At 42.4% G+C, this 61,857-nt stretch overlaps 1 protein-coding gene across 3 annotated transcripts; it reads right to left on the reverse strand.

Moving 5' to 3' along the window:
* Positions 1 to 322: 322 nt before the first annotated feature.
* LOC128351299 (bromodomain-containing protein DDB_G0280777-like) lies at positions 323 to 44,808 on the reverse strand. Of its 3 annotated transcripts, XM_053310705.1 has the most exons (4): positions 44,678 to 44,808; positions 40,433 to 40,576; positions 18,243 to 18,298; positions 323 to 2,892 (listed from the first exon to the last, which is right to left on the reverse strand). In XM_053310705.1, the coding sequence occupies exons 1-4, from the start codon at positions 44,709 to 44,711 to the stop codon at positions 2,845 to 2,847; spliced, it is 282 nt and encodes a 93-aa protein (XP_053166680.1). In that variant the 5' UTR covers positions 44,712 to 44,808; the 3' UTR covers positions 323 to 2,844. The 3 variants fall into 3 exon arrangements, 2 of the variants coding, with proteins under 2 accessions (XP_053166680.1, XP_053166679.1); XR_008319695.1 differs by lacking the exons at positions 18,243 to 18,298; positions 44,678 to 44,808 and adding an exon at positions 41,839 to 41,912; XM_053310704.1 differs by lacking the exons at positions 323 to 2,892; positions 18,243 to 18,298 and adding an exon at positions 40,063 to 40,337.
* Positions 44,809 to 61,857: the final 17,049 nt, after the last annotated feature.

The following is a 61,857-nucleotide window of genomic DNA, read 5'->3' on the forward strand; positions in this document are numbered from 1 at the left end:
GACACCTGATACTTCACTGATAATTCATACACACATATTTCACAACAGCCGAGAATGATGAATGTACATATAGAGCACCACTTTTCCTGACTGAATATAGGGAAGAGGTGATCAGGGTCCACGTTTCCACAAAGAAGAAAAGTAATGATTTACATGTGCATATGCAGGGGCGGATTAACACATAGGGAACATAGGCACTTGCCTAGGGCAGCAAATTTTGAGGGGTGCCAAACATGAAATATACATACATACATACATTTCGGTAAGAAAGGGAACAGAAAGACTACTGATCTTATTGAACAATCCAATAACTTTAGTTTTCTATTTATTTATTTATTTATTTGATTTCCAAAATGGCTCAGGGAAGTTTACAATTAAAACAAACCACTAAAACAGTAAAGAGCTAGAACAGATTAAAAACAATATAACAGTTAATTTTAAAGCATTTTAAAACAACAATTAAACAATTACAGTAATTAAAATCCCAAAATTGGGTTTTTAATTTTAAAATAAACCAGATATTAAAACCCCCAAAATTTAGGAAGCTGAGAAAGCTTGGGTGAAAAGATGGGTTTTCAGGTGTTTTTTGAAAATTGCGAGAGATGGAGAGGATCGTATCTCAGCAGGGAGCACATTCCACAATCTCAGGGCAGCAATCGAGAAAGCCCGTCTCTGTGTAGCCACCAAACGAGTTGGCGGTAACTGGAGACAGACCTCCTCAGATGACCTCAATGGGTGGTGGGGCTCATAATGAAGAAGATGCTCTCTTAGATACCCAGGGCCTAAGCCGTTTAGGGCTTTGTAAGTTATAACTAGCACTTTGTATTTTATCCAGGAACCTATTGGCAGCCAGTGTAACTCCATCAGTAAAGGAGTAACATGGTCTCTCTGAGATGACCCAGAAACCAACGGCTGCCGCATTCTGAACCAAGTGAAGTTTCTGGACTACGTACAAAGGCAGCCCCACGTAGAGCGCATTACAAAAGTCAAGTCTGGAGGTCACCAACAGATGTACCACAGTTTTGAGGTCATTGATCTCAAATGACTGAATTTTTCATGAGAGGGAGATGCACTGACTAATTTGAGTTGTTTGTCCCTCTCTTTCTCCCCTTTCCCTCTTTTCCAGTAAGAGAGCTCTCCTCCCTAGGTCAGAGATACAGGTCACAGCAGGGCCTTTTGGGAAATGTACCCCAAGACTTCACAGTCCTATTACATTACAATATGGCAGGTGAAGTGTCCCCATCAGTCCTATGTGCAAGCAACATTCCATTGTTGAAAAATAATATATCAAAGAAGCCTCTCCCTCCTTGCACACACAAAGAAGTTCTTTTTGAGAAATCACTCAGTACATTAGCCTTTATTCTTTCCAAAGCCTTTCCTAAAGAATCATTTTGTCTAGCAAATTTTTCTAAAATGACTGTAATAAATGTAATTATCTGTTTTAAAAAAAGAATAGGGGAGAGTAGACCAGATACAAATCTAGTCCCCTCCTGGCTAAGGACCACTACATGTCCCACTACATTCAGGGTATTTCCATATGGAGAGCTTTTTCACACAAGCTTCCATAGACTTGTACAAGGAACTGCATTGGGAATCATAGCTGGATGCCTGCAATTGCAAAAGAACAGCAATATAAATTAAAAATAATTAAAAGGGGTTGTAAGATCATACTATCGATCAACTGCCTTCTTCTTTTTCTTCTTTTTCTTTTAGGACCACACAAGCAGTACACAGAAGAAAAGTGTACTTAGATGTAGAAATGTGGGGATGTATGCTTGGGAGCTAACCCTCCACCTAACTACTCTACAAGTTGTCCTACATGAATATAAGATGTGTCAACACTATCCTGTACAGATGTTCCACAATGGGAACTCATAATGTTAAATCACCATGTGGTGAAGCAACATAAGGCTAAAAAGTCAGAATTTAAGAAGAATGTCATGAATTAGATAAAAGTCCATCACTAAAGAAAGCAGTACAATCAAGAACTGCAGATGGGCTCCAGAGCTCCACAGCATAATGCACAGAGTTGTTTGAAAAAGCCAAAGAACCAGAAACCCAGGTGTCTAAACTGGAAAGATTAGCAGCTAGGGCAACTGAGACATTTCTCTAGCAAAGATCTGGGTTAGTCTGAGAATTTATTTTGACTGCACCCTGAACAATTTGCTTGCTATATTTAAAGAGAGAGAATAGGTCTGTCACTTTGTCAGAACCGAATGAATCAGATAAAAGTCCACAAGTGTTTTGTGGGCCCCTCGATATTGTTGGCTAGGACTGTCAGAAACAGAGAGACAATTTAAGGAGACCTATGGAGTCTTAAGAGCATTGGTTCAGTTTGTTAGGGTGAAGGATTTCCACACTTGGACTGGCTACCCAATAAGCCACAAGTGGACAGTGGTCCAGGGATGCTTCCTAGGAGATCCATAATTGGACTTTCTTTGACTTCAAGGGTGCTGACTCTGAATTTCTGAGGGTCTGAATTTCTGTTTTTGACTTTGATTGACTTTGATTATGAGTCTCCAGTATCTACATAACTGATGGTTATGTCACCCAGGAGTCCTGGAAGACTTGTGTCTCATAACCTCATGGTTTTTCCAGTATCACAAAGATAACAATATTTGCAAATTTCCTGGACTCGTTCCTACCTATATTTGAAAAACATAAACAAACAAACAAACAAACAAACAAATCAGGTGGCCCAAAGTTTGGAAAATGTCAGAAAGTGCAAGAAAATCCACTTTTTCCTATATACAAAAAAGATATTAAAAACATAATCATCTGCTGGCATTTCTAAATCAAAGATTGCTGCTTAATGAGGACATCAACAAAGAACTGCTTCATGTATCAGTTGCTACTCCTGTGAATTAGCAGCGGTTCCAAGAGTTGTAAAATCTGTAAAAGACAAAAATATAACATTACTGGTGACATACAAGATCAACATTTGAAAACAAGATGGACATTTAAAATATATCTCAAATAAATTCTCACTTCTTCAGGATTTTCAGTGGTAATGGCCATTCTAAATTTATTAAAAATCATATACAGTTCCTCCGTCACCTTGAAATAATCTTAAAAACTTCTTTCTTAAAAGTAATTATTCAGACTCTCTAAATTTATGTTCAGAGTCTGGTTAGATTCCAACATCTTGTATGTAAAATAGTAATTGCATGAAATAATTTAAAGAACTCTATCAAAAGAGCTCTATAAGAAGAAAATGACATAGCATATGGCATGCACTCTGAAATTTACTAACTTGAAAAACATATGGAAAATGTAATATTATGCCATTTTGAAATTTTAAGTATGAGAAATAAATGTCTTTTCCTCTTCCTTTGCAGTACAAACATTGAATGTTATAATGTTTGTTGCCATGGAAAAATCTATAATCCTTTATTTCTTTGATACAAATGTGTCCTCATAAGAATATAGTAGGGGAAATTTATACAGTGGCATTCGTTTGCTCTGCTTTGATTACTATAGTTCGACAAGTGCTCTAGAAAATAAAATGGGTTTATTCACTGAAGGTATATAGTCACAAAGGCATGTGAGAGGAGTGTCAGCGCTGGTCATGGAGGCTGAGGCCTAGCATGGCAGATCCCAGCATTCTGACTGTTTCATCTCAATGACACTTGTGAAGTGAATCTTGTGTGGAGTACACTGAGGTGGAATATCCTTGTGAGGCTGACAAAAGAAGGCTGGATATGTCAAATGGAATCAAGCTTAAAGAGGCTGGAGAAGCTGCCTATTGTCTTCAGCTCGTGCTATTAAATGTGGGATTAAAGAGGAAACAGCCTCCTGGCTCATTGGGCCCATTCAGAAGGAGCTTGTTCCGAAAATTATTGACAGGGGTGGCTTCTATTCAGAGCCACAGCTGACATCACCAGCCACACAAAAGGGCTTTAGAGGGTTAATTAAAACCAGGTAATGGAAGGAATCAACAAGTACTGACACTGCACAAATGCCACAGAAGATCTAATGCAAGAAAAAAGACATATGGTAAGAAGGCCAACCTCCCTGCTGCCAGCTACTCTGTTATATTCAATTTAGGATTGACATTTAGTTATTTTTCTATGAAAACTTTGAACATTAGCAGTTGGTTCCCTGGCTCCTGTTTTCAAACAGAGTCATCTTAGGCACACTGATCTAAACATTATGGGGATTTCCAGACGTGCTCCCTATAGTGCCACCCATTGTGAGAACCCAGAATTTCTGGACAATCCTGGTCAAAACTCTGTAGATTGATTGTTTGTTTGGTGCATTTATATACTGCCATATACAAAAAGTCCCATGGCGGGTCACATTAAAAAAACCCCATTAAATCATTAACATAATTAAAACAATTTAAAATACAATAAAAACTCTAAAAACCAAAACTAAACTAAAAGCCTGACTAAACAGGTATGTTTTCAATTCCTTCTTAAAAACATTCAGAGAAGGGGAAACTTTAATTTCATTAGGAAGTGAGTTCCAGTGTCCTGGGGAAACTCTAGAAAAGGCCTGGTTTCGAGTCACCACTAACCGAGCTGATGGCAACCACAACCAGACTTCCCCAGATGATCTTGAGAGGCGGTGGGGTTGACAAAGAAGAAGGCACTCTCTTAAATACCTCGGACCCAAGCCATTAAGGGCTTTATAGATAACTAGTGTTCTGAAGCCCGTTATAATAACGGGCGCTAGCCTTTTCCTCTCCCCTTTACTGTTTGTTTTTTTTTTAAATGCAGCCTCCGCCGCTGCCTCTGAAGTCCCACCCTCCCTCCCTCCCAGCTTCCAAAACCACCTTACCCTGTCCCGTTACAGTTGAGCAAAGAAAGTCCAAAATTGAGGAGGGAGAAAGGAGCTCTCAAGCAGTGCTCCTCCCTCTGCAAAGGCTCTGCCCGAACTGGCGCTTGGGACTGAAAGGACGCCTCTTGCGTCCTTTCGGCCCCAAGCGCCAGTTCGGGCAGAGCCTTTGAAGAGGGAGGAGCACTGCTTGAGAGCTCCCCTCTCCCTCCTAAATTTAGGACTTTCTTTGCTCAACTGTAATGGGACAGGGTAAGGTGGTTTTGGAAGCTGGGAGGGAGGGAGGGTGGGATTTCGGAGGCAGCGGCGGAGGCTGTATTTTTGCTTTTCTGTTTACTTCGGCCTTCGCTCGGCCCCCGGTCCCGGCCTCCGTCTCCCTGCGGCGGTCTGGGCCTCCGCCGCCATTCCCCCTCCCGCCACCCACCGCGGCCCGTGTCTCCGGCCGGGGCGGCCACCCAGGGCTCCGGCGGGCCCGCCACCCACCGCCGCGGCGGCCCGCGGCTCCAGCGGGTCCGCCACCCGCCGCCGCCCGCAGCTCTGGCCAGGTCCTCCGCTCCCTGGGGCCTCTCCCTTGTCGCTGCGGGTGTCCTCTGGGCAAGGCGGCGGCGGCCAGTGTTCGCCGGCGCCGCTCACCCTGCTTTTTCGGGGCGGCCGCTTCTGGCCGCCCAAGATGGCCACCGGGTGCCGGCCGTCGTGTCTCCCTTGCCCTGTTCTGCGCCTGCGCTTTGCGCAGGCGCAGAACAGGCCAGGGAGGCACGAACACACGCCTTGGTGTCCGTCCACGGACGGACACCAAGGCTTTTATTAGAGAGGATGACCTGCACTTTGTATTTTGTCTGGAAGCTTATTGGCAGCTAGTGTAGTTCTTTCAAAGTGGATGTAATATGATCTCTTCAGGCAACCTCGGAGACCAACCTGGCTACTGCATTCTGTACTAACTGCATTTCCAAACTACATACAAAGGCAGCCCAATGTAAAGTGCATTATAGTAGTCAAGCCTGGATGTTACCAGCATATGCACCACTGTTTTAAGGTTGTTTATCTCCAGAAATGGACATAGCTGGTGAATCAGTTGAAGCTGATAGAAAGCACTCCTGGCCACTGCCTCAACCTGAGAAATCAGGGAGAAGTTTGGGTCCAGAAACATTCCAGACTATATACCTGATCTTTCTGGGAGAGTGCAACCCCATCTAGAACAGGCAGATCTAAACCACTTCCTAAGTCTCAACCTCCCACAATGAGTATCTCTGTCTTGCTTGGATTCAGCTTCAGTTTGTTATCTTTCATCCAGCCCAATACCGCCTCCAGGCAGGCATTCGGGGAAGTTAGGCCATTTGAAGGTGACATGGAGGAATAGATTTGGGTGTCATCAGCATACTGATAACATCCTGCACCAAATCCCAAGGCTAAGGGCAGGGAAGGGTGCACTTACCCCTCCCTCAGCTTTCCCCCTCCGGCACTCCATTAGCAATGGGTCCATTGGGGTGGCAGCGTACCTCTCTGCCTCCTCACCCACTCAGCAGACCCTACATCATCGTAAGTACCCAGCGCACCTGCGTGCATTGGTGCGTGCATGCACACATCACGCTTGCACACCTGATGAGCACGCTCGTGAGCGTGACATCTGCATGCACATGCCAACGTGCACAGGCACGTTGGGTACTTCCGGTGATGTAGGGTCCACTGTAGGCAGGGTAGGAGGGAGGTACGGTGCTGCCCCAATGGACCCTTTGCTGACTGGGTGCCGTTGGGGGAAATGCAGAGGGATGAGTAAGTGCACCCTCTGCTGCCCTTAAAGTCAACCCTCTGCCTTCGAACCTGTGGAACCGCCAATTGTTCGAACCGGTTCGGAGGCCCATAAAGGGCCTCAGAACTAGTTCCGTTCACATCCCTACAATAAAACACACACACATTAGATGTAAAAGGGAAGCCTACAGGTTAGAACTGAGGCCATGACCTCTCTCCTGCTGTTGCTCCCCTGTAGCTGATATTTAGAGGCATCCTGCTGGAGGTGGCCTATAGCCCTCAGACTAGTAGTCATTGATAGACCTGTTCTCCATGAATTTGTCTAAGCCCCCTTTAAAGCCATCCAAGCTAGTGGTCATCCCCACATCCCATGGCAGAGAATTCCATAGATTATGCACTGTGTGAAAAAGTACTTCCTTTTGTCAGTCCTACATTTCCTGGCAATCAGTTTCATGGGATGACCACTGGTTCTAGTGTTATGCGAGAGGGAGAAAAATTTATCTCTATCAACTTTCTCCACACCATGCATGCTTTTATTGACCTCTATCATGTCTCCCCTCAGTAGTCTTTTTTCTAAATTCAAAAGTCCCAGGCACTGTAGTCTTGCTTCGTAAGCAAGGTGCTCTAGGCTCCTGATCATCTTGGTTGCCCTCTTCTGCACCTTTTCCAGTTCTACAATGTCCTTCTTAAAGTTGGGTGACCAGAACTGTACACAATACTCCAAATGTGGCCGCATCATAGTTTTGTATAAAGGCATTATAATATTAACAGTTTTATTTTCAAATCCCTTCCTATTTATTCCAAGCATGGAATTGGCCTTTTTCACAGCTGCCACACATTGAGTCGGAACTTTCAACGAGCTGTCCACCACGACCCCTAGATCCCTCTCCTGGTTAGTCATTGATAGCTCAATCCCTATCAGAGTATATGTGAAGTTGGGGGGGGGGTTGTATCATATCCTACTTGCTGAAAATATAAGTTCAGCTTTCATTGTTTAGTACCCTGGCTTTCATGTTGTATTACTTGCTTTCTAAGTGACGGTATGTAGCTCTGACATCTTTTTGAGTACTGCAGATTATCAATATCAGAGGCTGTACTTATTGTCTAGAAAGAGAGATATTGGGGCTTGTCTGTCAGGCAAAAAGCATCCTCTGATCCAGATGTCTTTCTCCCTATTTTCTGATGCATGGAGACTCTGTAGTTATTACAGAGGGGAAATACACTCAGCAACTGCTCATTTAAGATTCAAGTGAGCATTTCACTTGTTTCCAGCCTGGGCATTAAAAGCAGATGTTGGTGCTGTTAAGACCCTGCACAAATTAAGCCCTGATCATAGCTGTCACTGTTTGCTACTTAAGTTTCTAGTTTGTATGATTGCAGAACAAAACTTGAAAATATTGCTGTACTGTGCTCTAAAAGGTCGGCTTGGAAAATTAAAATGGAATGTTTTAATCTTATAGACTCAACAACAAACAACAACAATACTATTGCATCATATTTCAGAGCCTGCCTCCTTTTTAAAAAATGTAGTACTGGCAGTTCTGAATCTTTTTAAAACAGGAAGAAGGGAAGAGATTTAACTAAGAAATTATTTTACCACCAGTCCTTCAGCAGCTGTGCCTTTTCTTGGCAGTGCTGCTGCTATTAACAAGTTAGCTTTTTTCTAAAATTATGAAACTGCAACACCAACTAGAACAGCAAATCATTTGTTATGGCTATACCTTTTTGTTGCTTCTGCCAGCAAGTAATTAAAAGCAAAGAGGTGTCTCTCATATGTGTGCCACATGAGTCAAATCAAAGACTCTGATGTTGTTCATTTAAAGAGGATTAGTCACAGTTCCAGGGAGATGTGGTAAAGACTAACGAAGTGAAACTGAGTTCATATGGTTTCATGCATCTGTTAACAGTCAGTGGTTAAGCACCATTCCCTGTTGCAAAAGGGGCATTTCATTCATTGGTTGCTATTAAATAGCCATTGCTTTAATCAGGCCTTCTTGGTGTTAAGACCTTCATCTATCCAGAAAGATGTTTCATTATTATCTTGATAGCTCATCCTGACATAAACATTCTTATGAACTAATCAGGAACATATTATTTTTCACATCATTAAGGTCTTATTATTATTATTATTTTATTTTAAAGAACAGAACTATATATACTGTGTAGGTTATGGTCTCTAGTCTCCTCTAACCAAGAATAAATTCAAAATGAAATGAATTTTATTTTATTTTCTAAAGTGAATATATGTATTAGTAGTACTGTCCTCATTTTTAACCAATCTAGTAATAATACTGGACACCTAGAGATGAATCTTGCATGCCCTGGGTGAATCCCATTGAAGAGCAAGATTAAGGGTCTGCAAGGAACATCTGACTACATTTGGAAAGATTGTGGTGTAAAACGTCTCTTACTGCAATGGCCTTGATCATAATTCTCTTAGCCTATTTACTACTCAAGCAAGTGCTATAAGACTGCAAAGCTCTGTGGCCCTGAAAGCTTCCACCTAGAGGGACTACAAGCTGAGTCTACATAAATCCCAGGGGTTGATCCACCATTGGGTGAATAGGTCCAAAGAACCTGGTCTGCTGCCGTCCCTCAGGGGCTGCAACTCGTGACCCCAGACATGCCCCCGCATCTGACATCAGATGTGGAGGGCGTGGTTTTGCTCTCAAATGGGGCCGCATGGCCCCGTTTGGGAGCAAAATCAGCCAGCGCTTAAAGGCACGGAGAGCTACTCCTGGCCACGCTGCAAATGCAGCGCTGGCCGATTTCGCTCCCCAAAGGGCTGTGCAGTACTGTCTGACTGCGCTCCTAAATGGGGCTGTGCAGCCCTGTTTGGGAGCAAAACCACGCCATGGCAGAGGCAGCATCTGGGCCGCTGCCAGCCTTCCTCCATAACTGATAAATCCAGTCTCACCCTCTACTCTCACATAAATTATTGTAACTTCCTTTTAATTGCTGACTTTTAGTTTATTCTATGTAGTTTTAAACACCTGTAATTATTTTTAAATAACCATTTAAAAAGTACTTTTGTATGTTGAGCCCTTCTGACTTACTGCTTACTAGGCTCTAGAATCCTCTCCCATAGATATTTTTAAAATTTTAAATTTATTTCCACCTCACTACTACCCTATGCTTATCTAACTCCATAACAGTAGTTTTATATTTTGTATTGTATTTCCTACCCCTTGCCTGTATCTTATGTCTTTTTTCCTTATTTTTAAAATTGTTGGTCTAAGATGGAAATAAAGATTAATTGATTGATATATTCCAATTAAATCCGAAAGAACAGCAATTAAACAGTCACAGAAGCTGGTTACCATCAATGAAGACCTTTAGTTTTGATGCTGTGTGTGAAATAAAATTTTAATTTTAAAAAAAGTGCTATGAGAGAGTATGGACCCCACTGAAATATATATGTTTGCTATTATTAACAAGCCTAAACTCTATGCAGACATCACATTGTATGTCTGTACAGCTGTCTATACACATGGATATATTTTGTGTGAATGACATTCATTTTGAAAGTGTACATGGGTACATCCCCCCACCCCTTCTGCAGGATACAAATGGAAAATATACACATGTTGAGCACAATGTCTGAATAATGATGCTTGTGTACAGATCTGAAGGTGCATATACTGCATACGAATTGTACGTGTGTTGAACAGAACATGTGAACAGGAATCTTGCCAGTTTGATTTCAACTCTTTCATTCTGTTTTAGCATAACCTTACTTTAAGGCCACATTTTTCCAGTATTCTTGTCATATTAAACCACTCAGTTGACTTTCTATAGAGCTATAGTCTGTCTAGTCCTTTTATACCAAGGCCACCTAGAAATGGATGAATTAATAAAGCCCAGGAAGTTATCTTTCTCTGTGTGTGTGTGTGTGTGTGTGTGCGTGAGAGAGAGGGAGAGATGAGCACACAAAATTTACATCTTTAAATATATTCCTAACCACTTAATTGAATACCATAATGTGTTAATAAAATAATCTACCTAAAGTTGTGCTTTAAAATCTAGTTAACACGCCTTACATCTTATGGCTGATATAATTGGTCATCCATGAAAACAGTGACCCTGATCTTTCCTTGTAACATTTGTGATGTGATATCATCATACTGAGAGTTTCATCACCCCTCCTCTGCTTCAATGGCTGCAGCCCATGGGTGCAAGGAAACTTGCAACTCCATGACTGGAATCTTGACTAATGTTGCATGCATGTCAGGGGGCATACAGTACTAGTCTCCATGCTTCTGAAGTGTGGGCATTCCTACACAAGAGTGCAAATACTTCAGAGCTCTCCCAGCACTCCAGAAGCTCTCTGTTTGACAGGACACAAGTTGCTGAACCTCAGGGATGTATATTTCCAGTCTAATGAGTGCTTCCGGAGTGCTGGGAGAGTTCTGAAGCATTTGCACCCTTGCCCAAGAGTGCCCGTGCTTCAGAAGTGCAGAGACTAGCATGGGGGCTAGCTCTGCATGGGTGCTGGTGTTTGGAGCACTCACACAACATTGGTCAGGCTGTCAGCTGATGACATCACATCACATGCATGGCCTTACTAATCATGATGGGGGGAAATGAGGAGGAGGAAATGGAACCATTGCTTGTGATGGTAAACTCACCTCTGCCACAGTGTGCGTTCAATTAATCAAGAATGTAAGCAACCTGTGGGCCAAATGACATGTGATACAAGTACCTGTCTTTCCCCCCAGGGAGACTAACAGCAGTTTGGGAGGGTGGATTTTGGTTAGGGGAATGGCATGGTGGAAAGGGTTAAAAAAATATCCCTCACTCAGCACCACTATTCCAATCTGATTCATGGACCCCTGTGTTTGATTTTAAGTTTTTAAAAGAAACTTTGGGAGATCCAATCATGGATCGCATGCATCACATGTAGTTTGGCACTCTGTGTTACTCTCACTTTGATTCTCCCATACGTGTAATAATGATTTCACTTCTGATATCAGTGAACATTTTGTTATACACACACACACACACACACACACACACACACACACACACACACACACTTTGCTTTATTGATTATATTATGTAGCATTTACTACATCATTATCTTACAGTTCTCAGTTGTGAAATACTTATGTAGTCAGTATACACTATTTGTGATTTAACTGTACTTTGTATTTCTTGACTCAGAAATACAAATCTCATTGGCTTGTAACGCTTGCCTCAAATATGAGGTGAGCATTAAAATCCTGAAAGTTCTTCTCCAGCTTGAATTGAAATTACTGACATGTTTTAGTTGTATTTATACATTACATTTCTATTCCACCCACTCCTATAGCTGTAGGCAGTTTGCAACTAATGAGAACAAACAGAAAAGTAAGTAGTCAAATAACAATTCAATCAACTAAAAATATTAATACAATTTAAGAACCACTCAAGGCCAGACTAAAATTTTGAATCTCTAAGGACACTCTCTTAAAGGCCATTGATGATGTTAAGCCTTAACATGGGGATCTGTCACACAAAAGGAAGAAGTAAAAATAATACTGGGTATAGCTACACCTTTGGGTGTGCCCAAGTAGCTTTTGGATCCAATCAATTGTTCCCAAGATTGACTTGCTTTGTGGCTTATATATGTGTGTATGCTGAGATAGTGGAGCTCTTCTCATGATCAGTGAGAAGAGCTCCCGGGTGGTCTGTGTGGAGAGCGGGTTTTACTTACTCTCCCCACAGACAATCTCCGACCCTTCCCTGGGCGGGCGGATTGTATGCTCAGATGAGCACTGGCTCTTGCTGGTAGCTCCAGGGGTCAGATGCAGGGAAACCCCTCCATGTGGTGCAACAGCCCACGGAGCTTTGATAATGGGAATCCCTTCTCCCCTCCCCGAGTGTCCTCTGATAGCCTCTCAATTTCCCCTATGAATGCCAGGATCCCAGCAACTTCACTAACTGAACTGGCAGCATTGTGCCACTTTCAGCCCAATGTTGTTTACTTGAATGAGATGCAAATGCACAGGATGTGCTGAAGCACTGTAGGCCATCACGCATTGCTCTGCAATGCTGAAGTATGCTGAAGTAACTCAAATTGAGAATGTGATCAGTTTGAGCAGAGGTATGGTAAGAGAGAAATGTTGCAGTGTATGTGCATCCATGCATATAAAATGGATGGTTAAATTTATAATAATAAAATACCCTGTCCTTATAGGTGTCATTATAGGAATTCTAATTCAGATTTTCTCTCTCTCTCTCTCATATTTATATACCACCTGATAGATAGATATCTAGGTGGTTTACATAATCCAAAGTACAATATAAAATTTTTTAAAAAAAAAAAATTAAAACACTTCCACAGAATAAAAGTTAAAACAATTTTACAGAATAAAACAATTAAATATTATAACATTAGTTCAATTAAAAGCCTGAGAAAACAGCTGTACCTTAAGGCTCTTTTTACAAGCAAGAAGAGATGAAGAAGCTCTTATCTTAAGAATATGCATGAACTGATTTTCGAGCACTAGTTTGGCACTGAACCGGTTTGGTTCGAAGGTCTGGATGAGGTCTGAACCAGTTCAGTGCCAAGGGGAGGGGAGCGGTGAGCAGGGGCTTAAGAAAGAGTAGAGCAGGTCCTTACCTGTTCTCCGCCTTCCCTTGCAGCTTCTATATATGGCACCCGCACACATAAGGTGTCCATTCATGCATGGACGCAATTTGTGTAGTCAGCATGGTGTGGCTGACCACACAAATGGTGCCCACACATGCATGGATGTCATGCTCATGCTGCTGCCGCATGCAGGTACTTGAGACGAGCGCTGCCGCAGTAGGAAGCTGCATGGGGGCAGCAGAGTGTAGATAAGGACCTGCTCTCCTCTTTCTTAAAGCTCCCACTCACCACTCCCCTCCCAGTGGCACCAAACCAGTGCTTGTTTGTGCATATCCTTATCTTATTTTGACAGGGAGTGCATTCCAAAGCCCTGGGGCAGCCACAGAGAAGGCCCAGTCCTGAGTTGCCACCAGATGACCTTAACCAGACCTCCCCAGATGACTTTAATAGGAAGCAGAGATCATGACAAAGGAGGTGCTCTCTTAAGTACCAGTGCAGTTCTTTTAAAATCTGTATAAAATTGTCCCTTCGGGTTGTCCTGGAGACCAGTCTGGCTGTTGCATGCTGTACCAGTTGTAGTTTCCAGACTACATACAAAGGCAGCCCCATGTAGAGTGCATTACAGTAGTTAAACCCTGAGGTTACCAGCATATGTAATACAGTTTAAAGATTATTTGCCTCCAGAAATGGGCGTAGCTGACATATTAGTCAAAGCTGATTTTAAAAAAAGTGGTCCTGGCCACTACCCCAACCTGAGAAACCAGATAGAGTTTTGGATCCAGGAGCACTCCCAAACTACATACTTGTTCTTTTGTGGGGAGTTTACCTCCATCCAGAACAGGCAGATCTAAACCATCTCTTAGGTCTTGACCCACCACAACCAGCACCTCTGTGTTATTTGGATTCAACTGAAATAAGAAATAAATAAATAAATAAATACATTAAATTAAATTAAATAAACAAACTTCAGTTTGTTATCCCTCATCTAGCCCATTAACACCTCCAGGCAGATATTTAGGGAAGTTATGCCATTTCTTGATTAAGCTGATATATTATTATTTCTTGTTTACACAGTCAGACAGGTGTTATTGACTAGTTTGTTTTATCCAGACAGCGAGTCCTTCCCAAGGACCTGGGATGCCAGAAGTTTATTGTCAATGTTGTTGCTGTTATTATAGATATCGTCGCAGAATATAGGCTGTTCCCAGTAAAGCTGCTTTTTGTAATTGGCTGATGGTGATTTCTGTGGCCCCTATGGTATTGAGGTGCTCTTCAAGGTCTTTTGGAACTGCACCCAGGGCGCCAATTACCACTGGGATTATTTTGGTCTTTTTCTGCCACAGCCTTTCAATTTCAATTTGTAGATCTTTGTATCTTGTGAGTTTTTTCTATTTCTTTTTCTTCTATTCTGCTATCATCTGGTATTGCTATGTCAATTATTTTCACTTGTTTTTCTTTTTTCTTGACTACAGATATCTGGTGTATTGTGTGGCAGATGTTTGTCTGTTTGTAGTCGGAAGTCCCATAATATTTTTACATCTTCATTTTCTTCAAATTTTTCAATTTTATGGTCCCACCAATTCTTGGCTACAGGTAGCTTGTATTTTTTGCAGATGTTCCAGTGTATCATCCCTGCTACCTTGTCATGCCTTTGTTTGTAGTCAGTCTGTGCAATCTTTTTACAACAGTTGATTAGGTGGTCCACGGTTTCATCTGCTTCTTTACAAAGGCAGCACTTGCTGTTTGTTGTTGACTTTTCTACTTTTGTTCTTATTGCATTTGTTCTTAGTGCCTGTTCTTGTGCAGCCAGTATTAAACCCTCTGTTTCTTTCTTCAAGTTGCCATTCTTAAGCCATTGCCAGGTCTTGGTGATGTCTGATTTTCCACATATATTGTGCAAATATTGACCATGCAGGGGCTTATTTTTCCATTTTTCTGCTCAGTTCTTGACTTGTTCTTTCTTGTAGGCCTGCTTTGTTTCATTGGTGTTGAATAGTTTCACGTTATTGACCATTTGAAGTGCATCTTCTTCACTGTCCTTGATATATTCTTCAAGACCTCTTTTCTCCTCTTCTACTGTTTGATGGACTTGCAGCATTCCTCTTCCACCTGAGCTGCGAGGGAGGTATAGCCTATCTACATCACTCCAGGGGTGCAGAGCATGATTGATGGTCATGATTTTCCTGGTCTTACGATCTAGCGTCTCTAGCTCTACCTGGGTGCAGTCTATTATTCCTGCAGTGTATCTGATAATAGGTATAGCCCAGGTGTTTATGGCTTGTATGGTGTTCCCGCCATTGAGTTTGGACTTTAGGATTTTTCTAACTCTCTTGATGTATTCACTTCCAATTTTTCTTTTAACTTCAGTGTGTGCAATGTTATCAGCCTGGAGAATGCCCAAGTATTTGTAATGTTCTTTCTCTTCCAGGTTCTTGATGTTGTTTTCATTGGGCAGTTCTATTCCTTCTGTTTTTGTTATTTTCCCTCTGTTCATTATTAATGCAGCACACTTGTCTAGTCCAAACTCCATTGCTATATCGCTACTGAATATACGGACAGTGTTTAGCAGTGATTCGATTTCTGACTGGGACTTTCCATACAACTTCAGATCGTCCATGTACAGCAGATGGTTTATTTTACTTGATGTTTTAGATGTTTGGTATCCGAGGCCTGTTTTGTTTAGTATTTGTGAAAGTGGGGTCATGGCGATTACACACAACAGAGGGGATAGTGAGTCCCCTTCAGAAATGCCTCTTCTAATGCAAACCTATCCAAGTGTCTCGCCATTGATTGTTAACTGTGTACTCCACATGCTCATTGCTTTTTAAATAAATATCTGAATGTTTTTGCTGACACCAGTTGTTTCTAAACATTTTAGTATCCATGTGTGAGGCAATGAATTGAAGGCTTTCTTGTAGTCAATCCATGCAACACTTAGATTTGTTTTTCTTCTCTTGCAATTTTCTAAAATCATTTTGTCAATCAGCAGTTGGTCTTTTGTGCCTCTGGTGTTCGGGCAATTTCCTTTCTGTTCAACTGGAAGCTGTTTGTTAGTTAATAAGTGTTGCATCACTTCATCTGCTATTATTCCAGTTAATAATTTGAGCATGGTTGGCAGGCAGGTTATCGGTCTATAATTACTTGGAATTGCACCTTTTGCTGGGTCTTTCATAATGAGATGAGTTTTCCCAGTTGTCCGCCATTGTTCAATATCACCTCCTTGCATAATGTGATTGAACTGTTTTGATAGTTGTTCATGAAGTCTTGTTAGGTGTTTAAGCCAAAAGCCATGCAGTTCATCGTCGCCTGGCACAATCCAATTTTTAATTTTCTTTGCTCTTTCACTTATTAATTCTGGTGTTATTATTAGATCTTGCATTTGTTGGTTACATTTTTCGACCTCTTTCACCCAGCCTGCTTTTTTATTATAGTCTATTGGATTGTCCCATAATTTCCCCCAGAATTGCTCTGTTTCTTCTTTATTTGGTGTTTCTAGGTTCCTTGCAGTTTCTCCTTCTATGCTTTGGTAGAAACGTCTCTGATTCGACTGGAATTGGAGATTCTGCCTGTGTTGTGTAATTCTGGCTTCGTATCTGCTAATCTTCTTTGACACTGCTGTTATTTGCTGCTTTATTATTTCCAGGACTTCTCTAATTTTCTTTGAATCTAGGTGGTATTTTTGGATCAGATATGGTTTGGTGTTTTCATTCTTCAGCTTCTTGTCTTTCATATCTTTCAGTTTACTAGCACCTGATCTAAGCCTGGAGATTTTATTTTCTAATCTAATCTTCCATTTAGATGATGTACTGTTTTCTTTTTTTACAGGTCCACTGATCTTATATCCAAGCTCTTGTGTTGTTATTGTTGCTGCACTGTACATTAGTTGGTTTGTTTCTTGCAAATTCTTGGTTGTTATTTCTGCAAGTGCAGCATTGACATCTTTTAATGCCTGAGCAAGTTGTTTTTTGGCAACTGTTTTTAGAGCTGGAAGTCAAACCCTGGTGGTTGTTTGGTTCATGTGCTCAGTTATTTTTTGCTTTAGTTCTGGTTGCTTTTCTGTTAAATGGCATTTGGGTTTTTGAGGTGAAGGCAAAGGGGAGGTTGCCTGGTTTTGATTTTGAAACAGTTCAGCAACAGTGGCATCCTCAATTTCCAACACCTCCTCCATCTGCGCCTGAGCAACTTCTTCAGTTGGTGGCAATTCTTCTTCCATATCTTGAGCCTGTGTTGCTCTTTGCAGTTCTTCCAGCTCAACTCCTGTGAATACTTTATTTCTTATTATGAATCTTCTCTGGTCTGCTAGCCTTTGTTCTGTTATTTCTGTAACTGGATGCTTCTCTTTCCAAATTTGGTACATTCTTTTTAAACAACCTCTTCTAGTTGGACTGGACTTGTAATAGGAGATCATTATTTCCTTGTTGGCATTTTTTATATATTTTTTTCGGTTAAGCAACGTTTCTTCCAGTAACTTTGCAGTCTCCAGCCCTGGTTGCTCAGCTGAAGATCATGAGTCCTGTTGCCCACTTGCCACCAGATGTCCAGGGACTCCATCACCTGGCGCGGTCCTTGTTGACCCGGGCGACGACTGATCCGGTATAGATTTACTAAAGTTACGTCTCACCATATTGTTGATGGGATGTTGTTGTTGTTGTTGTTGTTGTTGTTATTATTATCTATTCAATTTCTATACCGCCCTTCCAAAAATGGCTCAGGGCGGTTTACACAGAGAAATAATAAATAAATAAATAAAATGGATCCCTGTCCCCAAAGGGCTCACAATCTAAAAGAAATGTAAGATAGACACAAGCAACAGTCACTGGAGGTACTGTGCTGGGGATGGATAGGGCCATTTGCTCTCCCCCTGCTAAATAAAGAGAATCACCATGGTAAAAGGTGCCTCTTTGCCAAGTTAGCAGGGGTATATAGAGAAATAGATTTGGATGTCATCAGGATATTGATAACACCCTCCACCAAATATCCCAATGATCTCTCCTGGAAGTTTCATGTAGATGTTAAAGAGTATTGGAGACAGCGTGGAGCCTTGTGGAACTCCATACAGTAAATCTCACTTTGCAGAGCAAGAGTTTCCAAGTCTGGAATCTACCAGAGAGGTAGAAAAAGAATAACTGAAAACAGTACTTACCGATCCCATCTGCCTCAGGCGACCCAGAAGGAAATTATTGTCAATGGTACTGAAAGCTGCCGAGAGATCCAAAAAGATTAGCAGAGTCACACTCCTTCTGTCAATCCATAATTGGAGATCATCCATCAGGCCGACCAAGGCAGTCTCAACCCCATGGCTTGCCCCATGGCTTGCCCCAAATAGGTCTAGATAATCAGTTTACTTGGTCTGGAGCTGAGAGGCCACCACCCTCTCAATCACCTTGCCCAACCATAGGAGATTCGTTGCCTCGCTCTGAGGGGTCCATGGAGGTTTCTTTTCTTTTTTAAAGAATGGTCTAATGATAGCCTCTTTAAGACCCTAACCCATCCTACCCTCCCTCAGAGAAGCATTTATGATGTTTACCAGACTCTCTCTGATAATCTGATTGTTAGATAAAATAAGCCAAGTTGGGCAAGGGTATAGGGTTCAGGTGGTAGGAAGCACAGTCCGAAGCAGTTTGTCCACATTCTCAGGAGTCACAAACTGAAAATGATCCAGTCTGACCACACTAAAAAGTTGCTGGATGCCTCCATAACAGACTCTGCCCTAATTGTATAATCCAATTTGGCCTGAATACAAGATATTTTGTTCATGGGGGAATAATCATTAAAAGCATCACAGCAGGTAACGAAAGGCTCCAAATTTGGATTCAAGGGGGAGGAGGCTCACACAAGCCCTCTCACAACCCTAGACAAATCTGCTGAACGTGAACTTGCAGATGCAATGTTAGCAGAAAAGAATTGCTTCTTTGCTGTGTGTATTACCAGAGCACAGATCTTCAAATGTGTTCTGTGTGGTAATCTGTTGGATTTAAGTAAAGTCTTTCTCCATGTGCGCGCTAGTCATCTTACTAGCCACTTCAGCTCCCATAATTCTTCCAAATACCATGTGACTAATTTTGAAGCAGGTTGGAGAGGATGCTTAGGAGCAATTGTGTCTACTGCTCTAGTGAGTTCGTTATTCTAAATTTGCACCTGAACATCAACAGAATCATCGGCAGAGCCAACTCAAAACCTTTCCAAGTCTTCTTGGAATCCTATGGGATCCAATAACCTTCTCAGGCAGACCAACCTAATGGTTGGATTTCCCCTTCAAACTAAACTTTATCTCTGATAAAAGCAGCATTCCCAAATTCTGCAAAAATGGTTGGTGATGTAACTAGGTCAGAAGCTCAGATTAAAGATGTGCAAAACGTTTCAGTGTCAAAACATTTTGACTTTAAACAGGCCATTTCGAGTGTTTCAAGCTCAAAATAAAACACTCTTTAAATAAAGGGCCGGTTTCAAGTTTGGAACAAAACAACCCCATTTAGTGTTGAAACATTTTGAGCATAATTTTGGAGGCCTGTTTTTCCCTTGCTGATTGGTTTTCTGGCACGGGCTTCTGAGTAGCTTGTGATCTCCTTGCTTCTTGGTTGGCTTGTTACCATACACATCAAATATTGTCATGGGGAACTGTGCCCCCATTGGCATTGTGGTTTGGTTTGTCTGTGAGATAGTGCTGTGGAAAGAAATGGACAGTGGCAGCTCTGTGTGTGTGTATGTATAATATTTCTTGGTGATTCCTGTGATGACCTCCATATCTGGGCTTGAGACTAACTTGTGTTTCACTCACTGCTCTGGTCTGCTCTGCAATCTGCATTGCAGGTGTACTCTGTCAAAATGTGGCTAAATTTACTCTAATTGAGCTTATGGCTATGCTTGCTCCTAAGGGAACTGCTGTGGCAGCTGTTGCAATGCTAAGTAAGGAGTCATAATTATGTGTGAGAGAGCAACTTACTTACTTACTTACTTACTTACACCCCACCCCTCCAGTACACTACTGCTTGTGGTGGCTCACAACATTAATAAAACAGAGATACAATATAAAATAAAAGACTAATAAAGTTAAGCATGTTAAAAGACCAGGCTAAAACCACATTTAAAATTAATTTAAAAAAAAGTTTCAAATTAAAAGTTATTAATAAACTTGCCATGCAGTAGAGCATTTTTGAGTGGTTTGGGGCCTCCTATGTGAGGGCCCCAAAGACAATCAAACAGAACCCCTGGGAGCCTGCTGTGGCCAATTTGCATTACATTTTGTGGATAAAATCGCTCGTGTCTGTTATGACTTGGATGCTAAGGTTTTTGCAGCACCAGAATTGGGTGTTGCCAATGTACCACCTGGGCGCTTTCCAGCAGCAAAATGCTTCGTTCAGGCAAATTGCATTCAAAACATAAACAGCAGGGGGAGCAGTCTCGCAAAAATTAACAACCCCAAATAACAGCAACTTCTTTACGCCAGATACACGACATCATAGCACTATATTGCAGCAATTAAATTCGAAACAAGGCATTGGAAATCTGAATGGCACCCTGCTGTCAGCGTAGGTACTGCGATGTCACAACACAGGAAGTGTGGAAGCACACTTCAGAGATACATCCTGACCCCATTGCAGGGTCTAATCTGGAAAGCACCCTGGTTTTGTTATATTGGATGATTTTCAGACTGTGTTGCCTGAGGAGGTGGACAGGCTGCATGGAACTCTGAGGAATCCCTCATGTGTGCTCAACCCTTGCCCTTCACAGTTGGTGAATGCTGCTAGGGAGGGACTCAGTCCATGGGTGGCAGTGATGGTGAATGCCTCTCTGAAGGTGCCCCCTCAGGTGCCCCCTCAGCTGAAGGAGGCAGTCATTAGGCCCATCCATAAAAAGTCATCATTGGACCCAGATTTTTTTCAAAAAAATTGATCCATTTCTAAGCTCCCCTTCTTGGGCAAGGTGTTCAAGAGTTTGTGGCGTCTCAGCATCAGGCAGTCCTGAATGAATCTGATTATTTAGATCCTTTTAAATCTGGCTTCCAGCTTGGATACAGGATAGAAACTGCCTTGGCCGTCCTGGTAGATGGCCTACACTGGGAGATAGACAGAGGGAGTGTGACTCTGTTGATTTTCCTGGAATCAACAGTTTCTCTCTGGGTTGGGACTTGGAGGCATGGTTATACAGTGGCTCTGCTCCTACCTGGAGAGTTGTACTCAGAAGGTGGTGCTGGGTGAGGGGTGCCTGATCCACCTCTTGGTGTTTGGTCTATGGGGTTCCAAAGGAATATATTCTGTCTCCTGTGTTTAAAATGTGTGTTCTGTGTAGAGGAGGACAGATTCCCTTTTATTGTGTGCTTCTGCAGTGTTTTTCAAGGCAGGGTTGCAAAATGCATTGCAAATTGCAGTGCAAAACTTGTGTGTGCACTCTGTGAGTGCAGCTTGTTCCAGTCATAGGGAATAATGGGGAAACTCGAAACACCTCATTGTTCCCCATGGGTAGCTCCTATGTGGGTTTCGGGGAAAGGTTAAAAATTGTCTTTAAAATTACCCACAAACCCATTTCTTTTGTGGTTTGGGTGACAGGTAGCACCCATCATGCCCTACTACCCAACCCGCTTTGGTGCCCCTAAGTGCTGCCCATGGGGAACAATGGTTTTTTTCAAGTTTCCCCATTGTTCCCAATGGCCAAAACACATTTTGACTTTTGTTCCGTTGAAACAACCAGTTCAACAGCTGTTTTGATGAAACGTTTCGGCCATTTGCATTTTGTTTCAAGCTCAAAACAAAACACAAAATCTGTTTCATGCACATCCCTAGCTCAGATGTTCTAGTAACATAGCAATGGAAAGCTTGCCCTGTGTCAAGTACCATCAGACTCATATCCAATTAAATGAAAAATATAAAGGTAACTTTTCAAAAGTCACAAGAAAGAAGAAAGTGCTCCAAAGCCTGTATTTAGAATGCTTTTTTGTATTTGCCAGAATAGTTCAGTCATCTACGGTACAGAATCTGCTCTCAATTAGCAACTGCCCCTTTAGCATGCTCTTTTTGACATGCAAGCAGCATGGGAGCTTAATTAAATTTAATAGATGCCATCCTTGATTTAAAACTATCTTTTATTTAAAGCTTCAAGGGGAGGTGATTAATTGCTGAACAAGTCATGGCAGTGGAAATCATTTTGGAAAATATGATGGCTGCACATTTTGAAAATAGATGAGAACGTACTTTTACACAGAGTAAAGTGCTAGTCCTTCCTAAACTGTTAAGTGAGATATCAAAAGTCACATGAGGTTTACTGTGGTTTTCGTTTTTCCTGTTGCAGGTAACTTTATGTGTCTTCATTTTCAACGTTTTCTTACTATTCCTTATTTATGAAAGTTAAGGTAAGGTAAAGTGTGCCAACCTCCTTCCTATTTCGCTGCTGCCCTTTATAATAGCAGTGGGGATTCAAACCAGCAACCTTCTGCTTGTTAGTCAAGCATTTCCCTGCTGCGCCACTCAAGGTCACTATAAAAACTAAAGAATTATCATATATTCATGGAGAAGTTGCACCAGCTAGGGATTTGATCTGTTATAATTAAGCACATGATGATCTGTATGTGTCACTTTCTGTCCTCACATACTTTATTATTTAATGTTTAAATATATTATGAGTTAAAATGACAATGTCAATGGGTCCCTTAAAGGCTGTTAAGTTGAACTGCTATTGCTTGGGGGAAGGGAGGGGAAGAGAAGGAATATGCGTACTAATTTTTCATAAAAACTCAACCAGGTGGGTACAAATCCTCAATTTAAAACTGTCAAGTGGTAATACTTTATGCATTACCTCAAATACCCCTTTTGCAGAACATAACTCGCTCACATTAGTGGAGCTTTATACTGAGCAGTTGCCTTCCTGTTGCAGGCTTTTGAGCATTTCCTACTCCCAAGTTAAAGGCTTTTGCCTTTCAGTGGAGGTTTAACAACTGTTTACAAAGCTCTATTTCCATTTGGTCCCAGTGATACAATTAACTCCCTGTTTGCTTTGCTAAGAAAAAAGAAGTCCAAGTATCTAACATCCAGTCTACTCAAGGAGCCATCCTTGCTGGCGTCTTCTTCCATGCCATAAACGTGACTACAGAGAGAGCAGGGGAGGGAAATTCTGAGGATTTCCCTTTCCTAACAGCAATTAAAGCTGACTATCTATTCAGCTTAATTTGTGGGGGGAAACCAACCAAGTTCATTTGATGTACTTATTCATGTGTTTCATAGATAACAAGAACTAGTCAATGTGCTCAATTTGCCAGCTAACTACTTTTGAAGCAGAGCCATATGGTTTCTTTAAAATGTCCCTTTAGTGTTTAATTTGAGGGAATGATGTGCCATCATGTTGGCAAATCCCATAATTGGTGAACAATGAATCACAAGGCCTACCCCTGATTTTAACATCACTAAATTAATCCTTTTAATTACTGCAGCTGATTTATGTTGCCAGATATGCAACAGAGGTTGTGTTCCTAGGATCAGGCTGAGGGTTTATTCTAATACCAAATGGCTGCACTTTCTGGTGGCTGGGAAAAAATATACCAATTACATTTTATGAATACAGAATACAATCTCATCCCAGAAGGCATTGTGCCAAGGGTGGGACTAGAACCAATAGGTTAAAACAAGGAAGGAAATTTAGGAAGAGCTTCCTAAGTGTAAGAGCTGTTCGACAGTGGAACAATCTGCCTCGTTAAGTGGTAGGCTTTCTCTTACTGGTGGTCCTCAGACAGTGGCTGGACACAGGGGCGCACCTAGGTAATAATGGGGCCTGGACCGCCCCCGCTGTGAGGCTGTCCCCTGCCGTAAGTCCTCCCGAAATCTACTTTGGGGGGCCTCCTGCTGTGCCGAACCTCTGTTTTTGTTTTTTTCTAAAATCCAGCCACCGTGTGGCCAAGTGGTGGCTGCCAGGGGGTGAGCCGAGCAGTCCTCCCTCCTACGCTGGTGGCGGCAGCCGCCGGAGCAAGTGCTGGGCCTGTCCATTTGGGCCAGCGGCTCTTACTAACTGCAAGGCGTGCCTGCACAGTTGAGAGAGATCGTCACAAGACCGTATAACCGGCCCCCTCCCAGCAGCTACCCCTTGACCATGCAGCAGCTGGGGGGAAACCTGAGGTTTCATGCGGCGTGGCAGGGCGGGTGCAGGGTGGCTGAAGGAGGTTGCCCAGCCATTTGGAGCCCCCTTGGACCTTGGAGGCCATGGACCAGGACCCCAAGGTCCGGGGGTTAGAGCACCTCTGACTGGATGTAAGGAATACTGTAGCAGATTCTGCAGTGAGCAGGGTGTTGGACTAGAAGACCTGTGAGTTTCCTCCCAACTCTAAAATTCTATTAGTCTCTGTGGTTTATATTAGGGTAAACTCTCACTGTTATTTAAAAAAAAAAGGAGTAATCATTCACACAACCACTGTGGCCTAGTTCTTGCTGAGGTGGTAAGCCTATGTTCAGGCTAGACCACTTCAGACTGCAGGTGGAGACTCACAATATCAAGTGCTCATCAGTGCAAACAACAACAAAAACCCCTCCATGGAAAACTAAATGCCAGGGAATTTCTATGTGGAGAAATATTCAAGCATGTGAACTCCCACGCAGTCTGAAGGTATAGCATAGACACGGGTTTTCCACCTTAGGACAAAGTCTCTATTTGTGACCAGTTACTTGCTCTCTCTTTTTACCTTGCCTGTACTGTACTCTGTGTTGGCACACATTCATTTTTTCTCTTTTATAAAAAAGTTTGTAATTTCTAACATGGAATGTATTTGGTGAAACCCAAGAGGTTTAAATTGATTTGCAGAAACATAATAAGTGATTTCTTCCTTAATGGCAGGGTGCACCATGTTCATGTGGGTCAGGATCAACCTTGACCAAAAATAAGTGAGCCGCAAACAAAAAGGCCTAAGGATAGTGTGGCTAAGCACAGTGCAACACATGTACCTCTGAAATTATACTGGCACCGTTGTGCCATTATAGTTAAGATGAAGAGTGTTTTCAACATCTAACAGTTATAAGCTCTGAACATTCTATTGCTTATGGAGTAAAAGGTATCCACCCAATCCTTTTGAAATCGTACACACATCAACTAGGGGACAAGAGATAGTACTCCAAATGTGGTGCAAATCTGTTGCTAAATGGCTGAGATACAGCAGTTTAGGTGTTTAACTCATAAAAAGAGGTTCCAAAGTGTTGGTAATGTTTATTCACCACAGATAATGTTTATTTTTAAATGTTTGATGTCTTTTTAGTATTCACCCAAAATCCAGGTCCATATGGGACTGGTGCCTTTTGCTAGTTTGAAAAACATCAATCTAGTGATTTTTGAGTAATTACTGTTCAAAATCACCATTATAACAGGGAAAATAACTAAGGGGAAGTTAGGTAAGAGCATAACTGAGTCTGCTCAGTGACCACTGAGAATTCTGAAGCCAGATTTGCCAGGGGCAAGTCTTGGCAATTTCTAGCAAGTGACTTCCCAGTTCTGAACATAGATGCCTGATAAGGACAGTCTATGAGCACTCTGGCATTTATATAGTTAAACAATCATTACTCCCCCTGTCTTTCCTTTAATGGACATTTGTTTTCTCCCTCTGTCCCCTTTCTCTCACTCCCACCAAAAGGGGGAAGAAGAGACCTACAGCAAAGCCTGGAATAAATAACTAGAAAGTAAGTCCATTGATTCCACTGGAGTTTACTTATGAGTAAACTCATAATTATGAACCCATTTATTTCTCTGGGGCTTAATTTTGAGTAAAAAATTATAGTATTGGGACTAAGGACCCCATGATAGGAAGTTTCAAAGAGGAAACCTCAAGGAAATCCTAAAAACCACCACCCCCAGCACCAAAAAACCATCATTCTGGGTCTAGACTGCTCTTGAACATGGAGATTCTACATGAGAGCCAAACTACCAGTGGATATGGAAGCAATTCTATCTGCACACCTCCTAGAAGGAAGTAAACTCCATTAAAATCAGTGGGACTTCCTTCCATATAATGAACAGTTAGACAATCCCTGAAAAATGTACTTGGGGGAGGGGACAATAATGGAAATGTCCTTTTAAAAATCTGAGTGGAAAACAATGTAAAAATCCTGTGAGGTAAACCCACTACTACCCCATGCAGCACATGGATTGTTCTCAAAGAATAAGACATTAGCCAAAACATCCTACAGGGCATAAGATCTGTTAGTATATTTAAAACAAAAATGCCAATAATCCTTCCTCTCCTACTTTGTAGATAATACAGCAAGAAAAAGCTAGTGAGGCTATTCATTCGCGTGGAGGAAACCGGGCTAAGGGAGCCCAGCCCAGTTTCCCCCGTGCATGTGGACCACCCGGAGCCGCGCAGCTCCCGGCTGTTAGCCTGCTTAATTCTCCCTCCCTTAAACGGGGTTAGTGGAGCGAGGGCTCCACTGTTTTGGTGATCGTGAGTCGCCGCACCACAGTAACTTGCGAGTAGACCCCCGAATGGGAGGCTGCAGCAAGCCTCCCGACCTCAGGGGTCTCCCCAGAATGCCCCTCACACTTGCGCAGGGCATCCCTGGGACTTCTGGGGGCCAGGCGGTCCCCAATCCCCCACCACCCCTACAGGCTCCATGATGGAGCCAGTAGTTGTGTGGGCAGCCGATCCAGCCACCCAGGGCTAGCCAGAAGATTGTTTCTCAGGAGGGCAGGCTTGACCCGCTCTCCCCGCAGAACCCCTTAAGGCTCTACACACTGAGCGTGCCTCAATGACTGTCATAATGAGGAACATTACTCAAAGTTATCCTACTGAAATTAAAAGAACCTGTTAAAGAATGCTTAATGTCCTTTTTAATTGAAGGAAAAGAGACAGAGAGCTGGGTCTCATGATCAGTGAGACCTGGTTTGCAAGAGTGAGCAAAGAGAGCAGACTAAGCCCGCTCTCCATGCACATGAGCAGGGCGGGAGGCCAGATCGGCCGCCCACACAATTGCCAGATCCGTGGTGGAGGCGGCAGGGGCTGGGGAGTTCAGGGGCCGCACGGACCCCGGAAGCTCCAGTACGCCCTGCACGAGTGCACAGCAGAGGCTTCTTTTGAGCCTCCTGCTGCGGATCTACTTGTGATTAGCCACGGCTACTCACTCTTTTTTTTTTTAAATGGGTTTGCGGAGCACTCGCTCTGCAAACCTGGTTTAAGGGGTAGGCTACTTGAGCAGGTGACCCGCTCAAGAACCACCAGGCTTGCAGCCGAGCCCGGTGGTTCTCATGATTGTAGAAAATCAGGCTAACCCAATGTTCTACAATCATGTGAATAGCCTCAGACACTAATCAGTATCATTAAAATAGGATACAACTTTATTAAAAGAGGAAGAAGAGCTCATATCAGCTCCTCAGAGCTCTACTCTGGTCAGAGAACACACCTGGAAAGGTGGGGAGAGGGCTGCTGCTCAAGGCCTGTGTGTCCTGAGTGAAGGAAGGAGAAAAAGGACGATACAAGGGCTCCTATAGGTTTCCATCCCTTAACAGAGTTGGGGTTTCAAGATTTGGGGGCTTTTGTTCTCTAGAGGGCTCATAAAACAAAGTGTGAGTCAATATATATGGTTAAAAGGCCTAATTCAGAGGGTTAAGGGCCTACTATTTCAGTCAGATTGGCTTAAGGCCTACCACTATTTTGCTGATAAGACCATCCTGCAGGAAATTTAATCAAGCAGGAAGTTTTTAGGAAACTTCTGGGAAGAGAATCTGTAGTTTTGGATACGGGTGAACACATATTACCTGCTTCTTGTTGTGTCTTTATTCACTGCTGAATTATCATGAGGTGGGATCACATGAGGTGGGATCATGCAGTAATAATTAGTGGATTATAGTAGTATAGAGACATACCTGCTGTCAAAGCCATGTGCTTTTGTTTACAAACAAATGCACGTGGCTGGAGGATGGTGTCATAGTGACGTCACAGGGGGTGGGGCGTGCAGCTGTCAAAAAGCGCTGACATCACTGGAAATATGTCACCGGATATGCGTCAGCAGAAATATGTCAGCAGAAATGGCCAGAGGAGACCCCCACATGGCCAGAAAGGGTCAGAAGTAGGGGTACGCCCTCACCCCGGAAGTTTGGACCCCACCTTCCACTCCTACCCCCCAGAATATGTCCAGACATGTCCCGAAGGTGGGCATGTGACCCCTCTACGAACATGCCTAGCCACCCTGGACCAATGGGAACAGGTTTCAGACCCCAGAAAGGTCCATGTGCACAGGTGTGATAATGACAGGGTGGCCATTTTGTGTAACTTTATTGGCTGAAACGGGGTCAAGTGATCCCTCTACGAACAGGACTAGGGGGGCGGTGTGTTTAGAGGGAAACCATTTTACAGCTCTACAGAGACGATGGCTGATGCTAGGACTCCACCGTGCCCCACTGACCCATCATTGCCACAGGCACCCACGAAGATTAAGCCTATGTAACCACGGAGTCTGTCCTTCCCTCCTACTGGTATGAAAACCCACCAGATGGCTGCCCTTATTGCTGGTGAGGTTCCAGAAACTAACTTGGCAGCAGAGCCAATGGATGAGGATGGTAGACTAGAATGTGATTGCGGCTGCTGTAACACCAGCCTTGTAACCCCCATGGAAACTGAAGATGGAGAGCCTCCATCTACTGCCTCCAAAGTGGGAAGCGTGTGTTCATCAGATTCTGAAACAGAAGCGCCTCTGAAACAAAAGCAGCGTAGGAAGAAGAAAAAATGGGTGAAGAGCAGACCTCAATTTGCATGGTGCGACGAGCGTTGTTGTGATAGCTCATGTGGAGAGTATACTTATTCAGATGAGTGTGGGTGCGAATCTTACTTGTCATCCAGGCCAAGGCTATTCAATTGTGAGCGTAAGTGCTGCAGGTCAAGCAAAGACTGGTCATCTTGTGATTGCCTGACCCCAAGCCCCAGCAAACCATGGGCCGCTTACTGTGGGGCTGTGTGCTTTACTTCATCATCTGAAAGCGGTGAGGAGGAGGAAACCATGGATGGCCTTGTGCTTACAAAGCCTGAAGAACCAGACCCCGTTGCAGAAACCGACAAGCTGGTGAGCTGGAGGGGGATTTAATCTGCCTTGCTTTGTTTGCCTGTGTTTTTGCCTGTCAGTATTAAAATATTCCCCTCTTTTGTGCAGGTACGGGGGATTGAGAACATGCACCTCAGGGATCTCAACATGTCCTGCATTTCCTGTGCGTGTACTGATGGGGACCAATAAAAGAAATTTGTTTTAAATATGTGTGTTCATACCTCTGTTAAACAGAACCATGGCAAGGCCCGAAGAAATTCTAAAGAAAATATATTACACCCCTGGGAGAGTGGGGAATTTTGGAGGTGTAAACCCGCTATTTCAAGAGGCTAGACAGCATAGTAAAGAGCTGCGTAAAAGACATGCTGAGGCATGGCTTTCAGAGCAGGATGCTTACACTCTACACAGACCTGCAAGGATTCATTTTAAAAGAAACAAGACTGTTGTTTCAGGGGTGGATGCACAATGGCAGGCCGATTTAGTGGACATGCAACAGTATTGTAAATACAACAATGGGTACAAGTACATTTTGACTGTAGTGGATATTCTATCTAGATATGCCTGGGCTGTACCTCTAAAAGATAAAACAGGGAGGGAAGTGGCCGGTGCTTTTAAAGCTATTTTCAGAGAAGGCCGAGAGCCTGGCAAGCTCCAGACAGATAGAGGGAGGGAATTTTTAAATAAGCCTGTAGGGGCCCTGTTAAAGGAGCAAGGTATTCACCACTTTGTCACCAACAATGATGTCAAAGCTGCTCTTGTGCAGAGACTGAACCGAACCTTGAAAACACGTATGTGGAGGTATTTTACTGCTCACAACACATTCCAGTATATTGATGTCCTGCCTCAACTCCTAAACAGCTATAACCCCAGCTTTCACAGAACCATACAATGCAAGCCGGTAGATGTCACAACCAGCAACAACGTGTCTGTTTGGAGAAGAGTCTATGGCTGCTGTAGCCATAGAAAAGCAAAGTCTCCAGTGTTAAGGAAAGGAGATCACATCAGGATTTCTAAAATTAAAGGGTTTTTTGAGAAAGGTTATGAACAGAACTAAACCACAGAATTGTTTATAGTGGACCGAGTCATCAGAAAAGCTGAACGGCCGGTCTATCTGCTAAAAGACTACATTGGTGAGCCAGTTCTTGGGAGCTTCTATCATGAAGAATTACAGAAAGTTAAAGCAGGAGAGGACAAACTGTACAGGGTTGAAAAAATTCTAGCTACAAAAGGGTGTGGTAAAGTAAAATGACATTTAGTGAAGTGGGTATGGTGGCCTGACAAGTTCAATAGTTGGGTGCCTGCATCAGACCTCTGCAATGGGTGATAGGGGTTTTTACATTACGCTCCCTAGTAATGCCAGCAAGAAGGCATTTCCACTGAACACTAGCTCAGACTTCACCATCCAACTAGCCAGGCCGCTGGATCTTCCCAGGGAGTGGGAAGTGGGGCTCTCGGAGATACAGTACCCATGCACTGGGACACCATCATGACAGAAACCCCCTTTCAATATAGCAAGGGGTTAAAGAAATGGACCTTCTACTTATGAAAGGGGTATTACTCCTGCATTGCCAATTTGCTGCACGATATGAATGAAATCACCAGTACCCAGAAGGCTCTAGAGGGGGCATCCCTGCTTTATGACTCTGTTACTAGAAATATTCAGTTTATGAGTCCTAACAATGCATTCACCTTTTCTGCCAGGGCAGAATTAGCACGGATATTAGGACTCCTTCCTGACACACAGCCAAAAGCGTTGTCTTACCCATCGAGCATAGCTGGTGGGGTCGAAACTCTGTTTGTTCATGATACACCCAGCAAAGGATTCCCTTTCCCTGCTGACATAACAGGGGGGTTCAACACTCTGTTTGTTTATACAGACATGGTAGAGTATCAGATCATGGGAGATCACCATGTCCCCCTTTTGCGAAGTATTACCGTGAAGGGGCTGAACGGTGAATGTGTTAACATTGTTTATGACAAGCCACATTAAATCTCTGTGAGCAAGCACCACATTGACACAATCACAGTCCAGATAAAGACAGACCAGGACAAATGTGTGCCATTCTGTTTTGGTAAGGTTATTGTGAAGCTACACTTTCGCCCCAGGAGAGGACTACAACTTTAAGGGAAAAGGAAAAAAATGCCAATTCTGAAAAGTTATGGCGACCCCACCCTTTACAAGAACTATTACAGGGCCCAAGCTGTAAGCTCCCTTCCTGGCTTCATGGGGGCCCCGGTCATGAATGGGGCAGGAATTGGTGGTATGTTTCAGATCCTTTTCAGGAAAGCAGTTTTGAGACGGGGTCTGGAAATCATTAAGCCACACATCAAAACAGCAGCGCGAGGCATTGCTAAAGATGTGGTGGGGCACGCCTCCCAGGCAGTTCTGAACAAGATGGATCATGCCTCTTCCTCACAAGGGGGGTCAGGACTGATGTATATCAAAAGAAAATGAAAAGCATCACGTGTGCAGCTATCAGGACCTCCCCAACCTCTTAAAAGAAAAGGGGTGAGCCTGAAAAAGCCTCAGAAGCTTCAAAGGCATCCTAAGGGGAAGAGGAAACATGGTCCCAGTGATACCTTTTAAGTCATAATGGCCTTTATACACTGCAGCTCCGAAGAATGCATGAAATCGGAACTGGACCTTTTCCAAATTGCACCAACACAAACAAGTATTGAGAGAAGCATATATGTTGAGGTGCCACCGCTTACTGCACTGACAGACACGACACCTCTGGACTTTTTCATTGCTGGGGCTGGAGATTTTTACCTGGATTTGAATAACACGCTTTTATATGTGTGCTGTAAAATTGTCAAGGAGGATGGAACCAACCTGGCCCAGGATTCTGCTGTGGGGCTAGTGAACTACCCAATAGCCACCATGTTTAGCCAGGTGGATGTGACCCTGGGAGACCGTCTTGTTAGTCAGAGCAGTAGCACCTATCCCTACCAGGCTTTCATTGAAGCGATGATGAATTACAGTGAGGCCACTCTATCTACACAGTTTTCAGCGGGCTTATTTTATAAGGATGCCCCAGGGTTCCATGAGATAACGGTGTTAGATGGAGTGAACAATTGGTTTGTTGACAGAGCTGCCGTTACATCTGAAAGTCGGAAGGTGGACCTATTGGGACACCTACACACAGATCTTATGTTTCAAGAAAAACTGCTTTTAAATGGTGTAGATGTAAAAATTAAACTAACGCGTAACAAGGACACATTCTGTCTGATGGCAGGTGGAGTTAACCCCTGCTACAGGTTGCAAATCTTGTCAGCATCCCTCTTTATCAAGAAATGTTCCCTGAACCCCGCTGTGCGGTTAGCACATGCGGAGGAGTTGCTCACAGCCAATGCAAAATACCCAGTGTGAGTATGAAAGTGTTCAGTATCCCCGCTGGAAGTCGTGTCTGCAACCAGGAAAATTTGTATTTAGGACAGTTGCCAAAAACTGTCATCATTGGATTTGTGGATAACAATGCATTTAGTGGGTCATATACCAAAAATCCCTTTAATTTCAAGCATTATGACATTAACTTTGCCTGCCTCTATATGGATAGTACTCCAGTCCCCATGAAACCTTACCAGCCAGATTTTGCAGCGCGTAATTATGTCCGTGAGTATATGGGGTTGGTACAGGCCACTGGCAAGCACCTAGAAGACAGACCCCTGCTCATTAATAGGGAAGAATATGGGAAAGGCTACACACTGTTTGCATTTGATCTAACACCTGACCAAGAATGTGGGGGCCACTATTCCCTGATTAAAACAGGGAATCTGAGGGCCGAAATATGCTTTGCCAGACCACTTCAACTGACCATCAATATGATTGTGTATGCAGTATTTGACAACCTCATCGAGATAAACCACAGGAGGGGTGTACTGTTCGACTATATGTAATATGGATAGCATACAGTTAACACGCGTACTGTCTGCAAGCCCCTGCACCCAAAAGACTTTCTTTGGAGTTTTCCCTAGTGACTGGTTACCAAGAAAGAGACTGCTACAAAGACCTGTGGGTCTTGTAGTGAACACACACACCCATAACCTCCCAGGAGAGCACTGGCTAGCCATTTACCTGACAGAGGACAATCAGGGAGAGTTTTTTATTCTTATGGACACCCCCCAAATCACCCACAGTTTCCCAATACTGTAATGAATTTTTAAAGAAAAAAATGCCTCTAAGACAGTCTTTCAACCCCGACAGCTCCAAGCTCCTGATTCTGTGACCTGCGGCTACCACTGTGTGTTCTTTCTACAGCAGAGGGGTAGAGGTTTAACATTTAAGCAGATTCAAGAATTATATTACGGGGATTTAGAAAGAAATGACCAAATGGTTGAGCTGTATGTTAAGAAAAAGAAATGCATGCCCAGACATGCCCCAAATTGTTTGCAAAACACACAAGTGTGTGGATCTTGTACTGATTTTTACAGAACAATAAAGTAAGCCTTGAGGCTTTTAAAAAGAGTATTTGTGTGTGTGCGTGCTTGTGTCTTCCTTACCCGAAAAGCAGCAACTACCAGCCTGTAAAATATATTTCAGAGAAAAATTTTATTTGACACTTTTGTGTTATATCTATCTATCTATCTATCTATCTATCTATCTATCTATCTATCTATCAGGTTACAACTGGAGCCAGTGAGTTCTCACGGGTATTTTAGAAGTCCTGGGTGTAGGAGTTAAGGGTAGAGGGCTAGCTGCAGGGGTAGGATTCTTCACATGCTCCAAAAACTCCCTGCTGGTATGGTTTCCTGCAACAGAGGTAGGAACATTTAACTCTGCCAAACCGCTCATGAACAGATCCCAGCCTTTAGGGAAGCATTTGGAACGCAGTGCATGAACTTGGGTGAATGCTTTGATCAGGTCCACCATGTTGGAACCCTCAACAATGGCCCCCTTATAGACAAAACGACCCCTCTCATCCCATGCTGTAACTGCAGCATTCTGCCTCAGCTTGTTTAACAAAATCTTTGCCGAGTTCCTAGAGCGCACAGGCAAAGTGTCCAAGATCTCCTGGAAGGAGGGGTCAGAGCTATGTGGAACTTCAGCAGCAGGCATCTCGGGTTGTGGTAGAAACAGGTTTAGTTTTCCCTTTTCGGTATCACCCAGCCTCACATGTGTTAAATATTTTTGAAGTAGACCCTCATAAAGTTAGGCTTTTCATATTCTGTTAAGTCAGACCTCTGAAGAACACCTTGCATTTCAGTGTCTAAAGCGTAGATTGTAGCAGCTCTGATGTTTTCCTCCTTAGGAGGAGGGTTCCCTTTTAGCAGAGCTAGCTGGTGTTTGGGGACCAAGTACATCTTTTCCACATACTCCATTATTGTTTGGTTAAAAGGCTTGTTATCAAAGGAATTGCAATGCTTAACAGCGGTGCAAGAAAACCTCCAGACTGCTTGACCAAAAGCTTCTTCTTTCTCAGAGATACGTGCTTGTTACTCAACTTTTTAATTAATCCATGTTTTTTTCTTAGCACACGCGCTTGGTGTGGAGACAATGGAATATTTCCTTTTAAGGTGTTCAGTGCAATCTCGGATATGGCTGATATTAAATCATCAGAAGCTGCATATAGTATGGCCTTCCTCTGATGTGGTGAGGCCTTAATAAGGAGTTTTATTTATTTATTTATTTATTTATTTATTTATTTATTTATTTATTTATTATTTTTACATTTCTATACTGCCTTTCATAAAAACACAACCCCAAGGCAGTTTTAAGAGGGTGAGGTTTCTCTTCACGCAGATAGACATGTCTCAGTGCAGTGGGTTAACAGGAATACCTGTGAAAGCATCAGTGTGTCCCCCTTTTGTATCCCCCCTTTGGTTTTTTCTTTATGTATACGACAGGCCAGTCAGGAGGGAAAAGACCCGTTCTGACCCTATAATCCTCAGGAGTTCTAGGGTTTAAATCCACAACTAAGTAACCATAAGGTTCCCGTGTGGCATCGTGTTAGGCTTCTGTGAAATACTTGACATTCCCAGGAAAAATCTGGCGTGCCAAATTAATGATCTGTAATTTATCCCTCGGGTTTTTAAAGAGTACTTGGCATTAAGGCTTATGGTACAGGCAGATTTCCCTTTGTAGAAAACATTCTGTGTGATGAGAAAAACGCTCAGATTCCTGTGGTGAACAAACTCCATGAAAGCGTGTTCAATTTGTTGACTGTCAGATGAAGCACTCATCAGGTCATCCAGAACAAGAAAACAGATTTTATTTGGGGGTAACAAGTCATCATCATCAATTTTCTCAGGCATACCTTCTACAAATGTTATCATAGGGTATTTACAGAGCATTTGTTTGTACAAAGGCTGCCAACAAGAGTAACACCACACGATTTTTTCAGGCATCACAGATAGCACACTGTGTGCATTGTCCAGCATTTTTTTTAGAAAAAAAGTTTTACCACAGTTGCTAGGCCCCGCAAGGATGGCAGAGAAGGGGTGTTGCCAGCGAGCATCCATTTTTAATACCCGTATGGTATAGTCTTAAAATCCTCAATGATGACACGCTTATCAAATACCACTCTCTGTGTCTTCCTCAAAAGCTGTGTTTCTATCTGCCATCTCTCTTATTTCTAACTATACCATTCTGCTCTACCACGATCTCGCGTGCAGGATGCTGTTCCGAAATGTAGGCAAAAACCAGATCTTTCAGACTTGCAAAATTAATCTTTTGACAACTAGACACATTCAGAGTAATCCCCTTGACTTTTATACACAAAGCACCCCCAGACAACCTGTAGCCATAAGATTTAGGACCTGTGTTCACAAACTCTGTTATGTACTGGTCTGATGGCAGTTCGTTTGTCAGCTCCCCTAAAAAGTTTCCAAGGGGAGGATTGTACTCCCCCTCATGAGACACATAAATCACAGAATCTGTGTCATGGTACAGGCATCGTTCCTCTAGTTTCTCCATGATAGAGTACAAATGCAGGTGTGCATACGACGTTGTAAAACATGCCAGAAAAACATTTGTGTTACCTGGCAGAACTATACGTTCTTTTGCATCTTTCCAAGACACACAACATGTATCATCATCAAGGAATTCACACATAGAGACCTCATAGCTATCTGAGAAGAGGTACTGGAAAAGTTCATCAGGTTTTTTCACTATAGAGGTCCTAGGGAGGTTTGTCCTCTGAGCAAATTTTCCCCACAGGGAATTTAAGAAAAGCTTGGCTATTTGGCATTTAGCAGGGTATGCTTCAATCATCTTGGGGTGTAAACATACCCCTTCTTTCTTATAATACTCATCAATGTATCTCTCTCTGTCCACCCTGCTAACATATTCTGCGGGGTAGCCAGAAGATTCCTGCTTCAGCTGGAGAAATGTTTTGACGTACTCTGAAAAGAGTCTGTCAGACCTCCTTTCAAAATGCCAAACCTCATAGATCCGTGCCACCCTGTGCCCTTTAGCCACAGCAACTTCCAATTCTACTGTGCACCATGTACCCACCAGCGCCCTTTCCTCATCATTGTGGCTACATTTCTCCATCTGTTGTGAGTCTGCACAGGGGAAACATGAGCTTCCTGTTCACCTTGACTGGTAGGATGGGGGAAAAGAGCCTGCATGGTGGGTAAACCTTCACCTTGGCAATTCCAAAATACTCAGAGAGTGGCCTAAAATCGTCATAAATTACTTAAGGGTGGCCTATAGGAAACTGGAGATTTCGCATAATAAAAGGATAGAGAGAGGTAAAATCTGAGTAATGAATCTGTTCTCCCTCCTTTGCCTCATAATACAGATGCACACAGCCTGTCCTGCCCCCAAACAGTGCATCTCTAGGTTCCAGAGGTTCTGGAAACTCCTGCTGCTTCAGAAAATCTATCACCTTCTGATCCCCCTTGACCATATCAGTCCACTCATGCTCCCATATACAGTGGACTTCAAACCCCAATCGTTTTAAGACATCTGCTTTCCTCTCACTAGCATTGTGGAGAAAACCATAGGTTTCCGACAACATAGGGTGCTGTCTGTGCGCTGGATAACAGGTTAGACACCCATGATAAAAACATCCTTTAAATTCAAAAGCACATTTCTTTCCCCCATTCACAGAATAGCCATCTAAATAATATGCCTTAACACCCCCTGATGCCTCCTGCAGCTCCTGAGGAATATCAACCTTAAACTCACCCCCTTTCAGAGCATGCTGAATATGTATGTTTTCCCTGTGGGCCATGTATTCCAACCATTGAATGGACAGAGTTGAGAATCTTTTGCACTGATTATGGTAATTATCTGGGGCCGGTATGGCGATCTCTTTACCCTTCAGATACTTGTAATGGTACATTCTTAAGCACACACTGGCAAGTGTAGGGTATTGGAAGGGTCGATACCCACCAGCACCCTGACAGTTTTCTTCCCCTTAGGTTTATCAACTACATCCCATGTCCTCTCAACCAATTCATGTCTATATTTTGTACAGGCCTGCATCAAGACGTCTACATCTTTCTGACAGTAATAGGCCAATTCCTTCTGCATGTCAAACATCTTTGATTTGTTTTCCTCATACCACTTCATGAATTCTTCCCTATCTGCATGCTTCATAGCATCTACACCATAATACATGGGTTCTGGCATATTCCCAATCTACTTCTCATTTTCTTTTTTATTAAAGAAATGTGGGAAATAACCCTTACAACCCTGAAAACCCATAGCTTTGGGGAGCTTTGCTAGCGCCATGGGTAGATGGCATAGGGAATCTATAAATTTTATGTAATTATTTTTAACTGTTATACATAGTAGTTTCCCCCCTTGAGTGAGCAGATCTACATCAAGACTTTCTTTGATTAGCTCTCTCAAGATCAGGATGCCGTCATAGCTTCTCAAATTGTGAGCTATAAACCAGCACCCCATAAAGCTACTGTCTGATGTAAATTTTATTACATTCAAACATGAGTCCCCCTTAAATTCCCAATATTCCCCTTGGGGGCCCTACTTTTCCCAGCCTTTCTGTTTTTCTTGATATGCTTTAACAGGCTCCACAGTCTCCCCCTCAAATGCCCTGGCATAAATATAGTTTGGCACGTGGACCCCATCCTCCTGCCTGCATTCACAGTCATAAAACACATATTTTACTGATAGCTCAGGGTACTGTAAACGTGGAATGTAACACTCTTGTTCTTCCCCAAGGCAAAGGTACTCATAGCATACACGACACTGTTTTCCCCTACAGGGGCGTTCACCTTCATGATCCGCCTTGACATAACAGAAGCACTTATCACACTTATCACATAGTTCACATGCATTCTACCCACCCCATTGAGGAGAGCTTCTTATGCCTTCCTAGACAGTCTTGTGATCTACACTGCATCTTGCATTTGGGGCATCTGATTATTCGCCCTACATGTTTTACACACCCGGTGTCCAAACAGCGGTGACACCTCATCAAACAGTCATGTCTGTGTGTATAGGGCGTGTAACAGACATAACAAAAATTTCTGGAGCCAAAAAACCCCTTGATGTTCTTAACCCCATAATAATGAGCATTATGAAGTAACAGTAAATAGGTTTTGAGGTATTTCTGTTCAGGAGATTTAAAAACACTCCATCCGGAAGTTTCCCATTGCACAACCACAATATTGACCTTCATGTGACCTTCAAAACCTCTATGGTTTTCACATCTCCCAAAGACACTTCTTTTTGCTCACCCCACCCAAGATCCCTGTACAGCTTTTTTGCCCCTTCTTTTATCTGTGTAGCAGTAGCTCTCTCATCTAGAACAGTCATGAGACTCACTACAAAGCAGAGTGCTGTATTAGGCATGGGGACATCTATCAGGTGCAGTCTCTTTTTCTGTATAATGCTGTTATAGGTTATTGATTTTATATGCCTGTGACCAGCTCCTCGTGGGGGTGCAATGACAATCACTGCCAGTGTTAATATACCATCAGCTAAAATTTGAGCATAACTTCGAAGCAGGTTAGACATTGCACTTAAGAAAGTTTCAGCATTCAGCTGCCCTGCCAGCCTCCTTGCAGAGTAAAGGGGATTTGAAATTCCTGGTCCTCGCAATCTGAGCTGTACAAAGTCCCCTGGTTCTATATGGTTGTTTATATTGTCCAGAACCCTTTGAAAAGCAGAATACATCCCCAATAGTGCATCACGAAAGGAGTGTACTCTGTCCAAATTCACAAACTTGAATTCATAATACATTTCAACCCCATTAAAGCGTGCATAGTTCCTATTATAATGCTGAATAAACTGTAGATCCACGGGTGGGGGTTCTTCAGAAGAGACTGCTGATTCTTCATAAGAGAATGGTTGGGAATCCACTGCAATGCCAACATCAGATGCCATGCCTCCTTGAGAGGACCCATTGCGGGTACCACACTGCTCGGGGGCTGTAATCTGATGGCCAGCAACACTATGTGGCTCTACGGGGGGCTCAGACACCATATCAGAATCAGGAGCATCCTCGGAACCCTCTTGTTGACTGTGTGACATGGCCCCTCCCCCCGCCTGTATGCAGACAGGGTAAGGTTGATCTTTTTTATTTCTGTCTACAAAATCACACATTGTGCTTCCACATCCTATTAGAGTTTGCAGCTGATGTGTAATATCCCTAACCAGGTCCTTTTCTTTTCAAATGATGCGTGTTGCTTGCTCACGATGTTGCTCAGCCTCTGTCATGTGTTACCTTGAAGAGCACCTCAACACCATAGGGGCCACAGAAATCACCATCAGCCAATTACAAAAAGCAGCTTTACTGGGAACAGCCTATATTCTGCGATGATATCTATAACCATTGACAATAAAATTCTGGCATCCCAGGTCCTTGGGAAGGACTCGATGTCTGGATAAAACAAACCAGTCAATAACACCTGTCTGACTGTGTAAACAAGAAATAATAATAATAATAATAATTCGATTTCTATACTGCCCTTCCAAAAAATGGCTCAGGGCGGTTTACACAGAGAAATAATACACAATTTATTGAATTTTAGAATGAGATATTACAGAGAGAGGGGGAAATAGGCCCTGTTCTTACCTATATTATCATCACATCTCTGGCCTATGCCGACTGCAATAATATATAGATAGATAGATAGTCTTACTCAGAAAATCCTTCAAACTGTGCTAATCTAGATTTTTTATTTTTTATTTTTTAAAATGTATTTTACCAGATACTGTGTTTTTAACTGCCTGAGTTGTGAGAACCTCCTCCTTTGGGATGAGATATGGGTCCAAAGCATTTGAGAGTGAAAAAGTGGGTCTCCCAGCCTGATGGGGTGAACAGGCCCTTCTGCAGAACATCAAATATAAATCAGACATGTATACATCTTCATAACACTTTCAAACAATCTAAAGAGAGAGAGAGAGGGTAGAATATATCCATACCATTATCTTCAGAGATCTCGAGGGTGCTCAATTCTTCATCCGTAATGCTCATCATCTTTGGTGGAACCTTTCTTTCTTTCTTTCTTTCTTTCTTTCTTTCTTTCTTTCTTTCTTTCTTTCTTTCTTTCTTTCTTTCGGTGAGTGCTGTAGAATATTAAAAAAGAGGCAGGGACATGTTCAGATATATCCTGCCCTGCCCTCCCCAACCATTTCTTTCTTTGTTTTTTGGTGAGTGCTGTTTAATATACAAAAAAAGATCCAGGCAGGGACATGTTCAGACATATCCTCCCCAATCAGAACCCTAAACGGCAACCAATGGCATACCATCAGATTTATCCTCTGGCTAGGGAATGTATACAACAGGCCTGTGGAAAACCAGAACTGAAGGGAATAGGACCCTTGCTACTTAAAATGGAGGCCGACCTAAGCTCCCACATGGACTCTCTACACCCTAACAGCATGATAGATATTGAGAACTTTTTCACATCCGTGATGGCTGCAGAATTTGCAGATGGAAAAATCAATAAGGGTAGATTTTTAACAATATTTCTCTTCAGCGGTTTGCTTACAAAAAGTCTTACAAAACGTCTATGTCCTGCAGTGAACCAGCAAATCATGGACAGGATGGCCCTTTTTATTACAGATTACATTGTGAGGACTGGGTGGATTGAACACGTGTGCTGGGTGAGTGTATTTAATTTAAGCAGTTCACATGATTGTGAGTTGTGCATGCATGACCCTGTTTATTTATTTATTTTGTTGCAGGAGAGTTGTTTTGCAGAGAACAGAATTTGCCCTTGGAATACTAGATTTCTACAGATCTTGAGGCATACATTAAAAATGCTATATATAATACTGCCTGTGCAAATATGTGCTTTAAGAATAAAAATAAAAAAATAAAAAATGTGTTTTCATTTTAAAAAGACCCTGTGGTTAAGATTCCCTACAGCATAGGAGGGCTGTGAGTAGATGGCCCTTACCCATCAGAGAAAAAAATTAAGAAATTGCTAAACTAACAAACACATTCAAATACAAGCCTCACTCACCACATGGCCCTTAAGAAATGGCTAAACTAGCAAAGAGGTTCAAATAGAAAATTAGATTTGCTTACACTGAGTGAAGCATATAAACCTCCATTTAAAGATGAAAAGAAAATGCTAAAACTAGCAAAGAATCAAATAGAAAAATAGATTTGCTTACATTGAGTGAAGCATATAAACCTCCATTTAAAGAGTTAAAGAAAATGCTAAAACTAGCAAAGAATCAAATAGAAAAAACAGATTTGCATACATTGTAAAACCATATAAAACCCTCCTTTTAAACTACAAACAAAGGACCAATTTTAAATTTACTTTCCAGATTGTTTTTAAAACTAAAAATTGGTGTGGTGGGAGTGCTATTCATACCTTGGGGATTCTTTTTCTGCTGTTGTTGTACCTGCTGCAGTCTTCAGAATGAAAGAGAGGGATTTCCTACCTCACAGTAATTTTATCAGTTTGACTCATGGTCGCTGATTGCCTCATGCATGCTGATTGGCTCCTGCATGCTGATGAGAGGTGGCCTCTGACAGTGGGTTGCCAGTTTGGCTTATTTTAAGCCAAATTTTGGGTTATGGCCCATTCGACTCAAGAGTAGCCCCCTTAGATCTGGCCACTAGAAGTCAGCCAGTGCCTTATCTCTTCTTTGCTTCTGCTGCCTTATCATCTGATGAACTGACTCATCTTGCCAGTGGCTCAGGTCCCTCAACCTCACCCTCCCTCCTTGTAAAATAAGACAGAAATAAGCTACACCCAACAAAAATAAATCAGACATTTATTTAGAGTCATCCCCGTTTTTATTTTTATGAAATGATGCATAATAAAATAGCATTTAATAGAAAAAAACAGAAGCAGTTTGAAGCTGTGTTTCTTCATAGAGAGAGCATGTTAAGGATGTGCTGACAAAAACAACACACCACAGGAATGCAGCAGTGTTAAATACTACATTTATACTTTTGCAAGGGAATTTATACAGCTACCTCTGGAACAAGAAATTGTTTGTACTCTCTTTTTTCGAGGACACAGTTTACAAAAGAGAGCATTCTGGAATCTTTCTGGTGCGGGATAGCTTCTAACACCACCTTCGGGTCATCAGAATCCTTAACCCTGGTGATGAGGTTTAAAGTCTGATCCACTGTCTCACTAGTCAGCATCAGCATTTTCAGACTATAAGCAATTATAATGATTATGTGGAGCACTGCTTTCACACACATCCTTGAAGACAATATTCGAATAAATCTGGAAATATTTCTTTCAGTCCAGGTGATACATTCATGTGAGTCTTGCCCCCCTGCTTGAACCATACACCCTAGCATGAATCATGCATGTAATTCTTCAGGCAATATTTTAAAACTCCATATACCGCAGCTCTCACGAGCCCCTTCATAGCAGATTTCCTTTTCCTTGCTGGTATGTAATCTGAATCATTCACTTGTAGTCCTAGGAAATTCTGCATAGTAACATGACTGGGTTGATGCGTTCTCACTGCAGGAGGGTTCTGTAGGAGGGGAAGGTATGCTGTGATTACCTTTTCTTTCTATTTAAAAGAGATATTCCCACCCCAAATTCTCCATATGCACCCTGATATGCATGTTCCCTGGCTCTGTATAGTTCCACATTGCTAGAGGGTGTGTGTCAAGACATCGGTCCTAACCCTCTTGGGGAAAAATAAAAGAACACAGTTTTTAAAGTTACACCCCCTGAGGAACTTTCTCATACTCCCAGTCCTATAACACCAACACTCCTTATTTACCTGGGTTCCAAAAGATTCTACCGCTGCATCCTCCAAGATTCCCTGCCAGATTTCATAAACTTCTTGGGCTTCTTCTTCAGGACGCTTGGCAGGCGGAAGTTTCTCATCATCAGAACTTGTGCTAATATACCGCTTTCTCGGGCTAAGCTTTATATCTGTTTCTTGTACAATAGTCTCCAAGGATCTCTCTGGGGAATCATGATCGCACAAACAGTGAGTCTGCAAAACAAAATGGCTCAGAGAGACGCGGACTATTCCTACAGAATCAGGATGGCCAGGCGTGTTCATAGAGGGATCACTTGACCCCGTTTCAGCCAATAAAGTTACACAAAATGGCCACCCAGTCATTATCACACCTGCGCACACGGACCTTTCCGGGGTCTGAAACCTGTTCCCATTGGTCCAGGGTGGCCAGGCGTGTTCGTAGAGGGGTCACATGCCCACCTTCGGGATGTGTCTGGACATATTCTGGGGGTAGGAGTGGAAGGTGGGGTTCAAACTTCCGGGGTGAGGGCATACCCCTACTTCTGACCCTTTCCGGCCACGTGGGGGTCTCCTCTGACCATTTCCACTGACATATTTCCACTGACGCATATCTGGTGACGTATTTCCACTGACGCATATCCGGTGACGTATTTCTGGTGACGTCAGCGCTTTTTGACAGCTGCATGCCCCACCCCCTGTGACTTCACTATGACGTCATCCTCCAGCCACGTGCATTTGTTTGTAAACAAAAGCACATGGCTTTTGACAGCAGGTATGTCTCTATACTACTGATTATTACTAAATCCACTACTTGCATTTAATTTCATTTAACTGGAGTAGGGGAGGGAGGGAGGAGTGTGGCTTTATCTTAGTTGAAGGCTTTACAAAGTTTGTGGTGTTCAATATCATGAAGTTCTACCTTGTGGTTTGGGTAAGCTCTTCCCCATAGTGTCTAAATAGATTTTGCTTTTTAGGATGCTTAGAAATTCAGTAATCCAAAAACCCTCGGTTTAAGATAAGAATTAAGATGCTTTGCATTTCCACTCATGCTCTAAAAAGAATGGAAATTGCAAGTTAAGATGCCCATCTTAAATGGCACGCCATATAACTTGTAAAGACTTTGTACAGTCTGGTATATGATGATGGCTTCAGAAATGAGGCTCCATGCACCCACACCTTCCCTTAGTCTCTCAGCTGGACATTGAGCTGAGGAGAGGTGCTGCTTCCCTAATTACTTCCTAGAGATACCTCTGATGAATTTCTGCCTGATGAATCTCTGATCAAGGCAAGGTGTGGGTGCATGGATTCTCATTTTTGAAGCCATCATCATTCTTTTTGGAGCACTAGTGAAAATGCAAAGCATTTTAACTCTCATCTTAAACCAAAGGGTTTTGGATTACTGAATATACAACACAGAAGCTTGAATTGAAGGGAACCTAATCATAATTATAAAATTACTTTTTCAGTTACCTTCAGTAAAGGAGGCTATGCTAGACAAGGGCATAGCTATAATTGAACAAGGCCCACTGAGGGAGTGGGGACAGTCACTTGGGTCAGTTCCTCTGCACGCTTCTCTTCCACCTCCCTAACTCACTGGCACAAAGCTGACTCTGACTGCGGGATTCATCTGGACTTCAAGCAAGATGAATCCTGCTCAACTTTAGCCACTCCCCCCCCCCCCGCTCAAGCTGTTTTTGGAGTACAACTCCCATAATCCCCAGCTACAGTGGCCAATCGCCAGGGATTATGGGAGTTGTAGGCCAACATCTTCAGGGGGGCCGAAGTTGAGCAGGCCTGCTCTTCAGGAAGAGCACAGGGAGGAGTGTCCGGCAGCATTCTTCCTTCCTTCTCTCCTCCTGACTGGTGGCTAGTGCTTAGGTTCAGACCACCCCTCCCTCAGCCTGAAACAACTGTTTCAGCAGCATGATTCTAGTGGGCTGCACAAAATGTGTTGGCAGGCATTTTGCTGGTCACCTCCGTGAGTCAAGGGTAGCTTTAAGGTTTGCAAAACCCAGAGCAGGGGATGAGGAGACATTGCAATGCTACCAGCTTAGCAATCTACCAGGAAGGAATGCAGCAGCTATTTTGTTTTAACCCATATTGCCCATAGATTATATTGCATACTGGAGCAATATGGGTATTCAAAACAGTGCCTGCCACTTGGTGGCTGTACACTGCAGCTTCTGCCGCCACTGATACAGGTAGCAAAAACCTGAAAGATTTTTAAAAGTTATCTTTAAAAAAGAAAACAAAATGAATGGATAACAACCATTTATATAGAGAGATGTTTGCGGCTGAGATAAGAATTTATTGTCAGGTGACCAAATTTATAACCTAACAGATAAGAGACTGAACTCACCTCTATATTCTAAAGTTAAATTTAATTAAAGTGTATGCTTGTACAGAAACATTTAGAATAAGTAAAGGAATAATGATTTTGCTGGTATTCATTATAATTTTGAAATCCTTGCACTATTATTTTCTATCTTTTATACATGGTGGAATTGATTATCTCTATCTCTGAAACATCCAGCTCTGGCATTATATTGACCTCAAGCAGATAATTGTGCAATTATCTTTCAACTTTGGGATGAAGTGCTGCTTGGTGTGTGTTTGAATTTTGAACCTAGCATTGAAGTTCTGTTCACAACCCTTTTACAGTGGCTGGATAAAAGCTCACATTTTCCATTCTTCCTCATACTAATAAACTTTAAATTGTTGCATTTGACTAGACTGTCTTCCATTTCAATTGGAAGTTGTGGGCTTTTTTTAACAGCTTCTTGAACACTCTCCACAGACGGTCTGGGGAGTCCTCCTATGTGAGATTGGTTCCCCATTCTTCAAGGTTAGGGTCAAAAGAGCTTACGTTTTCTCAGTAGAAATTACTGTGCCCATGGAATAACTAGAGAGGAGGGTCTAATGGATGTATAAGCCACCCCCCTGGCTGGCTACCCACAGCCGTACCTGTTCAATGCTTGTGACAGTTATTAAGGGCACGGAACAGTATTGTCTTTTTATTTATTATTGACTATGACTTTTTAAAATCCTGCCTTTCCTCCAAGGAGTTCAGGACAGCATATGTGCCGAACAACCTTGTGAGGCAGATGTGACTGGCCCCAAATCAGCCCATGGGTTTTGTGGCATAGTGTAGATTTGAACCAGGATCACACCAGTCTGTGTCTAATGCTCTACATCACTACATCACACTGGCGAACATACTGCACAATGTTATGTGTGTGTTGCAGTGTAATGTTCATGCAGTTGTGCAAATGGCACAAGCACAAAAATGACTCAAAAATTACTGAGCTGCATGACACTAACCACAGGGCTCTGTGGTCGCCAGGAGTCGACACCGACTCAACGGCACACTTTACCTGTACGGTTATTGGAAATAATGACCTTACTGTCACACAACTCTGCAATTTTTGCACTTGTGCAAGAGTGTACTTGAACAACTGCACAAACTTTACATCACAACATGCTTGTAATGTTGCACAGTATGTCAGCCAGTGCTCAGTGACTCTAGTTGTATCATTGCTCCACTCTTCTCCCACCTTCAAGTCCATCATGTGTTCTAAGTGATTCCATTTTCTCTTCACAGGAGAAATACACACTTTGTTTAGGCTCACTTACTGGCCCTGTGCTCTTTTATCTCTGCAGCCTCCTATTGCTCAATTCCCTCTCACTTGCCAGGCTTACACCACATTCCCTCCCATAGATTCATTCCTTTATCCTGTGAGATGGAAAGCAGCCATCTTTGACTTTCAGTGTGCTTTGTTTCTTGCCGCAGTTCTCTTCTGGCTGCTCTTTTGGCAGTAATGGTGACTTCTGCCATTACTGAAATTGCCTCACTTGAGGTGAGTTGAATGTGCTGGTATGTGCTAGCGGGTATGTATTATGTCAGAATATTAATCTTGAGTCAATATCACTGGCCAACCAATTATATTACACTTGGTAATATATCATAGTAACAACATAGAAAGGCCATTATTCAGCACAGCAGTGGGCTGCTTTATTTTATTTATTTATTTAACATATTTTTATACCGCCTAAAACCTACGTCTCTGGGCGATTTACAAAGATTAAAAAGTAAAACATTAATTAAAAACAAAAACAGAAAATTTAAAAGCAAGAAAATTGATGAGTCTAGGGATAAAGTGGGAATTCAAAGCACATATTTTAGGTGCAAAAGTGTTTTCACATAACACCTTCAAAACCTGTTTGCCTATTCAGCAATTGCAATGCAATTATATAATTTAAAAAATACTCTCTTTTCCTTTCAGACAACATTCATATGGGCACACAAATGTATGCCAGCCAAAAGTATTCTCTGCTTTTGTGAATATTTTGCCAAGCCACTGGTGAGCATCTGGAGTCAACTCTGCATGTGGGGTCTAGGGAGTGAGGTTGCATCTAGTTTCAGAATGGAGATGGAACACTAGGGCAAGCCATTTTCTGATGCACACAGCCTCAGCCTGGAGGGTAAGCAAGCCCCACCTTTCTGGTGGCCCTGAATTTTATGGTGACCTTTATTTTGGCACCCACCTGCCCACCCTTGGTTTCAGTGCAGGATTAGATGGCCATAACAAGACACTGAGTAGAATTTTTCTTTTTAACCAGATTGGCCTGCAGGTGCAAGATTTTTCACCTTCTCTACACTGTCATTTGGAAACAGTCATTTGCTAGCAATACAGGAAGGTAGAGTAATTTTTGGTCATGACAGCAGATTAATGCAGGGATAGAGGAACGGTTTCTTGTGAGCCCCTGGAGTCACCAGTGAGATGAAAAAATGATTTTCATGGATCAGTCTCTCTGGGATGGAACCTCTTTGGGAATGGTGGTGAGGAATTACCTGCCTCTTTGACTTGGGGGGCTGAAGACTCAGATAAGGTCTCCATGACCCAGGTATCTGCAATTTACTTGAGTTAGCTGAGTCATAATTTGCAGGTCTCTTTAATGAGTTATGGCCTGAGATAAACCCAGCTACTTGCCAAATTCAGATGTAACAGGAAACCAGAAGTCCCTTCACCTCTGGCTTCCTTGGATGCACTTTTGAACTTAGGAAACCAGAGTTGAAGGTGAGATGGAACCTACGGTCCCTCCAACTCCAGTTCTATGATACCAGTGTTACATCACTGACTGCAGAGAGGCATCTCTCCTGCACTTCCAAAAGCAGACAGGAGAGCGGGGGGCTGCTGGTCCATTGGACCCGCGGTTCTGCATTACGTGTGAAGGAGGCCACTGTGTCTCTTGTTTCTGAGTGTGGCTGCAGTCAGCAGCATCAAAAAGTTCCCCTCCCTCAAAATGATTTTCTAGTGATTGCTTTGAAAATATTTGAAAGTATTTCAAGAAGCATTACCCTCACTCACAATTGATTTAGTTTGCCCTCAGTGAAATCATCGTATCTGATTGGCTATGCAGTATCATTATGTCATCCTGTTAACCACATAATTTCCGAGTTTGGTTTGTAATCCAGGAAGGACACAGTAATTCAAAAGGGGAAAAATGCATGGAAGCAGTAGCAGATGGGGAAAACTATGACAGCAAACAGGATTTTTAAAAATGTGAACATTCTCACCATTAAGGGATTATCCAGGAAGTATTTCTGCCCTCCTCACAAAAGCACTTTTGACCCAAGAATCTGAACTGGAGAATATTAAGCACAGACCTGCAAAATACACTGTTAGTGTCACATGTGAAAAAGCCCCAAGCCAAACATTCTCTCCATTGGAACACACTGGCTCCTGCATCTTTAGTGATGACTTAGCATCATCAGATTTCTGCTAAGTTTAATAAATTTCACAAATCCCACCTACCATCTATTTAAAAGTCAACAATTTTTAACTCTAGTATATAGTTAATGAAAAATGTTCTGAAATTCTGTAAACCAGTGAAATAGAAATACAGTTTAAAAGCATTGCAGCAGCAGTTTTCATGGGTAGGTACTCAAAATATGTTAAATGAAGACCTCCATTTTTAAAACGAATTTTATTAGTGCTTCTTCAGCTGCTAAAAGAAAAGAGTGAAAAATGATTTGCTCCACAAACAGGAGTATTGAGTCCGTTCTTCAGGTGACAGGAAAAAGGATGTTACCACACCACACAACTCTCTCCATTTTTAACAGTGTTACTTGGTGGCAAGTGGAGGGAATTGGCCTAAAGCAAACTAATTTTTTTGTCATTTTATTCCCTTTGTAAACAATTTGAAGGCGAACCCATTTGTACTTACAAATCTTTGGCATTAAGCGACTGGGTCCCTAAATCCACATGCACACAAGCAATAACTGTTTGTATGCCAAGCTGTTTGTAAGCCTGATTTGACAGCACAGGGCTATTCATTCTTTTGTCAACTGTCAGTCTAAAAACGTTAACCTGCATGAGTCTTGGGGTATGGGAGCGCTAAATCTTCCTTCTGCAAATGTATAATGAACAGACTGTTTCATTAGGAGGACAATTCACTCTACAAATCCAGCCCAAACAACTTATTTCACATTTTGTGAGCAGAATTAAATTTAGGGGGAGTTGTCTGGGGGGGAAGGGGGAAGAGGCGGGAGTAGGTGAGTGGCACACAATGTACTGAGGGATCAGTGTATTAGGACAAGTGCTCCAGTCAATTTCATCAGCAGTTGTGAGCCTGAATCTCGCAGGACTTGCAGCATGCAGATCAGTGGATTAGGGGGTCCACGGCATCAGGTCAAGTGTCTCGAGGGTAGCTGATAAACACCCCAAACCTGACAACAGATTTTTCTTTCTTCCTGCACCACTTGTTAAGTGTCAGAGCAAATCTTTTGAATGGTGCTGGAGTTTACTTAGAGGCCTTTTCTTCAAGAAGACACTCTATCCAGTTTCTGTAGCCTATTTCAGATGCTCTCTGGAATAAATTTGCTCTACATCTTGCACAACCTCCCCCCGCAACCCATTTCATTCCTTCCCTCATCTTAAATATACTCTTTGTCTCAAGGTGTGTGAACTCGAAAAAGAATCTCCAAGCCAAGAGCCGCTAGGACTGAGTCCCTATGGATTACAGCCCCATAGAAATGGGGCACTTTGAAAACTGGAAAACCCAGTTTGTTCACGGTGATTTTTTTGTGTGTGGTGTCAAAAGAGAAACTTTCTTTAAAATCTATATCTACTATATAAATATAAAATAAAATCTATATCTACTAATATACATATACTATATATGGCTTTATGTACATATACTATATATGACAAATAAAAAGAAATTCAAGGAGCAAAACATGTATTTAATGATCAGCAAAATTTAATGTGTTTGGAAATTATTTTTCTTCTTTAATTACATATTATTTTATACAAGTAGGTGCTTAGAATTAAAAGTGCTCTCAATTACATTGTAATTGTAGCGGATTAAAGCCTTTGTCTCAGAACAAACTCACATGAGGGAAAGAAATGTTGAATCAGCCCTGCTGAGCTGTCTGGCTAAGCTTCTCCTAAAACTATTCTGTATTATTGGTAGATTCAACATACTGCCACCAGCACCCCTCTTATCGACAGAGCTTGAACCTCCCTGGGCTTGGGGTGGAATCCTAGAGAAAACTCTCTTTATTTTACCATTGGATAAGTACAAAAATCTTCCATGTGCAATCCTACATGTGGTAAGAAAACAGATAGCTGCTGAACATTTGAGAACTTGTTTGCACCAGAGAACTCCCCCTTCTCCCCCGCCCTTTTCCTGAGTTAAAAACCAACTCAGAGAGGCTTGTCAAAAGACAAAAACTAAAAACAACCGTTTTATTCAATTACTACAGACTGCTTCCGTCTGAGGCTTTCTCAACTTTCTTAGACACACTCAAAAATACTTAGTAGGTTAAAAAAATAGGTTGTCTTAAGCATGCTTAAATGTTTATAGAGTCTTTTGCAACTCCCTAGGTAGAATGGGTGTTTCTTATTTTAATTATGTTACTGGTAAACAATAATAGAACAGTATCAGGAATATGCAAAAGCACACACCAAAGGAACAGAAATTCTGATGCAAACTCTTACTAAGCTACTTTCCCCTGCCCTAAACTTCTAAAGCCAGTAGCCTTGGCTTCCTTTTTCCTTGAACTCACCAAACTCTTGTTGAGAATTCAAGCTTCCTGCCCTCCTGTCTTTCAAGGATCTGCAGTTATTCTCCTGCAGCCAACCTCCATGGCCACATATCCTCCACTAACAAAGAACTCCCTTCTTCCTGGCAACAGCTCTCTAGGTCCCACCACCTGGTATGCTGATTGGCTGAGTCCTAGAGTTCACCAGCCTGTCAGTCAAGACAGGGTTCATATCCCTTCCCTCTAAAGTTATCTCTTTAGAGGGAATGGAGACTGGTCCCTACAGTAATAATCTCAATGTTACTAAAATGTGCATAGTTTCATCTATGACATCTGCTAACTCTGTATGACACTGACAAGTGTCCTAGGAATTTTCCATGCAGAAACTCAAGTTTCTTATTAATATACTGATGGCTGATCAGTAGTATTTAAGTCTGAAGCTGTAGTTAAAAATAAAATATATTACTGAATATACTGAAGATGAATAAACTGTTGCTTTAACTTTGCTCTGCTTTTAAATTTGTAAATAAAACAAGCATTTCAGATATACCATTGATCTCCAGGGTTATCTCATCCAAAAGGAAACTAAACCCTGAACTGTTACCCTGGGAACCCCTGCTAACTGAGCAAAGAGGCTGCCTAGGCATAAGGCCTGTTCACACAACCATTTGGGGGTTGGTTGGAGGGTTGAAGAACTCCTATCCTATTACCATCTCATGACCAGAACATCTGTTTGGTTCAGGAAATGTACAATTAAGCCAAGCATGGCATGCATTGTTGAAATTGGGAGCTGAAAGTCCTCCGAGGTCTTCATTCCCTCACAGCATGCTTTGTGCTGCCAGAAGACTGGAAAGCTTCATGACATCAGCAGCTGCCCTCTGATTGGCCACGAAGGAGTAGGAGGTGGATCCAGCCCTGCTCCAGCCTCTCCAGCTACAGGATCATAGAGTGTGCTTTGAAGAGTGGCATGTCCATGGATGGAAGCCCCCATTACCACAGCTCTCTATTATTTCCATGCCTTCTGAGTCCTGGTGGCTGGGTAGAAGAGATGAGTAGCTTCACATGTCCAGAGAATCAAGATAGGAGAGCTCTCTTCTCTCCCACCTTGGTTAAGTGTAGGGTAGGGTAGCTGCGTTACCCTGTGTTGAGCAACCTGGACTAGATCTATTTTTGTTAGTTCACATGATCATGTAAACCTGCTTCCTACTCTGATTTTGATGATTGTATGAACCAGGCCATAGTGTTGTGGCTGCTGGTGACCATGCTGTGTTGAGCTGATTGTTAATAGTCAGGAACGACTGGTGCTGATTTTTCTTGAATGGAAACTAAAGATTGGGAATCTGTCTCCCTTGTCTTTCAAAAGTGACACCCTTCAGCTAGTGAGATGGACAGAGAAATGTTATTGTTGCAATTTGAAAAGACTGAATGTCAGACCAAGAGCTGAGAGCCTTTGACCTAGACTGGAAGCTGCTGGGAAGAGGGCCTGCAGAAGTCCAAGCATTTTTCTTCTTCTTTGTCGAGCATGTTGCAAACATTTGTTTTTAAACAAAATCCATTCTTCTCAAATTCCCGCACCACAAATATCCTATTACTTCTATGAATATTTATATACCACTCTTTAACCAAAGTTCTCAAAGCAGTTTACATAGAAAAATAAATAATACATAAATAAGATGGTCCCCTGTCCCCAGATATTCAAATCTAAAAAGAAACATAAGGCTGATGCCAGCAAGAGCTACTGGAGGGATGCTGTGCTGGGTTGGATAAGACCAGTTGCTCTCCCCCTGCTAAATATAATAGAACAGCTACTTTAAAAACTGATTCATTGCTCAGCAGGGGTTAATATAAAGACTGATAACTCATTATGTTGAATGTGAGGGGAGCAGAATTGCACCTGTTGGCCCCACTCTGCCCCTTGCACTTTTATCATAGCCTGTGGAATTGCTTATGCACATGTATGTGTGATCAGACACCTGTCCTATTCAAGGGTTCATGATCGTATGTGTGGAGATCATATGTACAGCTTGTTTCATAGGTTATACCCAACACACATAGGAGAGGTCAAGGCCAGTTGGTATGAGTAGAAGCAATCCTGCTTTCTCTCAACACACACAACAGGGCATATGATCAGTTTTTCAGACCCACATGTATTCAGATTTATGTAAACGGCTCTCACAAATTCCAGTTCAAAAAGATCTAGATTGATTAATGTATCTGCTTGTGACACCATAATGTATCTGCTTGTGACACAGTGCATCATTGCATTGTGTTATGATGTGATGACTGGCATAACTGTTGGTAAGCTTTGTCCTAAGCCCTTCCTGGGTGTCATAGTAAAGGACTGGGATTGGCCTGTGAATTATTCAAATTTCTTCTAATTATCCAAACAACTGGGCAGCCCCAGATCATTTAAGGAACAGATGCAGCCAGAGTCTTGCCTGAACACACGTCTTGCTATAAAGAAATGCATTTAATGCCAAGATTACAGGTGTCCCAAACAGAGTGATCTCTGCCAAACTCAGAAGGCTTCCCCCCCACTCTTATTTGTACAACTGCTTGGTTTAGAAACAATATCTCCATGGATTAGAAAAATATGTTCCATCTAAATTATACCTGTGTAGAGCATCCATCAATTTAAATCTCATCTTTAGGATTACCAGTTATTAAAAACTTTAAAAATAAAAGCTATCAAATTTACATTCTGGCTGACCGGGGTGGTAACATACAGAAAAGAAATAGTATGTGCCCAGAATAGCTAAGTAACAGATAAATAGGCTTAATTTATTTAAAACTGCATCACAAATAGATTAAACAGCATGTTTTGTATCATCTACATTTCTGAATACCTGTAGTATATTTGTAAACATGGCAATCCAACATTTTACTGAGTGGTACATTCAAATTCAAATTAACATAAATGAGGATTTAACAGCTGATTGCACAGTGTGAATGATGTAACTAATTTTTTAAGTAGTAAAGTTGTACAGATAATGGTGCTAATGTGATCCTTGAGGAATACATTGCTTTGCAATATCATGTGATTTTTATTTTTTATTTTTTTTAAAGATTGCCGCTTGAATCTTGGGCAGTGTTGTTAGGTACTTGATTACAATGTGGGCAAAACGGGCAGTCCAAATGGGAAAGGAGGGAGATGCCAAAGAATCTGAGCTAGTTTAAGGGGTGGTGTGAACCCTTTTCCATGCAGGCCTTCACCTCTTTTATAACCCTGATCAATGGAGCTCGGTGGCTATTGAATGCTGTTCCTCTACCAGAAAGCAATTGTTCAGAGGTGTGGCTCATTTCAGGCATTTAATCTCCATTGAATGGGGGCTGTGTTATCCATTTTGTGTTTGGTCCAGGGATCGTAGGCAGCTGGTCAGTGGAAAGCAACAATGACCATGAGTGTCAAATGGGGTGGGGGTGGGGCATGAGCGCTTGTCTGCAGATGCCTGCATCCCCACTATTGACCTTGGTTATTTCCCTTCACAGGGTGCCTTGTCCTTCCCAGCAGGAGCCTAGCTTTTCTAACTGCTGTCATTGTGAAGGAGGGAGAGGCTACCTGAAGTTTTTTGTCCTAGCCTAATAACATTTAGACCCGAAAGGCACACACAACAAGGGACGAAGGCTGGAGCCAATATGTGCAAGGCTGATAGAAGCAAAACAGAAAAACAAAAACCCTAATTTTCTTACAGGGGGTTTTTAGCCATCATTAGCCTCTAAATACAGGCAGGTTGGATTCATCTATTGCAAGTCAGTGTGCTCAGCCATATGGTGCCATGAGGTGCCATTCTTTCCATTGAATGCCTCACCTCCTGCATTTCTTTCACCATTGGGCAGGAGAAAAAGTGACAAATAGTTGACAGTACCTTCATCTTGCCTGAATCATATCACGACGAGCTGCTTAGCTGCAAGCTAGTTCATGAGAACATACAGGAGTACAGACAGAGGAAAAGATTGAGGAGCAACTCCTCAAATTTTTGGAAGGAGAGGGAAGACCATTTGGCAAGGGAGAAAAATATGTGTTGAGCACAGAAAAGCACTTTTTTAAATGGGGGAAAGAAAAACACTCTTTAATAGTTGGGGGAGAGGGAAATATTCTGGGGGAGATGATAAAGTAGCAGTTTGCCAGAGGTATTCAGTAAAATAAGAGGGGAATTCCTCAAATGCTTAGTGGGGGACCTCTACCCTTCAGAAAATAGGCCTGATTTCTGACATCTAAAAGGGTGAACAGTGTTAACTACAGTTCATAAAGCAATTGTGCTGATATAACTTGTGCTCAGTTAAGATCAGAATAAACTGGGCACAGCTTGGAAGGATAATTGATAACACATGTTTCAGTCACTTGCTGCCTAGCTACAAACAGTACCAAAATTAGCATAATCCAAGTGGTGTAGCTTGTGTGCTGCTTTGTGGTCATGAAGAAGAGTGTAGACCTGAAGGTAATATCTGGTGAAAGCCCATCAGTCAAGAAGCTGGCTCGATTGATTCCAGAGGCTGATGCTCAGCTCACCCTGCCATCTCCTCCAATCATAAAACCCACCCCTTCCTCATCCCGATCATTGTGGTACAGCAGACTCCACAGTACAGTATACCCTTCACTTATTGATCATGATGGGGAATAATGGGATAATTGTCTAATATTCACTGACTTTTAGTTCCTAAGTGGCCACCTCTAAATGGTTTTAATGAATATGAAGAGATTGTATGACCTCATTCTCTTAAGTAGGGTCCTTTAGCCTTTAGTCAGAATATCATCAGAACAGTTTGTATTCATTTGGTCTTGCTTACTTCAGGAGATTTGAACAATTTTCTCTTGATGTAGGGAGTCTCACTAGATTTGAAAAGCTATAGTTTCTGTAGTATACCTATGGTTGAAACCTATAGTTTGAAAACCAAGACACAGCACTTATTTATTAATTTTTATACTTCTTTTTCCTTTCTGCCGTAAGGACTTCACAGCAGTTCACACACACAAAAAAGCCTCCCAGTGTAATTAGAGCAATAATTATTAAAACAATTTTAAAGTAATAGAACAAAGATCAGCAGTAACCACAACAAGGTTGACAACAGCATGATTTCTTCTCAAAGAACAGGAGGCTTTACATACATGGCTTTTAATTCAAATCCACTCAGGATTGGAATGTGCCAGTCCATGTATTAGTTGTATTTACCCTGATGTCTCTGTGGGCTATCTTGGACCAGTACAGATGTGACTCTGTTTCCGCCCCGAATCGAGGCTAGGCATTCTGGCTTAGCCTGAAGTATTTCCAGCTTTAACAAATCCTGTATTTCCAGCGGCTTTTGGAGAAAACCTGATGTTTTCCTTTGATGTGTGGGGAGGGACCATTGCTGACAATTTGGCTTACTTGCATTTTTTTGTGTGTGTTTTAAAAAATGTCTGCTGGATAGATTTCAGTAAATCTACCCAGGTGTCAGCAAAGGAGAGTTTGACAGCTCAGTCTGGTGTGATCTTTGAGTGATTTGCAATTGCAAGCACTGGGGTGGGGGAGAGGATTGTGGCAAATTGATGCAATTCTGTGGAGTCCAGAAGGGGAGGGGGAGGGAGAGAGAAATTCCTGATTTAAACGCAAGCACAAGCAAAATGTGTATCTTCCTATGCTTTAAAGTTTGGTCACCATAGCAACACAGCTTACATATGCAGATGTTTGGATATGCAGATGTTTGGAAGCTTAACAATGGAAACTGCAGGTTGGGGTTAAATTCTGTTGCTTTGACTTGTCACTTTTGTGGACATCTGGCTGGCTGTCAAAAAAAATTAAAAGTAATATTGAAGGGAGGTGCCTTGCGCCTCCTCCTGGGAAGTGATTGGTTGGCGGGGGGAAATTGAAACAAACAGTGGGAGCGAACATAGAAGAAAGATCACAGGGAGTGCGGGAGGAGCCGACAGCTATGTCGACTGTCAATTTTATCCCCCCAAAGTAAACAACTTGTGAATCTGCTGCAAAGCAGATTCTCTCTTCATATACCCCAAGGCATAAAGCCATGTGTGAAAAACCTCCTGGTAGAAACAAAACATGCTAAAGGACTTTCTAAAAGACTTGGAGAACTGGGTACAGTGAGCCTTGCCAGGGAGGGAGTTCCATAAATGTGGAGCACCATAGAAAAGACCCTCTAGGCAGTGTACATAATCCAAAGTACAATATAACAACAAAAAATGTTCTTCTGGCAATAGGAAAATCTGCCTATTTTCCTTTCACTATCCCTTCAATTGGACTAAATTTGGTCCAAATCCATTAGGCAGTTCACAAGTTCGCCCACTTGTGCATCAAACATTCACATGTCCACTATCTTGAACTGGGGTGGATGATGTCATCACAAACTATGCCTTTGAGGTGTCCCTATGTATCCCTACAACTGTACCAAATTTGGTCCAAATCAGTTCCCATATGTACCTCAAATGTTCATGAATCTGCTATCCTGAATTGGGGTGGATGATGTCATCACAAACTATGCTGTTGGGGTGTCCCTTTGAGTCACTCACTACAGAGGCACCAAATTTGGTCCAAATCCATTAGTCCACAAGTTAGCCCACTTGCATCTCAAATGTTCATGCATCCTGCATCTTGAATTGGGGGGGATGACATCATCACAAACTACACTGTTCAGGTATCTCAATGAGGCAATTCTCGCAGGTGAGCCCGGTTTCCCCAAAACAGATAACCTGCTTAAATACCCCTCCCCTTAGCCCAAGTTAGCAGAGCAAGCACTCCGCTAACCTGGGTTTTCTGATTGTGTATTGGCGCGGCTCCGTGCCGTGGCAACACACAAGGAGACCCCCGTCGGGAGGCTGCAAGCAGCCTCCCAGGCTCGGGGGTCTCTCCAGCATGCCCCGCACACTTGCGCGGGGCATCCTGGAACTTCCGGGGGTCAGGCAGTCCCCGATCCCCGCAGCTCCCACCGGCTCTGTGATGGAGCCAGCAGTCGTGTGGGCAGCTGATCCGGTGGCCCAGGGCTGCAGCCATGATCATCTGCAGGGAGAGCGGGCTCTTACGGCGGGTCTCACCAAACATGAGACTTGCCTCTATGTGTCACTCACTACAATTGTACCAAAATTTTGTGTCCCTATGTGTTAGTTCAAAGAGGCTGTTAGTTCGAATTCCCACTTGTGTGCTTCCCAGACTGTGCCTACTAAATATATATTTCTAGTCACCTATATCAGACAGCAGTGATATAGGAAGGTGCTGGAGATGGATGCTCACTTCAGTGACAACAGCAAAGGCATCATCTCATACTGCGCAGGAGAAAGGCAATGGTAAACCACTCCTGTATTCTACCAAGAAAACCGCATGGCTCTGTGGTTGCCAGAAGCTGACACCAACCAATCCACCAATCAGGGTGGATGGCATCATTACAAACTATGCCATTGAGGTGCCCCTATGTCTCGCTCACCACAACTGTACCAAATTTGGTTCAAATCGGTTAGGCAGTTCACAAATTAGCCCACTTGTGCCTCAAATGTTCATGCATCCACCATCTTGAATTGGGGTGGATGACATCATATCAAACTAAACTGTTCAGGGGTCCCTATCTGTCGCTCACTACATCTATACTAAATTTGGTTCAAATCGGTTAGGTGGTTTACAAGTTAGCCCACTTGCATCTTAAATATTTAGGTGTCTTCCATCTTGAATGGGGGTGGATGACATCATCACAAACTACGCTACTGAGGTGTCCCTATGTGTTCCTACAACTGTACCTATTGTTCATATTGTTCAAGATGAACCAATTTGTTTCATATTGGTCCAGGCATTGTGAAATTGATGGGGCAGGGCGCGCGCGCGCGCACACACACACACACACACACACACACACACTGCCAGTGATCTCATAGGGGAATAGAAGTAAATAAAACACTTTAAGAGAATAAAAACAATTAAAACAATTTCACCAAGTAAAACAATTAAACAATTTAAAATTCATTTTAATTAAAAGCCTGAGGAAACAAATGTGTCTTTTAAAAGGGTCTTTTAAAAATCAATCAGAGATGGAGAAGCTCTTATTTTGACAGGGAGTGCATTCCAAAGTCCTGGGGCAGCCACAGAGAAGACCCAGCCCCGAGTTGTCACCAGACAAACTGGTGGCAACTATAACCGGACTTCCGCAAAAGATTTTAATAGGAGGGCGGGTTCATGACAAAGAAGGTGGTCTCCTAAGTACCCTGGACCTATGTTCAGGCTTTTATAGGTAATAACCAGCACTTTGTATTTCACTCGGAAACATATTGGCAGCCAGTGCAGTTCTTTAAAAAAATTGTGCTATATGGTCCCTATTTAGCATAACACTGGCTGTGCATGTTTAAAAACAGGATATAAAATTAATCTTCCATTGTATGTTACTAATATGTGGCAAATGTAAGCATAATATCTCAAAAAATGGAGGCTGAATTTCAAGCTAGCTAATAGACTGGTATGCTAATACCTGCTGATATGTTTCCCAGACTATGGAAAACGCCTATATTGGGCAGCAGCGATATAGGAAGATGCTGAAAGGCTTCATCTCATACTGTGTGGGAGGAGGCAATGTGAAAAACTCCTCCTGTATTCTACCAAAGAAAACCACATGGCTGTTACTGCCAGGAGTCAACTCCAATTCGACGGCAAACCTTAATAGACAACTATCTTCTCTTTATTTATTTATATTTTTACTTACTTACTTACTTATCTCATCTAAACTTTGTTTATCCTGATAGTTTATACAACAACTGGAGTTCTGTAGGTGAATAATGGATTGTGTTCCTTTCCATTTCAGTGGATGGCCATGTCCCTTTGTAGTTTTGTGTGAATAATCTATATACTATTTCTGAAAGAGCTGGAAATGTTATGATTCTTACGGACAGATAATCGGAGCATCTGAGTGCAAGTGGGTGGTACCAGCAGATTTGGGGAGACCTGTAGATACATCAGTATTTAAAAAATCTGAAGAAAAAAAGCCTAAGGGGCCACTCCGCATAAAACTGATTAACTATGTTAATCAATGATACAGAATGTTTGTGGACTCAGTGCAGTTAACAGACAAGCAGGTAGTCTGCTAACAGAACTGTGATGATGGAGTGGGGAAAGGAGGACTTTGACAACAACAAAACTGGGAAATTTCTCAGTTTGAAGAATGCTTAAAGACAGTTAGTATTCATTGCTTCTGCTTCTGAGGGGAAAAGGTGTGTAAAATTATTTTGTTTTCTCACCAGCTGTTTCACATCTGATGCACTATCAGAGGAAAGAGGGAGGGAGGGAGGGAGGATTGCATTTTCCCATCTGACAAAAAAGAAAGCTCAAGAAAGCTTATATAAAAGTACACAATAAAAAAATATACAGTATATTAACTACATCACATGTAACATTTTTTAAAATGACAGAACTAATGAGGAGCAGCAAAAAGAAAACATGACAACCAAGAGCCAGCCAATGCAAAAACCTAAAATGCTAACTAAGGGCCTAACAAAACCACCAGATCTTTAACAGATATTGAAAGGCAGTCAGGTTTGGAGCAAAACAAATCTCTCAGGGCAAGAAGTTCCACATTCTGAGGCCCACCACGATGACGGCCCTCTCTTGTTTCACTGCCAGATAAACTTGGAGAGGCTGCAGAACATGCTGGAGGCCTTCCTCAGTTGATTTTAAGGGACAGGCAGATTTACAGGGGAGAGACAGCCTTTAGGTCGCCAGATCCCAAACCATGATTAGCAGTTAGTAGACTATGAAGCTATTCTCACGAGCTTCAGAAACCAGGCTAAGGGAGCCTAGCCCAGTTTCTGCAGCTCATGAGAACCGACGGGCTCGCGGGCAAGTCCACTTGGGTAGCCACTCTCTTAAACGAGGTTAACAGAGCGAGTGCTCCAATAACCTTATTTTTTTAAATCATGTGTCTGCCTGCAGCTACTCACAGCTGCAGCGGACACACTCAAGGAGTGAGTGGGGGGGGGACCCCAGGAATGCACCATGCACTCACACGGTGCATTACTGGGTTCCAGGGGGCAGGGCACCACAGTGGCGCTTCCCTTCACCCGGGTGAGTGGGCACTGGAGCCAAGCCGCCACTCATCTGGGTGGGCAAGTGATCGTCTGCGGGTAGAGCGGGTCAAGCCCGCTCTCCCCGCGGATCCCCTTTTGGTGCTGCCCACTGAACATGTGTAGAGCCTTTCGATTTCAACTTGGACTCACAAGTTGTGTTTCAAAAAAAAGAATTGCACTCAATTAACCAATGGCGAAGGTTTAACCTCCTTGAGATGGTTTTAATGAAAGGCTGTATAGAAATTTAACAACAAACAATTAACAATAATAAGACATTGGTTCTGTGGAAGAAAGAAGTCTCAATTGCTCCAATTCTAGATTTGGCCAATGAACATGAGGTCATGGGTTTGATAGAACTACTGAACTAGTTCATGATAAAAATGTCTGTGTGCAGATCTTTATGTAGAATATTAATAGAGGTGTTCTTTTAATCTCCTCACTGTTTCTAATTTATATCCTTATTAAGAGCTTATGGCCTTATCTTAATTTTCTTGCAAGCCAGATGCATGTAATGAAGTGAATTTCTCAGAGTTCCCCCCACAAGTGGTTACTTCTTGCCAGATTTTTAAATCTTCA

The sequence above is a fragment of the Hemicordylus capensis genome, chromosome 3 (assembly GCF_027244095.1).
Source record: "Hemicordylus capensis ecotype Gifberg chromosome 3, rHemCap1.1.pri, whole genome shotgun sequence".
In the NCBI taxonomy this organism is placed as follows: domain Eukaryota; kingdom Metazoa; phylum Chordata; class Lepidosauria; order Squamata; family Cordylidae; genus Hemicordylus; species Hemicordylus capensis.

What these genes read in the sequence shown, in the direction of transcription:
- LOC128351299 (XM_053310704.1), bottom strand. Translation starts at nt 44,711, where the DNA reads ATGCCCTTGTCTAGCATAGCCTCCTTTACTGAAG. An exon ending in CATAGCCTCCTTTACTGAAG is followed by an intron (nt 40,577 to 44,677) that starts GTAACTGAAAAA and finishes AATATTCTACAG; the next exon opens with CACTCACCGAAAGAAAGAAA. An exon ending in CGAGATCTCTGAAGATAATG is followed by an intron (nt 40,338 to 40,432) that starts GTATGGATATAT and finishes GATGTTCTGCAG; the next exon opens with AAGGGCCTGTTCACCCCATC.